This window comes from Bufo bufo, chromosome 11 (assembly GCF_905171765.1).
Source record: "Bufo bufo chromosome 11, aBufBuf1.1, whole genome shotgun sequence".
Classification (NCBI taxonomy): Eukaryota; Metazoa; Chordata; class Amphibia; order Anura; family Bufonidae; genus Bufo; species Bufo bufo.
Genome location: NC_053399.1, coordinates 5,493,341 through 5,565,429, shown reverse-complemented (window position 1 = coordinate 5,565,429; position 72,089 = coordinate 5,493,341). Strand labels below are relative to the sequence as shown.

Sequence of the window (72,089 nt, the reverse complement as noted above, 5' to 3'; positions counted from 1 at the left end):
GGGTAGCCATGCAATCCAGGGTTTGGTAATTGTGATGTAGCAGTGATGAGTTTGCAGTACAGAGGTGAATCCAATAGTCAGTGATAATTGGGTCTCATCACATTGCTGACACTGGACGCGACATTTGCCGCACGCACTTCTATCGAATCATTCAGTGAACATCTGAGAATATTCCACAGCTCCGTATACTCAATGGAGGAAATTATCCACTTTCTTTTGAAATTCAAAAATATTTTTGCGCGCAACATTTGAACTTTTAATTCTTGCTGCTTTCTCCATTTTATAAAAAGGTGCAAGGTCTGCAGCCAAAGATTTACTATAATTTACAACAGCGTCCCATATCTGATATTCTGTAGGAGCATCACCCCATAATAAACTACTATAACCCCCAGTACTATAACCCCCAGTACTATGACCCCCAATACTATAACCTCTAGTACTATAACCACCAGTACTATGACCCCCAATACTATAACCTCTAGTACTATAACCCCCAGTACTATAACCCCCAGTACTATAACCCCCAGTACTATGACCCCCAGTACTATAACCCCCGGTACTATGACCCCCAGTACTATAACCTCCAGTACTATAACCCCCAGTACTATAACCACCAGTACTATAACCTCCAGTACTATAACCTCATGTACTATAACCTCCAGTACTATAACCTCCAATACTATAACCTCTAGTACTATAACCACCAGTACTATAACCTCCAGTACTATAACCCCCAGTACTATAACCTCCAGTACTATAACCACCAGTACTATAACCTCCAGTACTATAACCTCCAGTACTATAACCTCCAGTACTATAACCCCCAGTACTATAACCTCCAATACTATAACCCCCAGTACTATAACCCCCAGTACTATAACCACCAGTACTATAACCCCCAGTACTATAACCCCCAGTACTATGACCTCCAATACTATAACCCCCAGTACTATGACCCCCAGTACTATAACCACCAGTACTATAACCTCCAGTACTATAACCACCAGTACTATAACCCCCAGTACTATAACCCCCAGTACTATGACCTCCAATACTATAACCCCCAATACTATAACCTCCAATACTATAACCTCCAGTACTATAACCTCCAGTACTATAACCTCCAATACTATAACCCCCAGTACTATAACCTCCAGTACTATAACCTCCAGTACTATAACCTCCAGTACTATAACCTCCAATATTATAACCACCAGTACTATAACCTCCAATACTATAACCTCCAATACTTTAACCACCAGTACTATAACCCCCAGTACTATAACCACCAGTACTATAACCACCAATACTATAACCACCAGTACTATAACCTCCAGTACTATAACCTCCAGTACTATAACCTCCAATACTATAACCACCAGTACTATAACCTCCAGTACTATAACCTCCAGTACTATAACCTCCAGTACTATAACCTCCAGTACTATAACCCCCAGTACTATGACCTCCAATACTATAACCACCAGTACTATAGCCACCAGTACTATAACCTCCAATACTATAACCACCAGCACTATAACCACCAGTACTATAACCTCCAGTACTATAACCTCCAGTACTATAACCTCCAGTACTATACCCTACAGTACTATACCCTCCAGTACTATGACCTCCAATACTATAACCTCCAGTACTATGAGCCCCAGTACTATGACCTCCAATACTATAATCTTCAGCACAATAACCCCCAGTATTCTGACCACTAGTACTATGAGCCCCAGTACTATGACCCCCAGTACTATAACCTCCAGTACTATAACCCCCAGTACTATAACCCCCAGTACTATAACCTCCAGTACTATAACCTCCAGTACTATAACCCCCAGTACTATAACCCCCAGTACTATAACCTCCAATACTATAACCTCCAGTACTATAACCTCCAGTACTATAACCTCCAATACTATAACCCCCAGTACTATAACCTCCAGTACTATAACCTCCAGTACTATAACCTCCAGTACTATGAGCCCCGGTACTATGACCTCCAGTACTATAATCTTCAGCACTATAACCCCCAGTATTCTGACCACTAGTACTATGAGCCCCAGTACTATGACCCCCAGTATTCTGACCACTAGTACTATGAGCCCCAGTACTATGGCCCCCAGTATTCTGACCACTAGTACTATGAGCCCCAGTACTATGACCCCCAGTATTCTGACCACTAGTACTATGACCCCCAGTACTATAACCTCCAGTACTATAACCCCAGTACTATAACCCCCAGTACTATAACCCCCAGTACTATAACCCCCAGTACTATGACCTCCAATACTATAACCTCCAGTACTATAACCTCCAGTACTATAACCTCCAATACTATAACCACCAGTACTATAACCTCCAATACTATAACCACCAGTACTATAACCTCCAGTACTATAACCTCCAATACTATAACCACCAGTACTATAACCTCCAGTACTATAACCCCCAGTACTATAACCACCAATACTATAACCTCCAGTACTATAACCTCCAATACTATAACCACCAGTACTATAACCTCCAGTACTATAACCTCCAATACTATAACCACCAGTACTATAACCTCCAGTACTATAACCTCCAGTACTATAACCTCCAGTACTATACCAACCAGTACTATAACCTCCAGTACTATAACCTCCAGTACTATAACCCCCATTACTATGACCTCCAATACTATAACCACCAGTACTATGACCTCCAATACTATAACCACCAGTACTATAACCACCAGTACTATAACCTCCAGTACTATAACCACCAGTACTATAACCTCCAGTACTATAACCTCCAGTACTATAACCTCCAATACTATAACCTCCAGTACTATAACCTCCAGTACTATACCCTACAGTACTATAACCCCCAGTACTATGACCTCCAATACTATAACCTCCAGTACTATGAGCCCCAGTACTATGACCTCCAATACTATAATCTTCAGCACTATAACCCCCAGTATTCTGACCACTAGTACTATGAGCCCCAGTACTATGACCCCCAGTATTCTGACCACTAGTACTATGAGCCCCAGTACTATGACCCCCAGTACTATAACCTCCAGTACTATAATCCCCAGTACTATAACCCCCAGTACTATAACCTCCAGTACTATAACCTCCAGTACTATAACCCCCAGTACTATAACCCCCAGTACTATAACCTCCAATACTATAACCTCCAGTACTATAACCTCCAGTACTATAACCCCCAGTACTTTAACCTCCAGTACTATAACCTCCAGTACTATAACCTCCAATACTATGAGCCCCAGTACTATGACCTCCAGTACTATAATCTTCAGCACTATAACCCCCAGTATTCTGACCACTAGTACTATGAGCCCCAGTACTATGACCCCCAGTATTCTGACCACTAGTACTATGAGCCCCAGTACTATGACCCCCAGTATTCTGACCACTAGTACTATGAGCCCCAGTACTATGACCCCCAGTATTCTGACCACTAGTACTATGACCCCGACTATAACCTCCAGTACTATAACCCCCAGTACTATAACCCCCAGTACTATAACCCCCAGTACTATAACCCCCAGTACTATAACCCCCAGTACTATGAGCCCCAGTACTATGACCTCCAGTACTATAACCTCCAGTACTATAACCTCCAGTACTATAACCTCCAATACTATAACCTCCAGTACTATACCCTCCAGTACTATAACCCCCAGTACTATGACCTCCAATACTATAACCTCCAGTACTATGAGCCCCAGTACTATGACCTCCAATACTATAATCTTCAGCACTATAACCCCCAGTATTCTGACCACTAGTACTATGAGCCCCACTACTATGACCCCCAGTATTCTGACCACTAGTACTATGAGCCCCAGTACTACAACCCCCAGTACTATAACCTCCAGTACTATAACCCCCAGTACTATAACCCCCAGTACTATAACCTCCAGTACTATAACCTCCAGTACTATAACCCCCAGTACTATAACCCCCAGTACTATAACCTCCAATACTATAACCTCCAGTACTATAACCTCCAGTACTATAACCCCCAGTACTATAACCTCCAGTACTCTAACCTCCAGTACTATAACCTCCAGTACTATAACCTCCAGTACTATGACCTCCAGTACTATAATCTTCAGCACTATAACCCCCAGTATTCTGACCACTAGTACTATGAGCCCCAGTACTATGACCCCCAGTATTCTGACAACTAGTACTATGAGCCCCAGTACTATGACCCCCAGTATTCTGACCACTAGTACTATGAGCCCCAGTACTATGACCCCCAGTATTCTGACCACTAGTACTATGAGCCCCAGTACTATGACCCCCAGTACTATAACCTCCAGTATTATAACCCCCAGTACTATAACCCCCAGTACTATGAGCCCCAGTACTATGACCTCCAGTACTATAACCCCCAGTACTATAACCCCCAGTACTATGACCTCCAATTTTATGTTAAGTCATTTCCCTATCCACATTTGTTTGCAGAACAGTTGCCATGCTCTTGAGCACATTTTGCTGCCTTTTGCAGCCCTCTAGCTCTTTCCAGGGCTATTTTAGAGCCATTTTAGAGGCCAAAAGTTCAATGGGGTTCGGGGTAAAGTTTGGGTCCCGAACCCGAACTTTTTTTTCAAGTTCGGCCGAACCTACCGAACCCGAACATCCAGGTGTCCGCTCAACTCTAATGCTCTCCTATAGACTATAACGTATTAGGAAACAAATATGCCCAAAACTCGGACACGCTGCAGATCTCAAATACTGACGGCTATTACACGCCATAATTAGTGAGACTCCTGTACTCCACTTGGGTTTCAAAATAATGCTTTTATTTTTGTGCGGTTCCAGTCAAAAAAGTTTTTCGGCACACAGCCTTCTTCAGTACAACTGGAAAGGCATGTAAGAGTGTCGCAATAAGCGTGCAATAGTCAGACATTACACAATATATCGGTATACAATTTGGACAGAAGAAGAAAATAATATCGATATAACATCAAAACGCAGTCCGTCCTCAAAGGACCATAGAGAATGGTATTCAGCGGTGGAGGGAGGGGTAATAATCCAATGGATCACATGAATCCTCACTAATCGTTGTGTTGTACAGATTTCACGGATAGGTAGTCAGAGTTAAGGAGAGGATACGAAGATGCAGTATGAGGGGCAATAGTATAATAGACATAGAGAGATAGTCAGGTTGATTGGGATAGACTAAAAGGACTACAGAGTCTGTTACAATGGCTCAGGGTGTGGCGATGATAATCAATACATTTACCCAAATATCTAACAAGAAGGATATAGTATATGCGGCTCTTGCTGGGGATGGTATAGGTCAATATCAGATACTGTTAGTACTAGTCCTGGATGTGCAGATTCATAGATGGCAATCGCGGCTAGTATCTATATTCACCATCAGTTCAAACAGAGACATATATTAAAGAGACATGTATGCACACATTGTTGTCATGGTTACAATCATACATATTGTTGTCATGGTTACAATCATACATATTAGATTGTACATGTATACATTTGATTTAATTGGTGTTTTCAATGATTAGTATCGGTGACTGCCATATAGTTATTACAAAACAGTAAGTTGCTTTCCTATGGGGGCTATATGAAGCCTCCAACCTCGTATTCCCGATTGAGCCCCTTGGGTTCCAAGGTTTGTAGACGGTGGATCCACATGGCTTCCCTGTTCATAAGGATGCGGGATAAATCCTCACCTCTTCTGCGGATTGTTATTTGTTCCACCACCTGGAACCGCAGTTGGGCGATGGTGTGACGTTTGGCTGCGAAATGTGCGGGAATAGGCAAACAGCGGATGTGAGATTTATGCTGACATATTCTGTCCCTAATGGTCTGTGTCGTTTCGCCCACGTATGCTAGGCCACAGGGGCATTTGATGACATATATGACATTGGTGGAGTCGCATGTAAAGAAGCCCCGTACTGGGAGCCCTTTGCCGGTTAGGGGTTGGAAGATTTTGTCACCCTCCGTGACGTGGGAGCCATGTGTGCAATGCAGGCAGGGGAATGTGCCTTTGCGTTGTGTCTGTAAGAACATCTGTTTTAGGGATCCTAATGTTGGAGCCCACATCCGCCCGTACGAGCATGTCCCTTAAATTCTTCGGGCGTCTGTTGCATGGTAGGAGGGGGAGTGAGAAGGCCTCAATGTGTGGGTACGCCTGGTGCAAGAGGTGCCAGTGTTTACACAAGATGTGTTGGACCTTGTGTGCAAAGGGATGGAATGTATGTACAAACGGTACCCTCAGGGCCTGTTGTACCTTGACCTTCTGTCTGGGTTTCAGACATTCTTTTATAACGGTGTCGGGGTAGCCCCTATTGTAAAAACGTGTTGACATTTCATCTATTCTCAGTTTTTTCACATCCGTATTATCTACTATTCGGGATATTCTTTGAAACTGTGACCGTGGAAGGGACTTCTTCATGCTAGTTAGTGTAGTAGACTGTTACGGTCCGTGGGTTTTGTGTATAAATCGGTGTGCAGATGGCCGTTGAGATCTTTGGAGACTATGGTATCTAGGAAATTGATTGATGTGTTGCTATGGTGCAGGGTGAATTGTAGCTCTGGCCAGATGGAGTTTAGGTAGGTGAAGAAATCCTGTAGGGATTCCATTGTGCTGTTCCATATGCAGAAGACATCATCGATGTACCTTTTCTAAATTAAAACATTCTTCAAATGTGGCCATATAGCAATTGGCGTAGGGCGGCGCCATGTGCGCCCCCATCGCGGTTCCCTGTTTCTGGATGTAGAAGTCATCCTCGAACAAGAAGTAGTTCTTAGTGAGAACCAGGTGGAGGAGGTCAAGACATAGTGACGAGACTTCAGGATCAGTGCCTGTCGTCTCTAGTAATCTGTTTGTGGCTGAGAGGCCCTTGCTATGCGTTATGGACGTGTACAGGCTCACTACGTCGAGGGTGACAAGAATGGAGTCTGGTTGTACTTGTTTGATGTTCCTAATTAGTTGTAGGAATGTTGATGTGTCAAGGAGGAATGATTTAGTGGTTTTAACCTTGGGTGTAAGGACCTTCTCCAGGAACTCCTAGAGGGGAGATAGAATAGAATCAGAGGATGAGACTATCGGGCGTCCCGGGGGTTTGTTCAGACTTTTGTGCACTTTGGGTAAGATGTAAAGTACCGGCGTGATTGGGTGTTTTTTGGATAGGTAGGATACTGTGTCTTGGTCAATGGTGCCCTTGTTAAGGTGGATTGTCAAAACCTGTTGGATGTTGTCCCTAATGACCGAAATGGGGTTCCTTAGTAACCATTCATATACATTAGTGTCATTTAGTTGTTTGTTGATCTCCTCGAGGTGATCTCTTTTGTCCATAACTACCAATGCCCCGCCATTGTCAGCGGGCCTGATAGTTAAGTCCTTATCCTTTTGGAGACTCATGAGTGCGATACGTTCATCGTGGGTTAGGTTGGATTGACATGAGAGCTTTTCCCTCTCGATGTCCTTCCTAAGTCCCTCCGCATCCCTCATCACAAGTGAAATGAAGGTTGCCACTGGATGGGAGTTTTTTGGGGGGGCTGTAGGTGCTTTTAGGTTTGAGGCCTAAGTCTTTTGAGGAGATTAGTGCTCTCCCTTCTTCCATGTTGGTGTTATGGGGAAGGGACCACTTGTCTTCCTTACTGAAATGGACCTTAAGCCGTAGATTTCTAAAGAACCTATGGAGGTCCAATTCCGTCTGGAAGGTGTCAAATTTATAGGATGGGCAAAAAGAGAGGCCCTTCTGTAAGACCTGTATTTGTATAGGTGTCAGTGTTTTGGATGAAATATTGATGACTAGTGATTGCGAAGTTATCTCCATTACCTGCGATCTGGTGGTCCTCCCGGTGTATGCTCCAGCGGTATCTTGTCTCCCTCTGCGGCCTCGATTACTTTGGGATCCTAGATAGGCAGGTGGGGGGTTGTCTTGTCTGTAACGGCTATCCCTGCTTGAAATGGAGGAGTCAGAAGATGAGAGGTAATCCCTTTGACGCTCCAGGGGGCGAGGGTAGTTGCTCTGCCATTTGTAAACTCGGTTGGTGCGGTAATCCTCTGCATCCCTGAATTTCTTCCGCTTTATGCTTTCTATGTCACGTTTGTGGGCGGCTGCTGTGTTAGAGAGTTTTTCTTTAAAGGTGTTATACTCTGTTATAGGAAGGGTTGCTTGCAGTTGTTGCTATTACACGCCCATGTGAATGGCTCTATTCATTAACATTAGCAGCGGATTCCGGTACATAAAATCCAGGCCATGTACGGATTGCAAATACACTGTTATGAAAGAGGCCAAAGGAAAGATTTCAGGGAAGACAAGACAGAGCATTAAGAGGGGCAATTATCAGCCAGATAGCGATACAGTGACTGAAGCCCCAGCCTGACCCGAGAGTGCCCCCCAGTGGAGAGCGCCGGACATGGCCTCACACCTAATGCTACATAGAGTGCTCCGAAGACAAACATCTATGAACAGGCTGCAAATATCTGTATGTAAAAGCTCATCATTGTACACTGCTCAAAAAAATAAAGGGAACACTTAAACAACACAATGTAACTCCAAGTCAATCCCACTTCTGTGAAATCAAACTGTCCACTTAGGAAGCAACACTGAGTGACAATCAATTTCACATGCTGTTGTGCAAATGGGATAGACAACAGGTGGAAATTATAGGCAATTAGCAAGACACCCCCAATAAAGGAGTGGTTCTGCAGGTGGTGACCACAGACCACTTCTCAGTTCCTATGCTTCCTGGCTGATGTTTTGGTCACTTTTGAATGCTGGCGGTGCTTTCACTCTAGTGGTAGCATGAGACGGAGTCTACAACCCACACAAGTGGCTCAGGTAGTGCAGCTTATCCAGGATGGCACATCAATGCGAGCTGTGGCAAGAAGGTTTGCTGTGTCTGTCAGCGTAGTGTCCAGAGCATGGAGGCGCTACCAGGAGACAGGCCAGTACATCAGGAGACGTGGAGGAGGCCGTAGGAGGGCAACAACCCAGCAGCAGGACCGCTACCTCCGCCTTTGTGCAAGGAGGAACAGGAGGAGCACTGCCAGAGCCCTGCAAAATGACCTCCAGCAGGCCACAAATGTGCATGTGTCTGCTCAAACGGTCAGAAACAGACTCCATGAGGGTGATATGAGGGCCCGACGTCCACAGGTGGGGGTTGTGCTTACAGCCCAACACCGTGCAGGACGTTTGGCATTTGCCAGAGAACACCAAGATTGGCAAATTCGCCACTGGCGCCCTGTGCTCTTCACAGATGAAAGCAGGTTCACACTGAGCACATGTGACAGACGTGACAGAGTCTGGAGACGCCGTGGAGAACGTTCTGCTGCCTGCAACATCCTCCAGCATGACCGGTTTGGCATTGGGTCAATAATGGTGTGGGGTGGCATTTCTTTGGAGGGCCGCACAGCTCTCCATGTGCTCGCCAGAGGTAGCCTGACTGCCATTAGGTACCGAGATGAGATCCTCAGACCCCTTGTGAGACCATATGCTGGTGCGGTTGGCCCTGGGTTCCTCCTAATGCAGGACAATGCTAGACCTCATGTGGCTGGAGTGTGTCAGCAGTTCCTGCAAGACCAAGGCATTGATGCTATGGACTGGCCTGCCCGTTCCCCAGACCTGAATCCAATTGAGCACATCTGGGACATCATGTCTCGCTCTATCCACCAACGTCACGTTGCACCACAGACTGTCCAGGAGTTGGCAGATGCTTTAGTCCAGGTCTGGGAGGAGATCCCTCAGGAGACCGTCCGCCACCTCATCAGGAGCATGCACAGGCGTTGTAGGGAGGTCATACAGGCACGTGGAGGCCACACACACTACTGAGCCTCATTTTGACTTGTTTTAAGGACATTACATCAAAGTTGGATCAGCCTGTAGTGGGTTTTTCCACTTTAATTTTGAGTGTGACTCCAAATCCAGACCTCCATGGGTTAAAAATTTGATTTCCATTTTTTTATTTTTGTGTGATTTTGTTGTCAGCACATTCAACTATGTAAAGAACAAAGTATTTCAGAAGAATATTTAATTAACTCAGATCTAGGATGTGTTATTTTTGTGTTCCCTTTATTTTTTTGAGCAGTGTATAATGAATCCATCAGCTTGATACAATTCCTCACCAATTTCAAGATCTCTGATTGCTGCTAGTGATTAGGAACATGCTTGTTTATAAATCCAGAACTTAACACTCACGGTTGAATTGTTTATGAAAAAATGAATATCTGCCTCCAGAACTCTGCTAGCTGTCAGCCAGTGACCATCTGTAAGCTAAGCGCAGCAGAGCACAATTCTCTCCAGTCCTGTTTGTTACAATGTATCAGTGAAGTCCGGGATGATTCGTTCACAGTGGATGATACAGCAAATACTCCGCGGTGAGAAGCATCAGGTCAGAAAGAATCTGTACAGCTCCAACCTATTCTGCAGCTCTGTGCAATTACTCCTATCATCCCTGACCCCAGGAGCTCACAATCTGTCCTTTTAAGGGCTTCTGCACACGACCGTGAGCGGGCCATATGTCCCGGAGCGGCATACATCGCGCACACGGGAGTGCAGAGTATCATAGGTTAATATGATGCTGTGGGCATCGGGCCGTCCGCAGGACTTTTGTCCCGCACTCATATGATATTAGTGCTGCAGTGCAGGACAATAGTCCCGCGGACGGCCCGATGCCCACAGCATCATATTAACCTATGATACTCTGCACTCCCGTGCGCACCTTGTATGCCGCTCCGGGACATATGGCCCGCTCGCGGATCATATGTCTCGGAGGGCATACGGTCGTGTGCATGAGCCCTAAGGGAGAGTTCACGTTGCCATTGTTTTTCTGTTCTTCTAATCCCTCAGAAGAATAGAAAAATAAAGGAAAAAAATGCAGTTGATGCAGTACTTTTTTCACGGATCTCAGGCGGAAATAGCTCAAAGGATCCATGCGCGCAGTGTATTTTTGGTCCGTATCCGATCCATCATTTTTTCAGGTCGGATGTGGACCAATTCACTTCAAAGGTCTGCATCTGCAAAAATCTGGAACATGTCCTATACTTGTCTGCATTATGGATAAAGATAAGACTGTTCTATTCTGGCCCAGACATTTCCCTCTGCACGGCCGGGGTCCAGATTTTGTGCATCCACAATTTGCGGAGCTCGAACACATATTTTGCCTCCAGCTTCCTATATGGCTGCTGCAGACATGGTGTAACCCTGCCATCTAGTGGTGGTCCTGTGTAATAACAGTCTGCTCAGCTCATCATATAAAGGAGCCAGTTAATGCCATGTAGACCAATCTTATTTATGTTTTTGATATGGATATTCATTATCATTTTACTGTAAAGCAGAATTTACTTTTTTGAACCTTGAAAATTTGAATAAAAAAAGAATTTAAACAGTTCTTATTTACAACAGGCACAATGAAAGCTGTCGTTAGTAAATGACCCCCAACGTCTTGTAGGGCTCTGCTGAATAGAATGATCCTTTGTTTGATTCTGAAGAGAAGGGGCATTTAATCCATCTGCAAATGCTGTGAAGTGCACCCGTCTTCTCTGCCAGTTCCTCCCTCTCTTTCTTGATTGACAGAGCCAGGATCCTGCCAGGGAGCCGCACAGAATGGGCTATAAGAGGTAAAAATCAAAGGCTCACGTTAGGTAAGTCGCTACCTGCAGCCACCAGTAGGGGGCGCTCACTGCATAAGGATGCATACATTTCCTATTGAAATAGGCTGTTCAGAGAGCTCCCCCTAGGGGTGGCTGCAGGTGGCCAGGCTTGCATCATGTGACTCTGTGTGCAGTGAAGCTCCTATCATGATATATCATGAGATCCAATCAGCCCACATGTTGTGTGGACTGTATTTTACCTCCAAAACCATGTGGGCAAAATTATTCTTTGTAAGTTGCACTAAAAGGCCTTCAAACCTCATGTAAGGAAGTTTCCTGGGCGCAGGGTGGCATGCTGCCACGTATGTCTCTGCCTTCGCCTACACATGGCACCCCTCCCCCACTGATTGCTTCTATTTCCCCTTTTACTGCAATGACTTCGCTTTGTGGTTTGTGAGGAGAAGTGCAAATGTCAGTCTCTGACAGTCGCACGGTGATAAGAGGGTTGTGCCTGCTGCGGTGCACGTAGCACGCTCCTGATGCACAGGCAGGGGTGATGTGCACAGGCTGCACACTGCGCCGGAGAGCCAACACGCATCAAAACCCTGCAAACACTTTGTTACAAACTGGTGCAAATTTTGGAGCAAAGTAACCAAACGAGCAGGAGGTCAGAGAAAAAGAGGAATCTAAGACCAGCGTTTGTACTGGGAAGTGCGCCGGCAAGAGGAGCAGATCTAGGTCTGGGAGGACGCCCATCAAACAACACCCGCTTTTTTCTTTTAATGTGGCCAGAGCAAAGGGGAACTGGAAAAGTCACACATTTTTGTGCAAAAAAAAATTTGTGTGCACGAAATTCTTTAGCATAGGAGGAGCTGAGCAGACTGATATATAGTTTATGGGAAAAGATTCAGTAAAACCTGCATTTCATTTCCTGCTCATTCTGGGCTTTGGAGTCCAGGAGGCGGTCCTATCAGTGATTGACAGCCTCCCCTCTATGACTGTGTATACAGAGAGAGCTGTCAATCACTGATAGGACCGCCTCCTGGACTCCAAAGCCCAGATCAGAATCAACAGGAATTTAAATGAATAAAATACAAGTTATAGTGAATCTTTTTCCATAGAATAGATACCAATCTGCTCAGCTCCTCCTGCTCTATAACACGCTGCCTGCAGATTACACGGTGACAGGTTCTCTTTATATATAATCTGCTCAGCTCCTCCTGCTCTATAACACTCTGCCTGCAGATTACATGGTGACAGGTTCTCTTTATATATAATCTGCTCAGCTCCTCCTGCTCTATAACACACTGCCTGCAGATTACATGGTGACAGGTTCTCTGTATATATAATCTGCTCAGCTCCTCCTGCTCTATAACACGCTGCCTGCAGATTACACGGTGACAGGTTCTCTTTATATAAAATCTGCTCAGCTCCTCCTGCTCTATAACACGCTGCCTGCAGATTACACGGTGACAGGTTCTCTTTATATATAATCTGCTCAGCTCCTTCTGCTCTATAACACACTGCCTGCAGATTACACGGTGACAGGTTCTCTTTATATATAATCTGCTCAGCTCCTCCTGCTCTATAACACGCTGCCTGCAGATTACACGGTGACAGGTTCTCTTTATATATAATCTGCTCAGCTCCTACGGCTCTATAACACTCTGCCTGCAGATTACATGGTGACAGGTTCTCTTTATATATAATCTGCTCAGCTCCTCCTGCTCTATAACACTCTGCCTGCAGATTACATGGTGACAGGTTCTCTTTATATATAATCTGCTCAGCTCCTCCTGCTCTATAACACACTGCCTGCAGATTACATGGTGACAGGTTCTCTGTATATATAATCTGCTCAGCTCCTCCTGCTCTATAACACGCTGCCTGCAGATTACACGGTGACAGGTTCTCTTTATATAAAATCTGCTCAGCTCCTCCTGCTCTATAACACGCTGCCTGCAGATTACACGGTGACAGGTTCTCTGTATATATAATCTGCTCAGCTCCTCCTGCTCTATAACACGCTGCCTGCAGATTACATGGTGACAGGTTCTCTTTATATATAATCTGCTCAGCTCCTCCTGCTCTATAACACGCTGCCTGCAGATTACACAGTGACAGGTTCTCTTTATATATAATCTGCTCAGCTCCTCCTGCTCTAACACGCTGCCTGCAGATTACATGGTGACAGGTTCTCTTTATATATAATCTGCTCAGCTCCTCCTGCTCTATAACACGCTGCCTGCAGATTACATGGTGACAGGTTCTCTTTATATATTATCTGCTCAGCTCCTCCTGCTCTATAACACGCTGCCTGCAGATTACACGGTGACAGGTTCTCTTTATATATAATCTGCTCAGCTCCTTCTGCTCTATAACACACTGCCTGCAGATTACACGGTGACAGGTTCTCTTTATATATAATCTGCTCAGCTCCTTCTGCTCTATAACACACTGCCTGCAGATTACACGGTGACAGGTTCTCTTTATATATAATCTGCTCAGCTCCTCCTGCTCTATAACACGCTGCCTGCAGATTACACGGTGACAGGTTCTCTTTATATATAATCTGCTCAGCTCCTACGGCTCTATAACACTCTGCCTGCAGATTACATGGTGACAGGTTCTCTTTATATATAATCTGCTCAGCTCCTCCTGCTCTATAACACTCTGCCTGCAGATTACATGGTGACAGGTTCTCTTTATATATAATCTGCTCAGCTCCTCCTGCTCTATAACACACTGCCTGCAGATTACATGGTGACAGGTTCTCTGTATATATAATCTGCTCAGCTCCTCCTGCTCTATAACACGCTGCCTGCAGATTACACGGTGACAGGTTCTCTTTATATAAAATCTGCTCAGCTCCTCCTGCTCTATAACACGCTGCCTGCAGATTACACGGTGACAGGTTCTCTGTATATATAATCTGCTCAGCTCCTCCTGCTCTATAACACGCTGCCTGCAGATTACATGGTGACAGGTTCTCTTTATATATAATCTGCTCAGCTCCTCCTGCTCTATAACACGCTGCCTGCAGATTACACAGTGACAGGTTCTCTTTATATATAATCTGCTCAGCTCCTCCTGCTCTAACACGCTGCCTGCAGATTACATGGTGACAGGTTCTCTTTATATATAATCTGCTCAGCTCCTCCTGCTCTATAACACGCTGCCTGCAGATTACATGGTGACAGGTTCTCTTTATATATTATCTGCTCAGCTCCTCCTGCTCTATAACACGCTGCCTGCAGATTACACGGTGACAGGTTCTCTTTATATATAATCTGCTCAGCTCCTCCTGCTCTATAACACGCTGCCTGCAGATTACACGGTGACAGGTTCTCTTTATATATAATCTGCTCAGCTCCTCCTGCTCTATAACGCACTGCCTGCAGATAACATGGTGACAGGTTCTCTGTATATATAATCTGCTCAGCTCCTCCTACTATATAACACGCTGCCTGCAGATTACATGGTGACAGGTTCTCTTTATATGTAATCTGCTCAGCTCCTCCTGCTCTATAACACGCTGCCTGCAGATTACACGGTGACAGGTTCTCTTTATATATAATCTGCTCAGCTCCTTCTGCTCTATAACACACTGCCTGTAGATTACACGGTGACAGGTTCTCTTTATATATAATCTGCTCAGCTCCTCCTGCTCTATAACACGCTGCCTGCAGATTACATGGTGACAGGTTCTCTGTATATATAATCTGCTCAGCTCCTTCTGCTCTATAACACACTGCCTGCAGATTACACGGTGACAGGTTCTCTTTATATATAATCTGCTCAGCTCCTCCTGCTCTATAACACGCTGCCTGCAGATTACACGGTGACAGGTTCTCTGTATATATAATCTGCTCAGCTCCTCCTGCTCTATAACACGCTGCCTGCAGATTACATGGTGACGGGTTCTCTGTATATATAATCTGCTCAGCTCCTCCTGCTCTATAACACGCTGCCTGCAGATTACACGGTGACAGGTTCTCTATATATAATCTGCTCAGCTCCTCCTGCTCTAGAACACACTGCCTGCAGATTACACAGTGACAGGTTCTCTTTATATATAATCTGCTCAGCTCCTCCTGCTCTATAACACGCTGCCTGCAGATTACATGGTGACAGGTTCTCTGTATATATAATCTGCTCAGCTCCTCCTGCTCTATAACACGCTGCCTGCAGATTACACGGTGACAGGTTCTCTGTATATATTATCTGCTCAGCTCCTCCTGCCTGCAGATTACATGGTGACAGGTTCTCTGTATATATAATCTGCTCAGCTCCTTCTGCTCTATAACACACTGCCTGCAGATTACACGGTGACAGGTTCTCTTTATATATAATCTGCTCAGCTCCTCCTGCTCTATAACACGCTGCCTGCAGATTACACGGTGACAGGTTCTCTTTATATATAATCTGCTCAGCTCCTCCTGCTCTCGAACACGCTGCCTGCAGATTACATGGTGACAGGTTCTCTTTATATATAATCTGCTCAGCTCCTCCTGCTCTATAACACGCTGCCTGCAGATTACATGGTGACAGGTTCTCTTTATATATAATCTGATCAGCTCCTTCTGCTCTATAACACGCTGCCTGCAGATTACACGGTGACAGGTTCTCTATATATAATCTGCTCAGCTCCTCCTGCTCTAGAACACACTGCCTGCAGATTACACGGTGACAGGTTCTCTTTATATATAATCTGCTCAGCTCCTCCTGCTCTATAACACGCTGCCTGCAGATTACATGGTGACAGGTTCTCTGTATATATAATCTGCTCAGCTCCTCCTGCTCTATAACACGCTGCCTGCAGATTACACGGTGACAGGTTCTCTGTATATATTATCTGCTCAGCTCCTCCTGCCTGCAGATTACATGGTGACAGGTTCTCTATATATAATCTGCTCAGCTCCTCCTGCTCTATAACACGCTGCCTGCAGATTACATGGTGACAGGTTCTCTGTATATATAATCTGCTCAGCTCCTTCTGCTCTATAACACACTGCCTGCAGATTACACGGTGACAGGTTCTCTCTATATATAATCTGCTCAGCTCCTCCTGCTCTATAACACGCTGCCTGCAGATTACATGGTGACAGGTTCTCTGTATATATAATCTGCTCAGCTCCTCCTGCTCTATAACATGCTGCCTGCAGATTACATGATGACAGGTTCTCTGTATATATAATCTGCTCAGCTCCTCCTGCTCTATAACACGCTGCCCGCAGATTACATGGTGACAGGTTCTCTGTATATATTATCTGCTCAGCTCCTCCTGCTCTAGAACACGCTGCCTGGAGATGTAATCCAAAGTGAAAGGAAGGAGGGGACAATAAATCCTAATCTGCAGCAATCCATGTAATGCGTTATGGATAGCCTGTAGGGTTAGGCCTCATGCACACGACCGTATGTTTGGTCAGCCTCATTTCGGCATTTTTTGAGGATCAGATGCGGATAGAACATGTCCTATTCTTGTCTGTTTAGAATAAAATTTAAAAAAATGGCGGCATGTACACGACTGCGGGCTGCAAAACACTTACAGCCGTGTGCATGAGCCCTAATACTGAGGCATCTGATGCGGCAGCCAGCAGAAGTGTGAATGCAGCTCTGGATGTGACTGCAGGATACGGTCAGTGCAGCATAGCTCACACATACTGTAGTAATGATGTCGCTACAAGCGTCACACTGTTACAGTTTTAATAGAAAAATAAGCGCACACGGCATTTCTAGATCTGCGTGCTGCCGCCATACTCTCTGCTCTTTTTGAACCTCTCGGACACGGTGCACATCTGCAGCTCGGAGCTGGCTGCAGACCTGGTGTCTGCTTGGCAGCATAGCATCAGCGTCCTCAGGTCGGCCCGGCCGGCTTCGTTCATGAAGGAGTAGAGCAGGGGGTCGGCCAGGCAGTTGATGCTCGATAAGGCGAGGGTCAGTTTGTAGGGGACGAATATCGTTTGGGCGAAGTCGCAATTGTTTGGCTCCCATATACTGCGCATGAACAGCACCACATGGTAGGGAGTGAAGCTGAGTGTGAACATGACCACGATCATCAGCAGCAGCTGCTTGATCTTCTGCTTGTCCTTGTCGCCCGTGGCCTGGTTCTGCTGCACCGCCACGTAGATCCTGTAGTAGCAGAAGATCATGATCACCAGCGGAAGAAAATGGCCGATGCCGACGTTGAAAATGCTGAATTGCGCCTTCCATTCCTCCATGGGGAAGATGTCGTAGCAGAAGAGGTCTCGGGTGTGATTGGCGGTCTCCTCCTTCACCAGGATGACGGTGTTGGACGCGCTCTGCACGGCCCACACCAGCAGGCTGATACAGGTCGCCATCCTCCTCGTCCGGAGATGCTGAAACCTCAGGGGGTAGACCACGGCCAGGTACCTGTCAAGGGATATGCAGGTGAGGAAGCCGGCGCTGCAGTACAGGTTGGTGTGGAGGCTGTAGGCGCTCAGCGAGCAGAGTCGCTCCCCGAACCTCCAGTTATCGTGGTGCAGGGTGAAGTCGATCCACAGGGGGAAGGTGAGGGCGTAGAAGAGGTCGGAGCAGGACAGGTTGAAGAGGTAGATGCCCAGCTCGTTCTTCTTCATCACCTGCTGGTAGGACACGTACAGGGCCACGAGGTTGGCCGGGACACTCAGCACGAACACCAGGATGTAGGTGGTGGGGAACAGGTACTGGTCCAGGCTGTGCTCCGGGGTGCAGCTACCATTGTCGTACTCGGGATTCATCATAACACGGAGAGAATAGTCCTCGCAGCCTGTGATGTCACAGCACTTACTCTGATGTCACCAGAGCCCGTTCACGGAGGACATTTTTTCCGTACCCTGTAAATCCTCATCATCCTCGAGCGGCAGACGACGTCTCTAAGGGTTCACGGCTTCTCCAAGCTTCTAGGGCAAAAAACAAGGTTGAAAAATCAGACTTTTCTGGACACAGAAGAGAGGACAGCGCTGGTCGTGTGCAGCATTATATGGCAGTATTATATAAGCACTGCATGGCAGTATTATGGAAGCACTGCATGGCGGTATTATGGAAGCACTGCATGGCAGTATTATGGAAGCACTGCATGGCAGTATTATGAAAGCACTGCATGGCGGTATTATGGACGCACTGCATGGCAGTATTATGGAAGCACTGCATGGCAGTATTATGGAAGCACTGCATGGCAGTATTATGGAAGCACTGCATGGCAGTATTATGGAAGCACTGCATGGCAGTATTATGGAAGCACTGCATGGCAGTATTATGTGGACACTATAGTCCTATTTTGTATGCAGTGTTTGGGCGTTATATTTTGAACAGTCGGGTCCAAAAAATATTGGGACATGGACACAATTCTAACATTTTTGGCTCTATACACCACCACAATGGATTTTAAATGAAAGGAACAAGATGTGCTTTACCTGCAGACTGTCAGCTGTAATTTTAGGTATTTACGTCCAAATCAGGTGAACGGTGCAGGAATTACAGCAGTTTCCATATGTGCCTCCCACTTGTTAAGGGACCAAAAGTAATGGGTCCGAAAAATAATCATAAATCAAACTTTCACTTTTTAATACCCGGTTGCAAATCCTTTGCAGTCAATTACAGCCTGAAGTCTGGAACGCATAGACATCGCCAGACGCTGGTCTCATCCCTGGTGATGCTCTGCCAGGCCTCTACTGCAACTGTCTTCAGTTCCTGCTTGTTCTTGGGGCATTTTCCCTTCAGTTTTGTCTTCAGCAAGTGAAATGCTCAATCGGATTCAGGTCCGGGGATTGACTCGGCCATTGCAGAACATTCCACTTCTTTCCATTAGAAAACTCTTTGGTTGCTTTTGCAGTATGCTTTGGGTCATTGTCCATCTGCACTGTGAAGCGCCGTCCAATGAGTTCTGAAGCATTTGGCTGAATATGAGCAGATAATATTGCCCGAAACCCTTCAGAATTCATCCTGCTGCTTTTGTCAGCAGTCACATCATCAATAAATACAAGAGAAGCAGTTCCATTGGCAGCCATACATGCCGACGCCATGACACTACCACCACCATGCTTCACTGATGAGGTGGTATGCTTAGGATCATGAGCAGCTCCTTTCCTTCTCCATACTCTTCTCTTCCCATCACTCTGGTACAAGTTGATCTTGGTCTCATCTGTCCATAGGATGCTGTTCCAGAACTGTGAAGGCTTTTTTAGATGTCGTTTGGCAAACTCTAATCTGGCCTTCCTGTTTTTGAGGCTCACCAATGGTTTCCATCTTGTGGTGAACCCTCTGTAATCACTCTGGTGAAGTCTTCTCCTGATTGTTGACTCTGACACACATACACCTACCTCCTGGAGAGTGGTCTTGATCTGGCCAACTGTTATGAAGGGTGTTTTCTTCACCAGGGAAAGAATTCTTCGCTCATCCACCACAGTTGTTTTCCGTGGTCTTCCGGGTCTTTTGGTGTTGCTGAGCTCACCGGTGCGTTCCTTCTTTAGAAGAATGTCCCAAACAGTTGTTTTGGCCGCGCCTAATGTTTTTGCTATCTCTCTGATGGGTTTGTGGTGTTTTTCAGCCTAATGATGGCTTCACTGATAGTGACAGCTCTTTGGATCACATCTTGAGAGTTGACAGCAACAGATTCCAAATGCAGATAGCAGACTGGAAATGACCTCTGGACCTTGTATCTGCTCATTGTAATTGGGATGATGAGGGAATAACACACACCTGGCCATGGAACAGCTGAGAAGACAACTGTCCCATTACTTCTGGTCCCTTAACAAGTGGGAGGCACATATGCAAACTGCTGTAATTCCTGCACCGTTCACCTGATTTGGATGTAAATTCCCTCAAATTACAGCTGACAGTCTGCAGGTAAAGCACATCTTAATCGTTTCATTTCACATCCATTGTGAATTGTGTCCTTGTCCCAATATTTATGGACCTGACTGTAATTGCTTTCCTATAGGCGTTTTGCACACGAACGTTGTGATTTCATGGCCGTATTCCGGCCCGCATACGGTGGGTCCCAATACACGGGCACCGGCCCGTGTGCACTCCGCATCCGTGATTCACTTGAATGGGTCCGTAATCACGGAGATGCGGAACAGAAGCACGGAACGGAACCCCACGGAAGTACTACGGAGTGCGCCCATGGTGTTTCTGTCCGTGCCTCCGCACCGCAAAAAAATATATATATTTTTTGCAGTGCGGACGGATCACGGACCCATTCAAGCTGCCCGTGCATTGGGGACAGCGAATTGGGGTCCCCAATGCACAACGTTCGTGTGCAAGAGGCCATAGAAAAACACGTGGCTCACCCATAAGAAAAGGGAGGGTTTTTTCTAATCACAAAACCTCACAGAGACGACGACTGCTGAGCGCGAAGAGGAGAGACCTCTGCAGTCTACACATCCAGATGGAACAGAGCCATACTGCACAATCACGGTGGTGTTACATAGGACTGCAGGTGACATCTACTACATTATCTGTACTCAGAGAGTTATCACTGTGTTATCTGTGGTGTTACATAGGACTGCAGGTGACATCTACTACATTATCTGTACTCAGAGAGTTATCACTGTGTTATCTGTGGTGTTACATAGGACTGCAGGTGACATCTGCTACATTATCTGTACTCAGAGAGTTATCACTGTGTTATCTGTGGTGTTACATAGGACTGCAGGTGACATCTACTCCATTATCTGTACTCAGAGAGTTATCACTGTGTTATCTGTGGTGTTACATAGGACTGCAGGTGACATCTACTCCATTATCTGTACTCAGAGAGTTATCACTGTGTTATCTGTGGTGTTACATAGGACTGAAGGTGACATCTACTACATTATCTGTACTCAGAGAGTTATCACTGTGTTATCTGTGGTGTTACATAGGACTGCAGGTGACATCTGCTACATTATCTGTACTCCGAGAGCTATCACTGTGTTATCTGTGGTGTTACATAGGACTGCAGGTGACATCTACTGCATTATCCGTACACAGAGAGTTATCACTGTGTTATCTGTGGTGTTACATAGGACTGCAGGTGACATCTACTACATTATCTGTACTCAGAGAGTTATCACTGTGTTATCTGTGGTGTTACATAGGACTGCAGGTGACATCTGCTACATTATCTGTACTCAGAGAGTTATCACTGTGTTATCTGTGGTGTTACATAGGACTGCAGGTGACATCTACTACATTATCTGTACTCAGTTTTTACTGTGTTATCTGTGGTGTTACATAGGACTGCAGGTGACATCTACTGCATTATCTGTACTCAGAGAGTTATCACTGTGTTATCTGTGGTGTTACATAGGACTGCAGGTGACATCTACTACATTATCTGTACCCAGAGAGTTATCACTGTGTTATCTGTGGTGTTACATAGGACTGCAGGTGACATCTACTACATTATCTGTACTCAGTTATCACTGTGTTATCTGTGGTGTTACATAGGACTGCAGGTGACATCTGCTACATTATGTGTACTCCGAGAGCTATCACTGTGTTATCTGCGGTGTTACATAGGACTGCAGGTGACATCTACTACATTATCTATACTCAGAGAGTTATCACTGTGTTATCTGTGGTGTTACATAGGACTGCAGGTGACATCTACTACATTATCTGTACTCAGTTATTACTGTGTTATCTGTGGTGTTACATAGGACTGCAGGTGACATCTACTGCATTATCTGTACTCAGAGAGTTATCACTATGTTATCTGTGGTGTTACATAAGACTGCAGGTGACATCTACTACATTATCTGTACTCAGAGAGTTATCACTGTGTTATGTGTGGTGTTACATAGGACTGCAGGTGACATCTACTACATTATCTGTACTCAGTTATCACTGTGTGATCTGTGGTGTTACATAGGACTGCAGGTGACATCTACTACATTATCTGTACTGAGAGCTATCACTGTGTTATCCATGGTGTTACATAGGACTGCAGGTGACATCTACTACATTATCTATACTGAGAGCTATCACTGATATCTGGGGTGTTACATAGGACTGCAGGTGACATCTACTACATTAGCTATCAGTATGTACATGATAAAATCAGCTCTGCTACACATGTGTTTGTCATTGTGAACAGCTCATACATAGGACTATCTGCCGACATCAATATCTGTTAGATTCTTTAGTTTCGGGCCATTTTCCGCGGCCGACCACTCACCCGTCTCTCGCGTCCGTAGCGTCTGTGTGAAAGCAGAACTGACAATTTCCTAGAACTGTAAATCTCAGGGTCATGAAAGAGAAATCGCGTCTTCACTTCTCTTCCTTATTTTGGCAACTTCACGGCGTTTAACTGACTGACCTCCCAAACATTACAGTCAACAAGCTGCTCCGGTGTCTGCGCTGGGCTCACTCTGCTACACCGCACTGCACACCCTCCGCCCCTGAACCGCAGAGGAATGGAGGGCGGCCAAGACACCACCTATAGATCCGGAGTGATATCTCTTACTGGGAAAGCTGGGTGACAACCAGTCTGCTCACCACCTGATCCCTGGGGTGGTCGCATGGCGTTCCCGCGCTTCTGAAGATCTGCCCAAAATACGGAAATTATTTGATGCAAATCTGAATAATTACCAACAATTCCTGACTCCCCCGTTCCTGGATTCTGTGCTGGGGCGAGTCCTCCACCCCCCTGCATATCGTTGAATCATTTCTTCTCAATTACTCACCATTTCAAGATCATTGCTTGCTGTCAGTGAATAGGAATGTTCTTCTTTATAGGCTGAAAACCTGTCCTGACCCAGTGCTCATCACAGCTCCTGGTGTCGCCTGCAGCACAGGTAAGTGGCCGTTTAATATGTATTAGGCCTATTGCACACGACCGTATGGCTTTTTCAGTGTTTTGCGGTCCGTTTTTTTAACGGATCCGTTGTTCCGTTTTTTGTTTCCGTTCCGTTTTTCCGTATGGCATATACAGTATACAGTAATTACATAGATAAAATTGGGCTGGGCATAACATTTTCAATAGATGGTTCCGTAAAAAACGGAACGGAAACAGAAGACATACATATGCATTTCCGTATGTGTTCCGTTTTTTTTGCGGACCCATTGACTTGAATGGAGCCACGGAACGTGATTTGCGGGCAATAATAGGACATGTTCTATGTTAAAACGGAACGGAAAAACGGAAACGGAATGCATACGGAGTACATTCAATTTTTTTTGCGGAACCATTGAAATGAATGGTTCCGTATACGGACCGCAAAAAATGGCCAGTAAACGGGAAAAAAAAACGGCCGTGTGCAGGAGGCCTTATCCTACAGAGAATCCCCTGCAATTAAGGGACGTTAGCGATGGGGGCGGAGCTGTGACAACCTTTCATGCAAGCTCAAAAAGAACGGATGTCCCCAATATAAAAAAAAAGGATAGATGTGAGTGAATGATGATCGGGTCAAACAATAAGTCCCTGCAGAGAGGAGTGGACGCTCGGGCCCCTGGGCAATGAGGGCCCCACGTGATCCCCGGGCGGTGACATCATCTGCCGTCTGCTCAGCTCCTCCGCTGCTCGCCCCTCAAGGCCACTGTGGGCACTTGGATGTTACCCAATTTTCTGGACTTAAAGGGGTCTTCCACTTTCCTATATTGATGGCCTCTCTCAGGATAGTAGTTGGCGGCAGCATTTTCATCCAAAGGTGCCAAAGACTACTGCTTTTTATGCACCTTTTTGTACGTTTTCATGGATTAACTGCTAATAAAAAAAAACTCTGGATGAAAATGCCGTCAACGACTGTTTGTACAATTATCTACGGATTGCCGAGGATCCGGCGTCATGGAGTCTGGAAGGTGCAGGAGTGCGGCTCTAGGATAGGTCATCAATGTCAGATCGGTGGGCGTTCGACCCCCCCCCCCCGCCGCCGATCAGCTGTCGGATGATAGGTCATCAACAGAGGAGACTGGACACAGCATGACCTTCCCCTCACCCTGAGCAATCACATCCAACCAGATCGGTGGCGCTGTGTCCACCGAGGGCTATCCGCCCGCAACCCTGTGTACTGTAAACAGCCAGAAACCGCGACCTCAGCGCCTGATCCTCCAATCACCCACCAAGATACAAGCGCTGATATAACGTCATGTGACTGATATCAGCCGCTCCTCTTATAATGCTCCAGTACTGATATAACCTCTAGAGACATTACATCCTATGTGACTGATATCAGCCGCTCCTCTTATAACGCTCCAGTGCTGATATAACCTCCAGAGACATTACATCATATGTGACTGATATCAGCCGCTCCTCTTATAATGCTCCAGCACTGATATAACCTCCAGTGACATTACATCATATGTGACTGATATCAGCTGCTCCTCTTATAACGCTCCAGCCCTGATATAAGCTCCAGAGACATTACATCATATGTGACTGATATCAGCCGCTCCTCTTATAATGCTCCAGCACTGATATAACCTCCAGAGACATTACATCATATGTGACTGATATCAGCCACTCCTCTTATAACGCTCCAGCGCTGATATAACCTCCAGAGACATTACATCATATGTGACTGATATCAGCCGCTCCTCTTATAATACTCCAACGCTGATATAACCTCCAGAGACATTACATCATATGTGACTGATATCAGCCGCTCCTCTTATAACGCTCCAGCACTGATATAACCTCCAGACATTACATCACATGTGACTGATATCAGCCGCTCCTCTTATAATGCTCCAGCACTGATATAACCTCCAGAGACATTACATCATATGTGACTGATATCAGCCGCTCCTCTTATAATGCTCCAGCACTGATATAACCTCCAGAGACATTACATCATATGTAACTGATATCAGCCGCTCCTCTTATAACGCTCCAGTACTCATATAACCTCCAGAGACATTACATCATATGTGACTGATATCAGCCACTCCTCTTATAACGCTCCAGCGCTGATATAACCTCCAGAGACATTACATCATATGTGACTGATATCAGCCGCTCCTCTTATAATGCTCCAGCACTGATATAACATCCAGTGACATTACATCCTATGTGACTGATATCAGCCGCTCCTCTTATAATACTCCAACGCTGATATAACCTCCAGAGACATTACATCATATGTGACTGATATCAGCCGCTCCTCTTATAACGCTCCAGCACTGATATAACCTCCAGACATTACATCACATGTGACTGATATCAGCCGCTCCTCTTATAATGCTCCAGCACTGATATAACCTCCAGTGAAATTACAATACATGTGACTGATATCAGCCGCTCCCCTTATAACGCTCCAGCACTGATATAACCTCCAGAGACATTACATCACATGTGACTGATATCAGCCGCTCCTCTTATAATGCTCCAGCACTGATATAACCTCCAGTGAAATTACAATACATGTGACTGATATCAGCCGCTCCTCTTATAACGCTCCAGCGCTGATATAAGCTCCGGAGACACCATGTCAGGTCCTGCTGTCACCAGTACATCTTCCTTCGCATGCAAGTGGCGAGGTATGTTTTATATTTGATGGCACTACGGTGGGTGGGGGGTCATGCGGGTCTGCCGGCATTATACATTTTATGTACATGGGGCCCCGTGAGATCATTATAGACACTGAGGGCAACATGTTGGGTATTTTTTATACCAGGGGCATTATATATTCTGCACTGCAGGGGTTGGGGTCGAGAACACAGCCTTATATTGTTTCTGACGTCACAGCAGAGGTGCATTAGGGCATGGATCATCCTTCTTCGGCCTCCTGCACACGACCGTTTTTTTCCCCGTTTACTGGCCATTTTTTGCGTTCCGTATACGGAACCATTCATTTCAATGGTTCCGCCAAAAAAACCGAAATGTACTCCGTATGCATTCCGTTTCCGTATTTCCGTTTAAAGATAGAACATGTCCTATTATTGCCCGCAAATCACGTTCCGTGGCTCCATTCAAGTCAATGGGTCCGCAAAAAAAACGCAACACATACGGAAATGCATCCGTATATGTCTTCTGTTTCCGTTCCGTTTTTTGCAGAACCATCTATTGAAAATGTTATGCCCAGCCCAATTTTATCTATGTAATTACTGTATACTGTATATGCCATACGGAAAAACGGAACAGAAACGGAAACAAAAAACGGATCTGTGAAAAACGGACCGCAAAACACTGAAAAAGCCATACGGTCGTGTGCAGGAGGCCTTCCACATCTCCGGAGCAGCGCTCCCAAGGTCCTCGTCCCTCAGTTTCTCCCTCTTAATTATCTGCACACGGGTTATTTCTTGGGAATTTGCAGGCGATTTGTCCTTGAGGACGGGACCCAATGACTCCTGCGGGTGGAACGCGGAGCCGCGCAGAGAATGTCACTCATCTCCCAGTCATTTAGCTGCTGGTGGAGGGGGGGACACTGATCACGTGCCACTGCATCGGCCCCCGGGGGCCCCTCTGTATGACCCTCGAGAAAGATGAATGGATATTGTGCAAAGCATCATCATTGTGTAACGGGGGCTTCTGCAACTAATACATTTAGCTTTTCAGTTCCACACCATCTTCAAGACCTCTGCTTCCTGTCAGTGAACGAGAACATTCCTGATAATACCCGAAGGCACAGCTGTGTGGATCAATAGAAGAGCAACCTCATATATCCTGCACTGTCAAAGATAATCAGGATGGGCTGCCTTTCACTGACAGCAAGCAGAGATCTTGAAAATAATGAAGAATTAGGTTGGAGCTGCAGAGTGTCTCATCATTCTGTGGACTGACTTCCTGTGACCCGACCCCAGGTCCCCATATCCGATCCCAACCCGCAAAGTTTAGACGATTTTTGGATTTGTGGGGTTTGTCGCACATAAAGGAGGATTCCGTGCGTCTCAGCGTCCGTGGTCTAATCGTGGTCACACCGTGGACTGATGGTCAGCGATCTCTATAGAGGTGTGCAGACAAGAAGCGGGAGATTTGGACTCCTGGCGGTGTACCGGTCCGGCGGGGCGCTGTGAATGATCCATCGGCGGAGGTTAATGGCCGGGTGACAGGACAGGAATGGGTTAACCTGCTGCAAAATACCGTCAGCGCCGCGTCCTAAGTACCAGGTGGACTGGAGACGTGGACCGGCGCACAGCGACCACATGATGGGGCCTACCTACAGAATCTGTGAGGAGCAGGTAAGTTATTAACCCTTTCGTGACGGGGGATTCTGGACCTCCTCTTTTCTCTGCAAACATTAACCCTTCGCTCTCCCATTCAGACTACTGCATCCCTTGCTTCAGCTTTACATGCAGCCTCTGGACATGGGGAAAATCCGGACAACGCGGGGTGCAAGACGACGACACAGGGGGGGCTCAGCAGACAGTATCCCACAGGGTAGGATTAGATACACAGCTCAGCAGACTGTATCCCACATGCTAGGATTAGATACACAGCTCAGCAGCCGGTATCGCAGGTTCTGCAGGATTAGATACACAGCTCAGCAGCCGGTATCGCAGGTTCTGCAGGATTAGATACACAGCTCGGCAGCCGGTATCGCAGGTTCTGCAGGATTAGATACACAGCTCAGCAGCCAGTATCACAGGTTCTGCAGGATTAGATACACAGCTCAGCAGCCGGTATCGCAGGTTCTGCAGGGTTAGATACACAGCTCAGCAGCCGGTATCGCAGGTTCTGCAGGGTTAGATACACAGCTCGGCAGCCGTATCGCAGGTTCTGCAGGGTTAGATACACAGCTCGGCAGCCGTATCGCAGGTTCTGCAGGATTAGATACACAGCTCAGCAGCCAGTATTACAGGTTCTGCAGGATTAGATACACAGCTCAGAAGCCGGTATCGCAGGTTCTGCAGGGTTAGATACACAGCTCAGCAGCCGGTATCGCAGGTTCTGCAGGATTAGATACACAGCTCAGCAGCCGGTATCGCAGGTTCTGCAGGATTAGATACACAGCTCAGCAGCCGGTATCGCAGGTTCTGCAGGGTTAGATACACAGCTCGGCAGCCGTATCGCAGGTTCTGCAGGATTAGATACACAGCTCAGCAGCCAGTATCACAGGTTCTGCAGGATTAGATACACAGCTCAGCAGCCAGTATCACAGGTTCTGCAGGATTAGATACACAGCTCAGCAGCCGGTATCGCAGGTTCTGCAGGGTTAGATACACAGCTCAGCAGCCGGTATCGCAGGTTCTGCAGGGTTAGATACACAGCTCAGCAGCCGGTATCGCAGGTTCTGCAGGGTTAGATACACAGCTCAACAGCCGGTATCGCAGGATCTGCAGGATTAGATACACAGCTCAGCAGCCGGTATCGCAAGTTCTGCAGGATTAGATACACAGCTCAGCAGCCGGTATCGCAGGATTAGATACACAGCTCAGCAGCCGGTATCGCAGGTTCTGCAGGGTTAGATACACAGCTCAGCAGCCGGTATCGCAGGTTCTGCAGGGTTAGATACACAGCTCGGCAGCCGTATCGCAGGTTCTGCAGGATTAGATACACAGCTCAGCAGCCAGTATCACAGGTTCTGCAGGATTAGATACACAGCTCAGCAGCCAGTATCACAGGTTCTGCAGGATTAGATACACAGCTCAGCAGCCGGTATCGCAGGTTCTGCAGGATTAGATACACAGCTCAGCAGCCGGTATCGCAGGTTCTGCAGGGTTAGATACACAGCTCAGCAGCCGGTATCGCAGGTTCTGCAGGGTTAGATACACAGCTCGGCAGCCGTATCGCAGGTTCTGCAGGATTAGATACACAGCTCAGCAGCCAGTATCACAGGTTCTGCAGGGTTAGATACACAGCTCGGCAGCCGTATCGCAGGTTCTGCAGGATTAGATACACAGCTCAGCAGCCGGTATCGCAGGTTCTGCAGGATTAGATACACAGCTCAGCAGCCGGTATCGCAGGTTCTGCAGGATTAGATACACAGCTCAGCAGCCGGTATCGCAGGTTCTGCAGGGTTAGATACACAGCTCAGCAGCCGGTATCGCAGGTTCTGCAGGGTTAGATACACAGCTCAGCAGCCGGTATCGCAGGTTCTGCAGGATTAGATACACAGCTCAGCAGCCGGTATCGCAGGTTCTGCAGGATTAGATACACAGCTCAGCAGCCGGTATCGCAGGTTCTGCAGGATTAGATACACAGCTCAGCAGCCGGTATCGCAGGTTCTGCAGGATTAGATACACAGCTCAGCAGCCAGTATCACAGGTTCTGCAGGATTAGATACACAGCTCAGCAGCCGGTATCGCAGGTTCTGCAGGATTAGATACACAGCTCAGCAGCCGGTATCGCAGGTTCTGCAGGGTTAGATACACTGCTCAGCAGCCGGTATCGCAGGTTCTGCAGGATTAGATACACAGCTCAGCAGCCGGTATCGCAGGTTCTGCAGGGTTAGATACACTGCTCAGCAGCCGGTATCGCAGGTTCTGCAGGATTAGATACACAGCTCAGCAGCCGGTATCGCAGGTTCTGCAGGGTTAGATACACTGCTCAGCAGCCGGTATCGCAGGTTCTGCAGGATTAGATACACAGCTCAGCAGCCGGTATCGCAGGTTCTGCAGGGTTAGATACACAGCTCAGCAGCCGGTATCGCAGGTTCTGCAGGGTTAGATACACAGCTCGGCAGCCGTATCGCAGGTTCTGCAGGATTAGATACACAGCTCAGCAGCCAGTATCACAGGTTCTGCAGGGTTAGATACACAGCTCGGCAGCCGTATCGCAGGTTCTGCAGGGTTAGATACACAGCTCAGCAGCCAGTATCACAGGTTCTGCAGGGTTAGATACACAGCTCGGCAGCCGTATCGCAGGTTCTGCAGGATTAGATACACAGCTCGGCAGCCGTATCGCAGGTTCTGCAGGATTAGATACACAGCTCAGCAGCCGGTATCGCAGGTTCTGCAGGATTAGATACACAGCTCAGCAGCCGGTATCGCAGGTTCTGCAGGATTAGATACACAGCTCGGCAGCCGTATCGCCGGCACTTCCGGGTGTCTTATCTCTCTGCTGTTGCTAGGCGCCGGCACTTCCGGGTGTCTTATCTCTCTGCTGTTGCTAGGCGCCGGCACTTCCGGGTGTCCAGTGACTTGGTCAGGTGACTGGAGGGCGGTCAGGTGACCAGCAGTAATGTGGCTGCTGTGGGTCGCGCTGTGTGTGCAGGGGGTCCGGGCGGTGTACGAGCTCAGTGACCGCGGAGGACTGGGCCGGGAGTTCGATGGGATCGGAGCTGTCAGCGGAGGAGGCGTGAGTGCACCGGGGCCCGGACCGGAGGAAGCGGCGGGGGGAAGGGGGGCTACGGGTGAGAGAGGAGGGGCTGGGGATACGGGTGAGAGAGGAGGGGCTGGGGGGGGGATACGGGTGAGAGAGGAGGGGCTGGGGGGGGGATACGGGTGAGAGAGGAGGGGCTGGGGGGGGGATACGGGTGAGAGAGGAGGGGCTGGGGGGGGGGATACGGGTGAGAGAGGAGGGGCTGGGGGGGGGATACGGGTGAGAGAGGAGGGGCTGGGGGGGGGATACGGGTGAGAGAGGAGGGGCTGGGGGGGAAATACGGGTGAGAGAGGAGGGGCTGGGGGGGGATACGGGTGAGAGAGGAGGGGCTGGGGGGGGGATACGGGTGAGAGAGGAGGGGCTGGGGGGGGATACGGGTGAGAGAGGAGGGGCTGGGGGGGGTCTACGGGTGAGAGGAGGAGGGGCTGGGGGGGGGGGTACGGGTGAGAGAGGAGGGGCTGGGGGGGGGGATACCGGTGACAGAGGAGGGGCTGGGGGGGCTACGGGTGAGAGAGGAGGGGCTGGGGGGGGATACCGGTGAGAGAGGAGGGGCTGGGGGGATACCGGTGAGAGAGGAGGGGCTGGGGGGGGATACCGGTGAGAGAGGAGGGGCTGGGGGGGGATACCGGTGAGAGAGGAGGGGCTGGGGGGGGATACCGGTGAGAGAGGAGGGGCTGGGGGGGGGGATACGGGTGAGAGAGGAGGGGCTGGGGGGGGCTACAGGTGAGAGAGGAGGGGCTGGGGGGGGGATACCGGTGAGAGAGGAGGGGCTGGGGGGGGGATACCGGTGAGAGAGGAGGTGCTGGGGGGGGATACCGGTGAGAGAGGAGGGGCTGGGGGGATACCGGTGAGAGAGGAGGGGCTGGGGGGGGGGATACCGGTGAGAGAGGAGGGGCTGAGGGGGGATACCGGTGAGAGAGGAGGGGCTGGGGGGGGGGGGTACCGGTGAGAGAGGAGGGGCTGGGGGGGGCTACAGGTGAGAGAGGAGGGGCTGGGGGGGGATACCGGTGAGACAGGAGGGGCTACAGGTGAGAGAGGAGGGGCTGGGGGGGGATACCGGTGAGACAGGAGGGGCTACAGGTGAGAGAGGAGGGGCTGGGGGGGGATACCGGTGAGACAGGAGGGGCTACAGGTGAGAGAGGAGGGGCTGGGGGGATATTGGTGTCAATGAGGCGGGCTGGAAGATGCTCTGTCTCTAATTGGGGGGGGATGTCACTTTGGGGGTTCCTTTGCCCCCCTCTCCTGACTTGTCCCGTTTCCTGTCTCCAGGCCACCTCCCGCCTGCTGGTGAATTACCCGGAGCCGTTCCGCTCCCAGATCCTCGATTATCTATTCAAGGTAAAGTCGTTTGCGTTCTGTATACGGTCCGTATATGGAACCATTCATTTCAATGGTTCTGCAAAAAAAACGTAATATACTCCGTATGCATTCCGTTTCTGTATTTCTGTTTTTCCGTTCCGTTGAAAGATAGAACATGTCCTATTATTGACCGCAAATCACTTTCCGTGGCTCCATTCAAGTCAATGGGTCCGCAAAAAAAACGGAACACATACAGAATGTACTCCGTATGTCTCCCGTATCCGTTCTGTTTTTGCAGAACCATCTATTGAAATTTTATGCCCAGCCCAAATTTTTATATGTAATTACTGTATATGCCATATGGAAAAACGGAACGGAAACACAATGGAAATAAAAAATGGAACAACGGATCCATGAAAAACGGACCGCAAAACACTGAAAAAGCCATACGGTCGTGTGCAGGAGGTCTAATAGATCAGAGGAACTCGCAGGCTTCTGTCGTGGAAATTCGCACAACATTTTGTGACATTTTTAGAGCTGCGTCTCCTCGCGCAGAGGAGCGTCGGTCAGGATTTCAGAGTAGATCACTTTATGTCGCACTTATGATGACTTTTTTAAAAAAGAAACTGCAACTCCACAGCAGGAATCCCAAGTGTATGAACGCAGAGCGCCATATCCATAAACTTAGCGCAGGTGCACATAGGAAATGCGATGTAAAGACGAATATCCGCTCGTCGTCTCCGCAGCAGTTCCCCCGGTGCCGCGTGTCCCTATCTTTTCTATATGGCCACGTATACGCTATTTATAAATATATATAAATCACTTTTATTTTTTTTTGCAGCCGAACTTTGGAGCCTCGTTGCACATTTTTAAGGTGGAGATTGGAGGTGATGCTCAGACTACAGGTAGGTGACACGCCGTGTAGAAGGGGCGGCCCACTTTAGAGAACGCCCTGTTAGTAGAGGGGATCCCCCATCTCTCTCTGTGTGGGGAGCGGTTAGATAAAGGGGGTCATTCACAAAGACCGTTGTTTTACACCGGATTCGCCCCCTGTACTGGCAAAAGATGTGCCTAATTTAGGCGTGCGCCTGGTGTGAAAACTGCTCCAGCTCCTGATGGGAGTAGTTTTTCACAAACATTTCTGACTGTATCCAGGGGTTAATTGTTAGTAAGGGTCCATTCACACGTCCGCAAAATGGGCCTGCATCCTTTCCGCAATTTTGCGGAACAGGTGCGGACCCATTCATTTTCAATGGGGCTGTAATGTGCTGTCCGCATCCGCACTTTCGTTCCGCAAAAAAATAGAACATGTCCTATTCTTGTCCGCAATTGCAAGAAAAGGCATTTTCTATGAGAGTGTCGGCGACGTACGGTCCGCAAAATGCAGAACGCACATTGCCGGCGTCCGTGTTTTGCAGATCCGCAATTTGCGGATCTGCAAAACACATATGGACGTGTGAATGGACCCTAAATTTGCCGATGCCCTGGCCTGGACCCCCCCCCCCCCCCACTCCCTCACTACTCCCACGTGGTGAGGACGGCGTAAAAACACCCACGTGACTAAATATTGCCGCAAAAGTCTTGTGACTTTTTTACACCCAAGACTAGGGTAGCGATCTTTGTAACTGACCCCCAGAGTGCCTCTGTCTGTGGCGGACCTGCTCCCACGGATTACAGCTTCCTCGCTGCAGGTTTAGCTCCTTGTAGTTCCGAATCTTCTGCCCTCGATGTAATGTAGCTGCAGTGTAAAGAATGAGGGGGTAACAGAGCAGCAGCTGATAAATAGTAGAGATATCCCGAGTGGCGCCATGACTCTAGTACGATTATGATATCCTAGCACCTTCTTGACCCTTGAAGTGCTGGATTATTGGAAATAGTGAAGTACTGGAAGTGCCTACATAGGCGCACGCTCCGTACGTATTCTATATGTACTGCTGCCCCCTGCTGGACCATCGGGTCCTATTCCCTCTCACTCAGAATGCATCTGATTTTGCCGCACTCCTGATCAGCAGGGTTTTAGGGCATTTGGTGCCAGATCACTGGACGTTCGGGGTAGTTGCCCCTTGCATCTGGGGTGCGGAGCGTCTCAGGAAGCGCTTTTCAGGGTGTTGGGTGAAGAGGCGTTCATGTCGGCTGACCGCGGCTCATCAGAGAGGACGTGACGCCGATTTCCTGTCAGCAAAGTTCATCAAGTTCGGCTTCTCCTTTCTTAAAGGGGTTTTCTACTTCCCGTCTTCTTATCCTCGTGTAACAGAAAGCAGCAGATCCGTCTAAGATTTTATTCCTCATAGTTTGCAGGATCTTTACTTGCTGTCAGTGAATGGAGCCAAATCAGAGGATGAAACCTGTACAGACCTCTGGTAGCTGGAAGGATTGTTACAAATGTATCCAGTCTGACTGATACATTTTACCTGCACTGATACATTGTAGCAAACTATCAGGAGAGCAACGTGTACAGCTACTGGGTTTAATTCTCAGATGATACTTGTTAACAAACCTACAGCTGTGTGAGCAAGACTAGGTCTGGTCATGCCCCCATTCAGTTGCAGCAAGCAGAGATTTTGAAAATGGGGAGGAATTACGGTATGTTAGTAAGCAGTGGCCGTTTTCATTCTCCCTTCTTCACACATCTGAAGGTTTGTTACAGATGTGTCCATTCTGGGCTCGACTGACACATTGTAACAAATTGTCAGGACAGGAAAGAGCTTTGTGCTGCTGCTGTGTTTAGCTCACTGAGGATTGTCTAAACATACATTGTAACAAACCATCAGCTGTGAGAAGTTTGTGCTGATGTAGGAGGTCCCCCCCTCAGACCAATCCGCATCGGCAAGAGGAGGTGGGAGCAGTTTGCGGACCCCCAGTACCTATTGCGGGATTTGAGGGCCCCTGTCTGTTTCAGGAGCGCAGTGACTGAGCGGTTTGCTCTTCCTCCTCAGACGGCACAGAACCTTCCCACATGCACTATCCGGACGACCAGAACTACTTCCGGGGGTACGAGTGGTGGCTGATGAAAGAGGCCAAGAAGAGGAACCCCAACATTAAACTTGTGGGTGAGTGCAGTGATGTCGCCTGGCCGCTGTCCTCGCAGGGAGATCCGGGTGAGGTCAGCTTAGATCCACTGGGTCCTGGGGGGACAGGTCTCATGGTCCCTGTTTCCTAGGTCTGCCCTGGGCCTTTCCCGGATGGATCGGCAATGGCAAGAATTGGCCGTATGACTTTCCTGATGTCACCGCGTATTACGTCGTCTCTTGGATCATTGGCGCTAAGCAGTACCACGACCTGGACATAGACTACGTGGGGGTGAGTGCAGCCCGAACCCCGGGACATAAATCATCACGAGAGGCGTCTTGTGGAAACGGCCACCTCTTATGTATTCATGTTGCTGCAGCTTTAAAGGCCATGTACACCTTCGAGGGAAACTTTTTGTACGATAGCATTTTACTCATTTTGGTTAAAAAATTTTTTTTCAATTGGTCTTTATTAAAAATATTGAGCCGTTCTGTCAGAAAGGGTTAACTGTTGTGTGAATGTACATTTTACTTACACTTTGTTTCATCTAATAAACCTCATCCCTAAATTACAAGGTCAGAGATCAGGAGTGAAAATTCAGATCCTGCTACTAGATAAACTCAAGGCCGCACAAAGATAGTGGTTCAACATTTTCTATAAAACCAATTGAAAAAATGATTTTAAGCTTAAAATTAGTAAAATACAATCATACATTTTTTTGTTGCCCCCAAAGGCATACATAGCTGTTAAAGGGGTCCTCTCACTTCAGAAAATGGCATTTATCATGTAGAGAAAGTTAATACCAGGCGCTTCCTAATGTATTGGGATTCTCCATATTGCTTCCTTTGCTGGCTGGATTCATTATACACGGCTCGTTTTCAGGGGTTACGACCACTCTTCAATCCAGCAGCGGTGGTCGTGCTTGCACACTATAGGAAAAAGCTCTGCCTCTCTAGTGGGCGGGACAGTGGGAGCTCGTATAGGCCAGCACTTTCTCCTGGAGTCTGCAAGCACGACCCCCGCTTTTGGATTGTAGGGTGGCTGTAACCATGGAGACGAGCAGCGTATAATGTGAAAATGAATCCAGCCAGCAAAGGAGATAATATGGAGAATCCCAATGCATTAGTAAGTGCCTGGTATTAACTCTCTCCACGTGATGAATGCCATTTACTGAAGTGAGAGGCTGTTTTGGCAGAGATCTGGTCGCTCACCGCCGGAGCCCATTGGCTATAATGGGAACCAGCGGGGATCCCGGCCGCTCACCTGCATAAATCCCGGGACACTATTGCGTGCAGCAATCCTGGGGATCGACCGCCAGATGCCATTATATGGGTGCGCGGCACCATCCGGCCACACCGGGTCCAGAAAGCTCCGGCAGGCTGCTCTGTGCCGGATTCCTGTGCTGCATGTGTGAAACTAGCCTAAGGTAAGGCCAGGAAATAGCTCTGCCTGCTGCTGTTGAATAGAAGCATTCCACCTTACATGCTGTGGCTGAGGGTTTGCTACAGTTGTATCCAGTCTAGACAACCCTTAGTGAATTGACCGTCCTGGAATCCAGACTGATACATTGTAACAAACTACCAGGATGGGAGAGAAATACGTGCCGTCAATGTGTTTCAGAATCCTGATACACGGTAACAAACCCTCAGCTGTGACAAGTATTTGATGTGATTCAGCGGCGTTCATGATGCTGTCGTTCTTATTCGCCTCTGTTCTCCTCAGATATGGAATGAGCGAGCCTTTGATGCAACTTACATAAAGGTAGGTACCCGGCTGTGGGCGCCATCGCTCCTGTGCGTCTGTCCTTCCCCTCTGCTTCCAATAGCAGCTAATTCTCATTAATAGATCTCTAATATCCAGACCTCACCTGAAGAGCTGACAATCAGAGCAGTCCTGTAAAGTGAGGGGCGTCCAGGGTCCTACTAGGGCAGTGCCCATATCTGACCTGTCACCTGGGGGTGCCCCGCTGAGACCCCTCCCGCCTGGAGCTTAGTGCTCGCCTTGTCCTCCTCATGTCATGGGGGGCTCCCTTGCTGGATTAGCAGGTGTTTGATAATCCGGCATGTGGCACGGAGGGTCAGCCCTGTCTGTCCTGTCCGCAGCGCCAATCAGGCGAGACGCGAGGGATGAGGCCTGGGTGGTTACGTTGCCTCTGCAGTAATGTCTGACTTGTAAACTTTGTCCCTGAGGTTCTCCGGCTCACCCTGGACAGGCTGGGGTTAAACAACGTCGGTGTCATCGCCGCGGACGGACAGTGGGAGATTGCACATAACTTGGTAGTAGATCCTTATCTAAATGACGCTGTGCAGATCATAGGGTAAGTGAAGATTTACATAGGACTGCTGTTCTCGGGGCATCCTCTTCGGATGTAGTAATCGCCCCGCTGTACAGCTGAGATGGTCTTAGTCCTGCCGCCGGGGCCCCCCAAAACCCCGAGGGTTACATGGCTTCCATTGCATCAGGAGCTGTTGTTATGGCGCCCCCTGGAGGCCTAATAGGTGATGGGGAAACTGGCGGACCAAGGCCCTTGCACACAAATTTTTTTATTTTCCGTTTTTTGCGTTCCGTATACGGACTGTATATGGAACCATTCATTTTAACGGATCCGCAAAAAAAACTGAAGGTACTCCGTATGCCTTCCGTTTCCGTTCTCCTCAAGCATGGAACATGTCCTATTATTGTCCGCATAACGGACTGTTCTATCAGGGGCCAGCTGTTCCATTCCGCAAAAAACAGAATGCACACGGACGTCATCCGTATTTTGAAAAAGCCATACGTGTGCAAGAGGCAGCGTTTTGTTTTTAACGTTTTTTTCGTTTACGGGCCGTTTTTTGCGTTCCATATACGGTCTGTATACGGAACCATTCATTTCAATGGTTCCGCAAAAAAAACTGAATGTACTCCGTATGCATTCCGTTTCCGTATTTCCGTTCCGTTGAAAGATAGAACATGTCCTATTATTGCCTGCAAATCACGTTCCGTGGCTCCATTCAAGTCAATGGGTCCGTAAAAAAAAAAAGATACACATATGTAAATGCATCCGTATGTCTTCCGTATCCGTTTTTGCGGAACCATCTATTGAAAATGTTATGTCCAGCCCAATTTTTTCTATGTAATTACTGTATACTGTATATGCCATACGGAAAAACGGAACCGAAACGGAAACAAAAAACGAAACAACGGATCCGTGAAAAACGGACCGCAAAACACTGAAATAGCCATACGTTCGTGTGAAAGAGGCCTAATCCGGTGATGGGGGAAATCTCCACCAGTGCTATATGGTCAGCATTGGTTGATCCCGTGAAAATCAAATGGGTTTGTCTAAAATGAGAAAGACAATGCTGCTGTCTTCCGGGAACAGCGCCACCCCTGCGTTCTGGTTGTGTGCGGTATTGCAGCTCGGCTCCATGGAAGTGAATATGGCTGCCCAGACAGGTGTGGCGCTGAACACAGCAGAAATCAGCGTTTCATGGACTTCTAAGGCCTCATGCACACAACCGTTGTGTGTTTTGCGGTCAAAAAATCACGGATCCGCAAAACACGGATGGCGTCCGTGCGCGTTCTGCAATTTGCGGAACGGCACGGACAGCCTTTTATATAACGCGGACAAGAATAGGGCATGTTATATTTTTTTTGCGGGGCCACAGAACGGAGCAACGGATGCGGAGAGCACACGGAGTGCTGTCCACATCTTTTGCAGCCCCATTGAAGTGAATAGGTCCGCTCCCAAGCCGCAAAAACAACGGCCGTGTGCATGAGGCCTAACATTTCCGAAATCCACAGCCTGGACGCAGCCTGACGAAGACTCATTGGCCCCCACCTGAGAGATGTTCCACAATATCATCCATTTCTAAAATGATCAGGTTGTAACCTCCACCCACAGGGGGCAGCAAAGAGCCGAGGCAATACGACATGAAGCCGGTAGAATTGTGTGTGACGCTGCGATGGAACTGCAGGATTGTGACTGCAGCTCCAGGGGTGACTGGAGTATAAGACGGTTAAATCCAGATCAGACCACGATGAGTGAAGCAGTTATTCCACATGATATGGTCATGCAGAGAGCCACAGGGCGATGTCCGTGCAGTTAGATTGTTAGCTCTTCTGGTCAGGGCCGTGTCTGCTTGTCTTTTTAACAATGTTCTCAGTAATAGTAATGACAGGACACAGAAGCCGATGGATGGCGGCTGCGAGGCCGCTTAGCACCATGACCCGTTTACGTGCAGTATATGGTTTCATGTCTCTCAGAATTCTCCATAATTCCATTTTCTGCCCGCACATCTCTCCTGCCTGTCCTGGGTCGGGTTCACACAGGGCAGTAAGAACTGCAGCCGTTTGCTTTCTCTTCGCAGTGGAGTACATGAGGTGCAGCCAGAAATGTTGTGCATCACCTGCAATTTCTGAGCGGGCGTGCCCTTCATGGTGTGATGTCACAGCTGTGCTGTAAGCCAATCACATGTCTCCTCCTGCAGCTCCTCCTCCTCTCTCACAGCCTGCACAGACACTGCAGCTGCATCTCCCTCCTCCTCCTCCCTGTACTGGATCTCCTGTAACACATACAGCATCTAATATACCTGCTCCTCCTGATCCTGCATGTTAAATCCCTCTGCGTTTCTAATCCTGGAGGTGACACCACGCACGGGTCACCTGCTGCTAGCTTTCCTATGTGCTGCATGCGCCCCCCCCCCCCCCCCCCCCCCCCCCCGCGTCTCATGTCATCTCTGTGAAGGATATCTGCTGATCTGCCTCCTCTCTCTGCTTTACCTTTCTATCAAGTTACTGCGTTACACCCTGGATAAGAGCGGTCTGGAGCGCGTGAGGATCATAGCCAGTGATAATATGTGGCAGCCGATCGCTTTTCAGATGCTGCGGGACGCTGAGCTCCTCAGGGTGGTCGATGTGATAGGGTAGGAGACTCTGCTTCATCCATTGAACTATTCCTGACATAGAAGAACTGAACCGGGGGCCGCACACAGACACCATTCACTGACTGCCACTGAAGCTGCCTTATGTCTGTGTGTAGCCTCATGTGGTTGATTCACTGATCCTGAGTTACATCCTGTATTATACTCCAGAGCTGCACTCACTATTCTGCTGGTGCAGTCACTGTGTACATACATTACTTATCCTGTACTGATCCTGAGTTACATCCTGTATTATACTCCAGAGCTGCACTCACTATTCTGCTGGTGCAGTCACTGTGTACATACATTACTTATCCTGTACTGATCCTGAGTTACATCCTGTATTATACTCCAGAGCTGCACTCACTATTCTGCTGGTGCAGTCACTGTGTACATACATTACTTATCCTGTACTGATCCTGAGTACATCCTGTATTATACTGCAGAGCTGCACTCACTATTCTGCTGCTGCAGTCACTGTGTACATACATTACTTATCCTGTACTGATCCTGAGTTACATCCTGTATTATACTCCGGAGCTGCACTCACTATTCTGCTGATGCAGTCACTGTGTACATACATTACTTATCCTGTACTGATCCTGAGTTACATCCTGTATTATACTCCAGAGCTGCACTCACTATTCTGCTGCTGCAGTCACTGTGTACATACATTACTTATCCTGTACTAATCCTGTATTATACTCCAGAGCTGTACTCACTATTCTGCTGGTGCAGTCACTGTGTACATACATTACTTATCCTGTACTGATCCTGAGTTACATCCTGTATTATACTCCAGAGCTGCACTCACTATTCTGCTGGTGCAGTCACTGTGTACATACATTACTTATCCTGTACTGATCCTGAGTTACATCCTGTATTATACTCCAGAGCTGCACTCACTATTCTGCTGGTGCAGTCACTGTGTACATACATTACTTATCCTGTACTGATCCTGAGTTACATCCTGTATTATACTCCAGAGCTGCACTCACTATTCTGCTGGTGCAGTCACTGTGTACATACATTACTTATCCTGTACTGATCCTGAGTTACATCCTGTATTATACTCCAGAGCTGCACTCACTATTCTGCTGGTGGAGTCACTGTGTACATACAGTACTTATCCTGTACTGATCCTGAGTTACATCCTGTATTATCCTCCAGAGCTGCACTCACTATTCTGCTGGTGGAGTCACTGTGTACATACATTACTTATCCTGTAGTGATCATGAGTTAGGCGTTAGTCTCGGTGATGTCACCGCTGATCTCTAGTGAATGGATCGGCAGCTCTCTCTTTTCTATGCTTATATTCCAGCGCTCACTATCCCGGGACTCACACTGTTGAAGACGCGATGTCTACAGGAAAGAAGCTTTGGTCTTCAGAGGATTACAGCACGTTCAATGATGAGGTCGGGGGAGGCTGCTGGGCGCGAATCCTCAACCAGAACTACGTGAATGGGAACATGACATCGTGAGTTCACAGCAGTCACTATCAGGGGTCTGGTTCTCTTATGTTTCCTCCTTCAATGCTGTCTCCTTTGTCATCTCTACTCCCCCTTCTGTGCTGTCTTTTCTCATGTCTCTCCTGATGTTTATTCTTCCTGCTTCTTCTCTAATGATGTCTCCTCCTCCTGCTCCGTCTCTCCTGATGTCTCCTCCTCCTGCTCCGTCTCTCCTGATGTCTCCTCCTCCTGTGCCATCTCTCTTGATCTTCTCCTCCTCCTCTTGTGCCATCTCTCTTGATCTTCTCCTCCTCCTCTTGTGCCATCTCTCTTGATCTTCTCCTCCTCCTCCTCCTCCTCCTCCTGTGCCATCTCTCTTGATCTTCTCCTCCTCCTCCTCCAGTGCCATCTCTCTTAATGTCTCCTCCTCCTGTGCCGTCTCTCCTGATGTCTCCTCCTCCTGTGCCGTCTCTCCTGATGTCTCCTCCTCCTGTGCCGTCTCTCCTGATGTCTCCTCCTCCTGTGCCGTCTCTCCTGATGTCTCCTCCTCCTGTGCCGTCTCTCCTGATGTCTCCTCCTCCTGTGCCATCTCTCTTAATGTCTCCTCCTCCTGCGCCATCTCTACTGATGTCTCCTCCACCTGCGCTGTCGCTGTCTCTCCTGATGTCTCCTCCTCCAGTGCCATCTTTCTTGATGTCTCCTTCTGTGCCATCTCTTTTGATGTCTCCTCCTCCTGTGCCATCTCTCTTGATCTTCTCCTCCTCCTCTTGTGCCATCTCTCTTGATCTCCTCCTCCTCTTGTGCCATCTCTCTTGATCTTCTCCTCCTCCTGTGCCATCTCTCTTGATCTTCTCCTCCTCCTGTGCCATCTCTCTTGATCTTCTCCTCCTCCTCCTCCAGTGCCATCTCTCTTAATGTCTCCTCCTCCTGTGCCATCTCTCTTGATCTTCTACTCCTCCTCCTCCTGTGCCGTCTCTCTTGATGTCTCCTCCTCCTGCGCTGTCTGTCCTGATGTCTCCTTCGCTGTCTGTCCTGATGTCTCCTTCGCTGTCTGTCCTGATGTCTCCTTCGCTGTCTGTCCTGATGTCTCCTGCGCTGTCTGTCCTGATGTCTCCTGCGCTGTCTGTCCTGATGTCTCCTGCGCTGTCTGTCCTGATGTCTCCTGCGCTGTCTGTCCTGATGTCTCCTGCGCTGTCTGTCCTGATGTCTCCTGCGCTGTCTGTCCTGATGTCTCCTGCGCTGTCTGTCCTGATGTCTCCTGCGCTGTCTGTCCTGATGTCTCCTGCGCTGTCTGTCCTGATGTCTCCTGCGCTGTCTGTCCTGATGTCTCCTGCGCTGTCTGTCCTGATGTCTCCTGCGCTGTCTGTCCTGATGTCTCCTGCGCTGTCTGTCCTGATGTCTCCTGCGCTGTCTGTCCTGATGTCTCCTGCGCTGTCTGTCCTGATGTCTCCTGCGCTGTCTGTCCTGATGTCTCCTGCTCCTGCTCCGTCTCTCCTGATGTCTCCTCCTCCTGCTCCCTCTCTCCTGATGTCTCCTCCTCCTGCTCCGTCTCTCCTGATGTCTCCTCCTCCTGCTCCGTCTCTCCTGATGTCTCCTCCTCCTGCTCCGTCTCTCCTGATGTCTCCTCCTCCTGCTCCGTCTCTCCTGATGTCTCCTCCTCCTGCTCCGTCTCTCCTGATGTCTCCTCCTCCTGCTCCGTCTCTCCTGATGTCTCCTCCTCCTGCGCCCTCTCTCTTGATGTCTCCTCCTCCTCCTCCTCCTGCGCCCTCTCTCGATGTCTCCTCCTCCTCCTCCTGCGCCCTCTCTCTTGATGTCTCCTCCTCCTCCTCCTGCGCCCTCTCTCTTGATGTCTCCTCCTCCTCCTCCTGCGCCCTCTCTCTTGATGTCTCCTCCTCCTCCTCCTGCGCCCTCTCTCTTGATGTCTCCTCCTCCTCCTGCGCCCTCTCTCTTGATGTCTTTTCCTCCATCTTTTCTGATGCCTGCTCCTCTCCCACCATCTCACTGATGTCTCCTCCTTCTGTGCTGTCTCTTCCGACGTCTCCTGTGAGCAGTCACATCTCTTTACGGTCTGGTCACCGGTGACGCTCTGTTATTTCTGCTCCTCTAGAACCATCTCGTGGAATCTCGTGGCCAGTTATTACGAGCAGCTGCCGTTTGGTCTAGAAGGGCTGATGACGGCGAAGGAGCCTTGGAGCGGCAGCTATGAGGTCTCCTCTCCTATCTGGATTACAGGTGACTCCCGGGAGAGGCAGATTATTCCTACAGGTCGACCTGATGTGTCTGATAACGGGGAGCAGTAGATCCGCTTCGTCTGCCCCACACTCCGTGTCTCTACTGATTACAAACAACATTCCATCTAATTCACCTGCACAGCAGATCCTCACACAGCTGAGGGTTTGTTACAGAATCAGTCTGAACAATCCTCGGCAAGCTGATTTTCAGCACAAGATTCCAGTCCTGATAGGTTGCTACGATGTATCCATTCTATTAAATATCTATAGCCACAAGGTATCGGCCAGAAGCGCAGGGTCATGTGCCTCGTCTCTTTCAGCTCATACCACTCAGTTTACGCAGCCAGGGTGGTATTACCTGCGGACGGTCGGTCACTTGGAGAAAGGCGGGAGCTACGTGGCCCTCACCGACAGGAAGGGGAACATCACAATTATCATTGAGACCATGGTAAGAGGCAGGACATGTTCAATATTCATAGAGTCCATGGGTTAGATGGGTGGTCAGAAGAAATGTGGTACCACGCAGCGTGTGACGCACGGACTGCGGACTCTGGCGAGAGACTGCGGACTCTGGCGAGAGACTGCGGACTCTGGCGAGAGACTGCGGACTCTGGCGAGAGACTGCGGACTCTGGCCAGAGACCCACATTAGCTGTAATCCCCAGTTGTAGTCTAGCATGAGGCATGGAGTGGGTAGGCTCTTTCTATGTGATGTAGAGCCTTTCTTTCAGCCCCTTTTAAGACTGTAAACCTGTGCGCACTCTGGGCTTGTCCAGACTCGGTGTAACCCTCTCCTCCATTGTGTCTTCAGTCTCATGACCACTCCATCTGTATCCGGCCCCCGCTGCCCACATTTAACGTCTCTGCGCAGAATGCCACCTTCGAGCTGGACGGCTCCTTCGTGAGTATCAATATGAAGCGGTGAAGGAAGCGATGGCGCCCGAGCGCGCACTGATGACTGATTCTCATTGCCGCGTTTTCCCTCTTTGTAGAACAATCTGAAGTCGCTGCAGGTCTGGTATTCTAAGCTCTGCACCAACACCACTAAAGCCACCCTGTTCACCAAGAAGTCCGCCATACCGGTAACTGATACATTGTAACGCATGTGCAGAAAATCACAAGGGTCAGATCCAACAGGCAGGGATGAGTCCTGAGCATAGGAGCTTACAGTCTATAAGAGGTGGGGGAGAAGTAAGACTCCCGACCATAGGAGCTTACAATCTATAGGAGGAGATACAAGAGGTGGGGGAGAAGTAAGACTCCCGACCATAGGAGCTTACAATCTATAGGAGGAGATACAAGAGGTAGGGAGAAGTAAGAGTCCTGGCCATAGGAGCTTACAGTCTATAAGAGGAGACACAGGAGGAGGGGGATGAGGAAGAGTCCCGACCACAGAAGCTTACAATCTATAAGAGGAGATACTAGAGGTGGGGATGTATTCTGACCACAGGAGCTTACAATCTATAAGATGAGATACTAGAGGTGGGGGAGAAGTAAGACTCCCGACCATAGGAGCTTACAATCTATAAGAGGCGATACAAGAGGTGGGGGTATGAGGAAGAGTCCTGACCACAGGAGCTTACAGTCTAAAGGTGAAATACAAGAGGTGGGGAGGAGTAAGAGTACTGACCACAGGAGCTTACGATCTATAAGATGAGATACTGGAGGTGGGGAGGAGTAAGAGTCCTGACCACAGGAGCTTACAGTCTATAAGGGGAGATACAAGAGGTGGGGGAGGAGTAAGAGTACTGACCACAGGAGCTTACGATCTAGAAGATGAGATACTGGAGGCGGGGATGTATTCTGACCATAGGCGCATACAATCTGTAAGGGGTAGCTCCTCATAACCCGTTCGCAGCCTCTCTTCCCAGGGTCTGTCCGTTCCCGGTGGTGGTTTTCCGGCGCCGGTCACATGACCCTGATACATGGCCGACCTCCTGTTGTGTTTTTCAGGTTACAGGTGGTTCATTTACTCTGGAGCTCGGCGTGGATGAGGTTTACACATTGACAACCCTGACAACAGGGCAGAAAGGGTCGTATCCCACCCCCCCAGAGTCTCAACCCTTCCCTCGGAAATACAAGGACGACTTCAATGTCCGTAAGTCGCCGACCGTTTCTGTCCACATTCACTGCCGGCTCCGTCTGGAAGTTTTGTATTGAGCCCCCAGATGTGACGATGATCTGCCCACAGAGGGCGCTGTATAGCGATAGCGCCGCCTGTCTTATATATATATATATATATATATATATATATATATATATATATGAAGGTGTAGATGATAAGGGGGTTTAGGTCTGGAATCCTGGAGTGGATCTGTTAATTCTTCTGTGTCCCCCTCTTCCGCAGGTAACCCCCCCTTTACTGAAGCCCCTTATTTCGCTGACCAGTCAGGCGTTTTCGAGTACTTCACGAACACCTCAGACCCCGGAGATCACGTCTTCACCTTCCGTCAGGTTCTGACTCAGCGGCCGATCACTTGGGTTTCTGACGCCAATCAGGCGATTAGTGTGATCGGGGATTACTCATGGTAAGACATGTCTATTAGAACCTCCTCCACACTCCACCTGCACTGATACATTGTAACAATACTTATCCTGCTGATTGTCCAGAATGGGCACAATTGTAACAACACTGCAGCTGTGAGAACAGGACGAGGTCAGGATGCATTTTCAGCCTTTGGAAATGTTTCCATTCACTTACAGCAAGCAGAGTGAGAAATTGAAGCCTATAATATGTTAGGATATGTTAGTTGCAGAATGTTTCCACTTATACTGATTTTGGCGCTCTGACATCTCATTCCGTCTCCTCCGCACAGGTCCAATGTCACTATAACATGTGACGTGTACATCGAGACCCCGGACACGGGCAGCGTGTTCATCGCTGCCAGGGTGGATCAGGGCGGATCACCTTCATCCTTGGCCAAAGGGATCTTTTTCTGGGTGTTTGCAGATGGCACTTACAAAGTCACAGGGGATTTGCGTAAGTGTTCACACCTCAGAGCATAGAGACCGTATTACATCACAGCCTCTTATTGTCTCCTGATAATAATGTCCTTTATCAGAAGGGAAGATTGTGCTACATAAAGGTCTGTCTGGGGTCCGGGCGAGACACTGGCACACGCTGACCCTCCATATAGAGGTAAGAAGGAGCTGAGCACTGGTAATACAGGAGGTGACATCACCGCTCTCCAGATATAGGTTATATTATACAGGAGGTGACATCACCGCTCTCCAGATATCAGTTATATTATACAGGAGGTGACATCCCCGCTCTCCAGATACCAGTTATATTATACAGGAGGTGACATCACCGCTCTCCAGATATCAGATATATTATACAGGAAGTGACATCACCACTCTCCAGATATAAGTTATATTATACAGGAAGTGACATCACCGCTCTCCAGATATCAGTTATATTATACAGGAGGTGACATCACCGCTCTCCAGATATCAGTTATATTATACAGGAGGTGACATCACCGCTCTCCTGATATCAGTTATATTATACAGGAGGTGACATCACCGCTCTCCTGATATCAGTTATATTATACAGGAGGTGACATCACCGCTCTCCAGATATCAGTTATATTATACAGGAGGTGACATCACCGCTCTCCAGATATCAGTTATATTATACAGGAGGTGACATCACCGCTCTCCACATATCAGTTATATTATACAGGAGGTGACATCACCGCTCTCCAGATATCAGTTATATTACACAGGAGGTGACATCACCGCTCTCCAGATATCAGTTATATTATACAGGAGGTGACATCACCGCTCTCCAGATATCAGTTATATTATACAGGAGGTGACATCACCGCTCTCCAGATACCAGTTATATTATACAGGAGGTGACATCACCGCTCTCCAGATATCAGATATATTATACAGGAAGTGACATCACCACTCTCCAGATATAAGTTATATTATACAGGAAGTGACATCACCGCTCTCCAGATATCAGTTATATTATACAGGAGGTGACATCACCGCTCTCCAGATATCAGTTATATTATACAGGAGGTGACATCACCGCTCTCCACATATCAGTTATATTATACAGGAGGTGACATCACCGCTCTCCTGATATCAGTTATATTATACAGGAGGTGACATCACCGCTCTCCAGATATCAGTTATATTATACAGGAGGTGACATCACCGCTCTCCACATATCAGTTATATTATACAGGAGGTGACATCACCGCTCTCCACATATCAGTTATATTACACAGGAGGTGACATCACCGCTCTCCAGATATCAGTTATATTATACAGGAGGTGACATCACCGCTCTCCAGATATCAGTTATATTATACAGGAGGTGACATCACCGCCCTCCATATATCAGTTATATTATACAGGAGGTGACATCACCGCTCTCCAGATATCAGATATATTATACAGGAGGTGACATCACCGCCCTCCATATATCAGTTATATTATACAGGAGGTGACATCACCGCTCTCCAGATATAGGTTATATTATACAGGAGGTGACATCACCGTTCTCCAGATATAGGTTATATTATACAGGAGGTGACATCACCGTTCTCCAGATATAGGTTATATTATACAGGAGGTGACATCACCGCTCTCCAGATATAGGTTATATTATACAGGAGGTGACATCACCGCTCTCCAGATATAGGTTATATTATACAGGAGGTGACATCACCGTTCTCCAGATATAGGTTATATTATACAGGAGGTGACATCACCGCTCTCCAGATATCAGTTATATTATACAGGAGGTGACATCACCGCTCTCCAGATATCAGTTATATTATACAGGAGGTGACATCACCGCTCTCCAGATATCAGTTATATTATACAGGAGGTGACATTACTGCTCTGCAGATATCAGTTATATTATACAGAAGGTGACATCACCGCTCTCCGGATATCAGTTATATTATACAGGGGGTGACATCACCGCTCTCCAGATATCAGTTATATTATACAGGAGGTGACATCACCGCTCTCCAGATATCAGTTATATTATACAGGAGGTGACATCACCGCTCTCCGGATATCAGTTATATTATACAGGGGGTGACATCACCGCTCTCCAGATATCAGTTATATTATACAGGAGGTGACATCACCGCTCTCCAGATATCAGTTATATTATACAGGAGGTGACATTACTGCTCTGCAGATATCAGTTATATTATACAGGAGGTGACATCACCGCTCTCTAGATATCAGTTATATTATACAGGAGGTGACATCACCGCTCTCCAGATATCAGTTATATTATACAGGAGGTGACATCACCGCTCTCCTGATATCAGTTATATTATACAGGAGGTGACATCACTGCTCTCCAGATATTAGGTATATTATACAGGAGGTGACATCACCGCTCTCCAGATATCAGTTATATTATACAGGAGGTAACATCACCGCTCTCCAGATATCAGATATATTATACAGGAGGTGACATCACCGCTCTCCAGATATCAGTTATATTATACAGGAGGTGACATCACCGCTCTCTAGATATCAGTTATATTATACAGGAGGTGACATCACCGCTCTCCAGATATCAGTTATATTATACAGGAGGTGACATCACCGCTCTCCAGATATCAGTTATATTATACAGCAGTGACATCACCGCTCTCCAGATATCAGTTATATTATACAGGAGGTGACATCACCGCTCTCCAGATATCAGTTATATTATACAGGAGGTGACATCACCGCTCTCCAGATATCAGTTATATTATACAGCAGTGACATCACACACTGCACTTTATAATGCATTCATCTTCTGTTTTGTAGTAATGCTGATTTATTATTTGTGATTCAGGGGTTTACGGCGTACGGCCTGCTGAACGGCTACCCCCTGTGGAAGGACGTCCTGACGCTGGGACCTGTGCACGGCTGGGCCGCTATAGGGACGGGCTGCTTGGAGTTTGCTCAGTTTGATAACTTCATGGTTGAAGCTGAAGTCTCTCAGGGGTGACGTCGTGTGAGATCTGATGAGCTGCGGCTGCTGTGACGGGCGGGGGTCTCCTGGATCACACATCACTGTAATGGAAGGAAGCCTCATAATTGGAGATGAGCGAATCGAATCCCACGAAGTGGAGATCGATCCGAATTTCAGGATAAATTCGATTCACCTCGAAGCCAAATTTTCTCGTGCTTCGTGTCAGTGAATCGATTTAACCTGAAATAATGTAAAAAACAAAAAAAATATCTAACTTACCTCCTCCATTTGCTCGCTACGGGCCGCCAGCCTCCATCTTGATTGAAGATCTCGGGCGAAATCCCGTGTGTGGTGATGTATGACGTCACCACGCCGGCCGGTGTGATGATGTAATCTCGTGCCGCACAAGATTTTGCTCCATATCTTCAAGCAAGATGACGGCGTCCGGGCAATGGCGAGAAAATGGAGGAGGTAAGTTTGATTAAATACATTTTTTATTGTTAATTTTACACTCAGATGCCGCAATCCTGTATGAACGCGGCATCTGAGGGGTACAATGATGGGGGCGGCGCTATCGCAGCTTCCTGTCATTGCACCCGCTACTTACAAAAAAATGCGCTTCGTCACAAAGCGAATTCTTTTGTAAAATTCGGCGAATCAGCCGAATCTAACTTTTCAATTATTCGCTCATCTCTACTCCTAATGTCCATTGTTCTACTGCACTGACGGGGGGGCTCCTCATATAATACCACTGCTACTTGTCACTTACCAACATGAGGTCACCTCCCACCCGGTCACTCACTGTGGGGCAGCATAACTCTATTGGGGGCCGCTTCTCTGGGGTCTTCTTGGTGACTGGGACGCCGACCATTCACATGAATCTATGCAAAGGAAATTGTGTGTAAATGAAGCTCAATCCTTGTAGATCGGAACGTTCTGCAACTTTCTAATAGACTTCGTGTTCAAGATCTCTGCTTGATGTCAGGGGATAGAGTCTGAACCCCTGAACAGACCGAACACTTCTGACGGTTTGTTACAGTTGCATCCAGTGTAGACGATCCTCTGTGAGGTACACGCAGCTCGGGTCTCTCTTTTGTTACAATGTATCTGATCAGGTTAATGTATCGCTCTGGACTCCAGGCAGACGCTTCCACTGATGCTTTGGAACAAAACCTCAGCTGGGTGATCATGGCGGGCTCCTGGATGTATACTAGGAGGTGCCTCTTTTCGTGACAGCAAGCAGAGATTAAAAAATGTACGAGAAATTGCAACACAAGACAAGCATCTCCAGCCTGCAATAAGTGTCCTTCATGGCGATTGTATTTGTTTTACATGATTTATAAACCGCTCAGGAATTAATTCACTTTGGAATGTTTCAAATTTTGATATAAAAAAAACTAAAAATGCTGAACTTTGTGTTCAACTCGTCATCTGGTACTTTGACCTCCTCATATTTAAGGGACTGAAGATACGGGGTATGACCTATGGAGGCAGCAGGGACTGTGTAAGGACTGTTGGCGCTGATCCCCGTGGACGTTCATCCTGCTGTGAGGTTATGGTCCACGGCACAGATCTGGACTTTACATCAGTAATTCTCCACAGTTAGCGCACTTTTATATCAACCGCACTGGAAATACGGAGCCACGGCGAGAACGAGAAGATGATTGTCGCACGTTGTCCATATTCGGGTTATATGGCGGCCACGCTGCTTCGTCTTCTGCAGATTACATGTCACATTACATTCTTCTCTAATCGAACCTTCAGCTTTTTTGTGTGATGTTATGAGGACTTCATAATGAAGAATTAATAATGACATTAAATATAACACTGAACTCTGCAGGTGTGAACATAGCCCTATATATGACGGTAAAAGTGTGTGAATCCATTGTCACCAAGGGCGGTCAACACACACCACTAGACAATACAACTGATCTACCAGCAGTATTATAGTAGTTATATTCTTGTACATAGAGGCAGTATTATAGTAGTTATATTCCTGTACATAGGAGCAGTATTATAGTAGTTATATTCTTGTACATAGGAGCAGTATTATAGTAGTTATATTCTTGTACATAGGAGGCAGTATTATAGTAGTTATATTCTTGTACATAGGAGGCAGTATTATAGCAGTTATATTCTTGTACATAGGAGGCAGTATTATAGTAGTTATATTCTTGTACATAGAAGCAGTATTATAGTAGATATATTCCTGTACATAGGAGCAGTATTATAGTAGTTATATTCTTGTACATAGGAGAAGTATTATAGTAGTTATATTCTTGTACATAGGAGAAGTATTATAGTAGTTATATTCTTGTACATAGGAGGAAGTATTATAGTAGTTATATTCTTGTACATAGGAGGAAGTATTATAGTAGTTATATCCCTGTACATAGGAGCAGTATTATAGTAGTTATATTCTTGTACATAGGAGGCAGTATTATAGTAGTTATATTCTTGTACATAGGAGGCAGTATTATAGTAGTTATATTCTTGTACATTGGGGGAGTATTATAGTAGTTATATTCCTGTACATAGGAGCAGTATTATAGTAGTTATATTCTTGTACATAGAAGGCAGTATTATAGTAGTTATATTCTTGTACATAGGAGCAGTATTATAGTATTTATATTCTTGTACATAGGAGCAGTATTATAGCAGTTATATTCCTGTACATAGGAGCAGTATTATAGTAGTTATATTCTTGTACATAGGATCAGTATTATAGTAGTTATATCCTTGTACATAGGAGGCGGTATTATAGTAGTTATATTCTTGTACATAGGAGGCGGTATTATAGTAGTTATATTCTTATACATAGAAGCAGTATTATAGTAGTTATATTCTTGTACATAGGAGGCAGTATTATAGTAGTTATATTCTTGGACATAGGAGCAGTATTATAGTAGTTATATCCTTGTACATAGGAGGCGGTATTATAGTAGTTATATTCTTGTACATAGGAGGCGGTATTATAGTAGTTATATTCTTATACATAGAAGCAGTATTATAGTAGTTATATTCTTGTACATAGGAGCAGTATTATAGTAGTTATATTCTTGTACATAGGAGCAGTATTATAGTAGTTATATTCTTGTACATAGGAGCAGTATTATAGTAGTTATATTCTTGTACATAGGAGGCAGTATTATAGTAGTCATATTCTTGCACATAGGAGGCAGTATTATAGTAGTTATAATCTTGTACATAGGAGCAGTATTATAGTAGTTATATTCTTGTACATAGGAGCAGTATTATAGCAGTTATATTCCTGTACATAGGAGCAGTATTATAGTAGTTATATTCTTGTACATAGGAGCAGTATTATAGTAGTTATATTCTTGTACATAGGAGGCAGTATTATAGTAGTCATATTCTTGCACATAGGAGGCAGTATTATAGTAGTTATAATCTTGTACATAGGAGCAGTATTATAGTAGTTATATTCTTGTACATAGGAGCAGTATTATAGTAGTTATAATCTTGTACATAGGAGCAGTATTATAGTAGTTATATTCTTGTACATAGGTGCAGTATTATAGTAGTTATAATCTTGTACATAGGAGCAGTATTATAGTAGTTATATTCTTGTACATAGGAGCAGTATTATAGTAGTTATATTCTTGTACATAGGAGCAGTATTATAGTAGTTATATTCTTGTACATAGGAGGCAGTATTATAGTAGTTATATACTTATACATAGGAGGCAGTATTATAGTAGTTATATTCCTGTACATAGGAGGCAGTATTATAGTAGTTATATTCTTGTACATAGGAGGCAGTATTATAGTAGTCATATTCTTGCACATAGGAGGCAGTATTATAGTAGTTATATTCTTGTACATAGGAGGCAGTATTATAGTAGTTATAATCTTGTTCATAGGAGCAGTATTATAGTAGTTATATTCTTGTACATAGGAGCAGTATTATAGTAGTTATATTCTTGTACATAGGAGGCAGTATTATAGTAGTTATATACTTATACATAGGAGGCAGTATTATTGTAGTTATATTCTTGTACATAGGAGCAGTATTATAGTAGTTATATTCCTGTACATAGGAGGCAGTATTATAGTAGTTATATTCTTGTACATAGGAGGCAGTATTATAGTAGTCATATTCTTGCACATAGGAGGCAGTATTATAGTAGTTATATTCTTGTACATAGGAGGCAGTATTATAGTAGTTATAATCTTGTACATAGGAGCAGTATTATAGTAGTTATATTCTTGTACATAGGAGCAGTATTATATTAGTTATATTCTTGTACATAGGAGGCAGTATTATAGTAGTTATATTCTTGTACATAGGAGCAGTATTATAGTAGTTATATTACTGTACATAGGAGGCAGTATTATAGTAGTCATATTCTTGCACATAGGAGGCAGTATTATAGTAGTTATAATCTTGTACATAGGAGCAGTATTATAGTAGTTATATTCTTGTACATAGGAGCAGTATTATAGTAGTTATATTCTTGTACATAGGAGGCAGTATTATAGTAGTTATATTCTTGTACATAGGAGGCAGTATTATAGTAGTTATATTCTTGTACATAGGAGCAGTATTATAGTAGTTATATTCTTGTACATAGAAGCAGTATTATAGTAGTTATATTCTTGTACATAGGAGCAGTATTATAGTAGTTATATTCTTGTACATAGGAGCAGTATTATAGTAGTTATATTCTTGTACATAGGAGCAGTATTATAGTAGTTATATTCTTGTACATAGGAGGCAGTATTTTAGTAGTTATATTCTTGTACATAGGAGGCAGTATTATAGTAGTTATATTCTTGTACATAGGAGCAGTATTATAGTAGTTATATTCTTGTACATAGGAGCAGTATTTTAGTAGTTATATTCTTGTACATAGGAGCAGTATTATAGTAGTTATATTCTTGTACATAGGAGGCAGTATTATAGTAGTTATATTCTTGTACATAGGAGCAGTATTATAGTAGTTATATTCTTGTACATAGGAGGCAGTATTATAGTAGTTATATTACTGTACATAGGAGCAGTATTATAGTAGTTATATTCTTGTACATATGAGCAGTATTATAGTAGATATATTCTTGTACATAGGAGGCAGTATTATAGTAGTTATATTCTTGTACATAGGAGGCAGTATTATAGTAGTTATATTCCTGTACATAGGAGGCAGTATTATAGTAGTTATATTACTGTACATAGGAGGCAGTATTATAGTAGTCATATTCTTGCACATAGGAGGCAGTATTATAGTAGTTATATCCCTGTACATAGGAGGCAGTATTATAGTAGTTATAATCTTGTACATAGGAGCAGTATTATGGTAGTTATATTCCTGTACATAGGAGACAGTATTATAGTAGTTATATTCTTGTACATAGGAGCAGTATTATAGTAGTTATATTCTTGTACATAGGAGCAGTATTATAGTAGTTATATTCTTGTACATAGGAGCAGTATTATAGTAGTTATATTCTTGTACATAGGAGCAGTATTATAGTAGTTATATTCTTGTACATAGGAGCAGTATTATAGTAGTTATATTCTTATACATAGGAGCAGTATTATAGTAGTTATATTCCTGTACATAGGAGCAGTATTATAGTAGTTATATTCCTGTACATAGGAGCAGTATTATAGTAGTTATATTCCTGTACATAGGAGCAGTATTATAGTAGTTATATTCTTGTACATAGGAGCAGTATTATAGTAGTTATATTCTTGTACATAGGAGGCAGTATTATAGTAGTTATATTCCTGTACATAGGAGGCAGTATTATAGTATTTATATTCTTGTACATTGGACTTAATGAGAAGTTTCTGTTCTATTGGCTCATTAAGTGAGAATGACGACCTCTGGACTTGTGGTTGTTTAATGAGTGGCTTGAGTGTATCCTCCGCCTCCTCCTTCTGCTGCAGGTGAACTGTCTATGTGGAATAAGTAAAGAAAGTGATCCTGTTACCACTGAATGTATGTTTACAGGTGGAGGTAGAGCAGCGATTGCAGTTCTAGTACTCCACCACCAGATGGCAGCATTGTCACATCGTTTCCCTCTCGTTGGCCCCGTTTTGCTTCTGCTGTAGGAGGTGAGAATAGAAGAGAAGCTGGAAATAAATGGAGGTCAGCTGCTCCGAACGTTCAATTCACACACGGTCATTTGTGTTAAAAGAAACATCTCCATTTTCTATCTGCTCTAAACAGATTTCCCACAACAATGTGCGGCTTAAGAAATTCTTTTGATATGTTTTTTTTTTATACATTCTGAAGGGACATCTGTCTTTATGTTTGGTTGAGGTCAAGAAGAGAACATAAGATTCAGAACATTTCGGTTATTATTACTTTTAATTAATGCAGAGCTATTGACTTGTCTATTGAACGCTTCTTCCCTCGTCTTTACCGTCTTTGTTTAGCGTCTCAGGAATTGGGAGACTCTTGAGTGTCACATGGAAATCTTGGCGCAATTCTTGTCACATGGAAGCCTGGCGGACACATTGCTGGCTGTATTATGGCTGCGCTTTAGCTCAGTCTGTTATGCAGTTCTCCAGAGTAATACAAAAAATAAAAAAAATAGCCAGGAGCCATTGTCTCCGAATTTTAAAAATTTAGGAGCCAAATTAAATATTTAATCCCAAAATTTTAAATACATATAATTATCATAAAAAAAGACTTGGAGGAGGAGGCGAGACTCCGGTCACAGTAATGAGCCAGCACCACCAAACATACAGGAGAATACAGCACCACATACCTGTTACATCCAGAGACATCTCCCGTCATGTAGACCTTCTCTTTCCTCTTCTCCTCCGTTTGACCCAGACCGCCATGACAGATTCTTTCAGCTGCATCCCTTTGCCGCAGAGTTTCTTACCCACATTGACATGTTACATTTATACCTTTTCAACACAACCTCCCCAATGTCATCCTGCTGCCACCCCCAATACTGTGCCCACTCTGCCCCCAAATACTATGTTGCTGAAAAAATAGTGATGTAAGTAGAAATAATGGGGGTCATTTATTAAACAGAAATAAGCTTTTAGGGGTATTTCTGGCACAGATTGCAGCGCAATTGTCCGGGGAAGGGGACGAGCCTGCAGACCCGCCTCATTTACCATTTTATATGCCTGTTTTGTAAGACTAGGAGGCCGTCTTAAATTTAGACCAGCGGTGGATCCGCCGAAGATCTGTAGAGGCCGGCGCCTGTTCACAACTGCGGCAGATCCTCCGCCAGGGCTTTATTAAGACCGGTGTCTAAAACGCCGGTCTTAATAAATATGCACCAATATCTCTATAGCGCCTTCAGCAATTATAATGCCCCCAATAATAATGTCCCTGTACAAAAATTCCTGCTATAGTGCCCCAGTATTAAAATGCCCGTAGTGCCTCCAGTAATGCTTCGGTTTGTGTCCGGCTGATTCCTGGCATTTTATGCCGGATCTCCTTGCCGCAGGTGTGAAAGTAGCCTAATGCCCCCTATACTGTCCCCAGTATTAAAAATTCCCCTTGAGTTCCCCTAATAATGCTGCCAGTTATGTCGCCCACAGTGCCCCCCCAACAGCAATGCCCCCCACAGTGCCCCTTCAGTGTAAAGTCCCCCACAGTGCCCCCTCCAATAGTAATGTCCCCCACACTGCCCCCTCCGATAGTAATGTCTCCCACAGTGCCCCTTCAGTGTAAAGTCCCCCACAGTGCCCCCTCCGATAGTAATGTCCCCCACAGTGCCCCCTCCGATAGTAATGTCTCCCACAGTGCCCCCTCCGATAGTAATGTCTCCCACAGTGCCCCCTCCGATAGTAATGTCTCCCACAGTTCCCCCTCCGATAGTAATGTCCCCCACACTGCCCCCTCCGATAGTAATGTCTCCCACAGTGCCCCTTCAGTGTAAAGTCCCCCACAGTGCCCCCTCCGATAGTAATGTCCCCCACAGTGCCCCCTCCGATAGTAATGTCTCCCACAGTGCCCCCTCCGATAGTAATGTCTCCCACAGTGCCCCCTCCGATAGTAATGTCTCCCACAGTTCCCCCTCCGATAGTAATGTCCCCCACACTGCCCCCTCCGATAGTAATGTCCCCCACACTGCCCCCTCCGATAGTAATGTCCCCCACAGTGCCCCCTCCGATAGTAATGTCTCCCACACGGCCCCTCCGATAGTAATGTCTCCCACACGGCCCCTCCGATAGTAATGTCTCCCACACTGCCCCCTCCGATAGTAATGTCTCCCACAGTGCCCCCTCCGATAGTAATGTCTCCCACAGTGCCCCCTCCGATAGTAATGTCCCCCACACTGCCCCCTCCGATAGTAATGTCTCCCACACTGCCCCCTCCGATAGTAATGTCTCCCACAGTGCCCCCTCCGATAGTAATGTCCCCCACACTGCCCCCTCCGATAGTAATGTCCCCCACACTGCCCCCTCCGATAGTAATGTCCCCCACAGTGCCCCCTCCGATAGTAATGTCTCCCACACCGGCCCCTCCGATAGTAATGTCTCCCACACGACCCCTCCGATAGTAATGCCCCCCACAGTGCCCCTTCAGTGTAAAGTCCCCCACAGTGCCCCCTCCGATAGTAATGTCTCCCACAGTGTCCCCCAGTAGCCATATCCCACAGTGCCCCCTCCGACAGGCCGCAGCCTGAGACCCGTGAGGGTGATTGGCGACGGGGCAGGAAACTATTGGCTCCGTTGCCCCGCCGCTATATTCAACTACATGGTGGTGGCGGGTCTAGTCGCAAATAATGACAAGACTAAAAATTCTTATCGCCATTTGCAAATTCTAAGTCGCGTCAGCGTCATTTTGGTTGTATCTGGAGCACTGTTATGGGGGCACTTGTGGCTGTCACTATTATGGGGGGCACATTGCTGGCTGTATTATGGTGGTCCTGTTATGGGGGCACTGGGGCTAGCTATGTTACTGGGACACTTGTGGGTGTCACTATTATGGGGGGCACATTGCTGGCTGGATTATGGTGGTCCTGTTATGGGGGCACTGGGGCTAGCTATGTTACTGGGACACTTGTGGGTGTCACTATTATGGGGGGCACATTGCTGGATGTATTATGGTGGTCCTGTTATGGGGGCACTGGGGCTAGCTATGTTACTGGGACACTTGTGGCTGTCACTATTATGGGGGGTACATTGCTGGATGTATTATGGTGGTCTTGTTATGGGGGCACTGGGGCTAGCTATGTTACTGGGACACTTGTGGGTGTCACTATTATGGGGGGCACATTGCTGGCTGGATTATGGTGGTCCTGTTATGGGGGCACTGGGGCTAGCTATGTTACTGGGACACTTGCGGCTGTCACTATTATGGGGGGCACATTGCTGGCTGGATTATGGTGGTCCTGTTATGGGGGCACTGGGGCTAGCTATGTTACTGGGACACTTGTGGCTGTCACTATTATGGGGGGCACATTGCTGGCTGGATTATGGTGGTCCTGTTATGGGGGCACTGGGGCTAGCTATGTTACTGGGACACTTGTGGGTGTCACTATTATGGGGGGCACATTGCTGGATGTATTATGGTGGTCCTGTTATGGGGGCACTGGGGCTAGCTATGTTACTGGGACACTTGTGGCTGTCACTATTATGGGGGGCACATTGCTGGATGTATTATGGTGGTCCTGTTATGGGGGCACTGGGGCTAGCTATGTTACTGGGACACTTGTGGCTGTCACTATTATGGGGGGCACATTGCTGGCTGGATTATGGTGGTCCTGTTATGGGGGCACTGGGGCTAGCTATGTTACTGGGACCCTTGTGGGTGTCACTATTATGGGGGGCACATTGCTGGCTGGATTATGTTGGTCCTGTTATGGGGGCACTGGGGCTAGCTATGTTACTGGGACACTTGCGGCTGTCACTATTATGGGGGGCACATTGCTGGCTGGATTATGGTGGTCCTGTTATGGGGGCACTGGGGCTAGCTATGTTACTGGGACCCTTGCGGGTGTCACTATTATGGGGGGCACATTGCTGGCTGTATTATGGTGGTCCTGTTATGGGGGCACTGGGGCTAGCTATGTTACTGGGACACTTGCGGCTGTCACTATTATGGGGGGCACATTGCTGGCTGGATTATGGTGGTCCTGTTATGGGGGCACTGGGGCTAGCTATGTTACTGGGACCCTTGTGGCTGTCACTATTATGGGGGGCACATTGCTGGCTGGATTATGGTGGTCCTGTTATGGGGGCACTGGGGCTGCTCCCTAGTCATTACGATTCCATCCTTCAGTTAGTGAATATCCAGACGCTCGTCCCGCTTACCCCCGGGGTGAAGCACTTGACATCGCTCCGTGGTAATTAACCATACATGGTCCGGGGCGCCGGCGGGTTATTTATGATACATTTATTCTGTTGATCTAGAAAAAAGAAAAATCTGTTTGATGTTTGAGAAACAATTCCCACAGAACGCAATTTAATTTCTTTCACTGGGGAGAATTTGATGAATATCTCTCGGCTTCCAGAAGAGGGTTTGATGAATGCGCCCTCCCCCTGCGCAGACGTGCAGTTTATAAGGTGGCGGTTTATGTGTTGTAATCTGCATCTATTTCATGGCGTCAGGTCCCGAGAGGTGAAACATCGATAACCCGGTTATCCCATCACTGACAGAAGATTGCATTCGCTGCAGATCTCGCTCCGAACAATTTCACACTGAAACCCACGTCTGAAATGAGGAAAATCAGCCTTAGGCCTCATTAGCACACGACCGTATGTATTTTGCGGTCTGCAAAAAGCGGATCCGCCAAAAATACGGATGACGTCCGTGTGCATTCCGTATTATGCGGAACGGAACAGCCGGCTCCTTTTTTAGACCTGGCGTGAGCAGTGAAAAGTCACGGATTGCACCGCAATCTGCGCCAGAAATATGCGTAATGTAGGCTTATTGCTGATAGTAAATGACCCCCCCATAGTTCCCAAATTGCACTGCAGATAAAATCCACGCGCTCATGAAGTCCGTACATCACACACCTCAATACCAGTTACTTGTCACAATTTAAACGGTGACATCCCGCCTATTTATCATGAAGAAGAAGGTGTCACAGCTCCGCCCCCCGCGCACAACAGACATAATGGAAACGCAGGGCTATAGCGATAACTGTGGGTCTTCCTTAAAGGGTTATTCCCATCTCAGACATTGGGGGTATATCGCTATGCCCGCACCTACGCTTACAACGGAGCCCGCAACGCACATGCGCGGTCGCCCTCCTTTCATCCCTTTAAGAGCGCCGGAAATAGCCAAGCACTGGCTCTGTCAGCCCATAGAAGTGAATAGGGCAGTAGCCGCACTTCCGTTCATTTCAATGGGACTTCCAAAAATAGCTGGGCATGTCGCTTGGCTATTTTTGATCCTCGCATAGGAATGAATGGAGGATGACTGCGCATGTGCGTGCGCCCTCCAGCACTTTGTGGGCTCCGTTCTAAGTATAGCGGCGGGACCCGCACCTACCAGACCATCGGGGGCATATCCTAGCGATGCGTCCCAATGTCTGAGGTGAGAATAACCCATATATTATATGCACATGCATGACCACAGATACAACACGTATGTACACGAACACTGGTATAAAATACACACAACGGATTATACACACGGACACATACATGTATACATATCTACACTGATACACGGTTACAGACCCTCAACTGTAAGCAAGGCTAGCATTTTCATATTCTGGAATGGTCAAAATCACAGACAGCAAGCAGAGCTGTTGAAAACGGTGAAAAATTGAAACACAGAATTTTAAGGGTACTTTCACAGTTTTCCGGTATTGAGTTCCGTCCTAGGGGCTCAATACCGGGAAAAAACGGATCAGTTTTATCCTATTGCATTCTGAATGGAGAGCGATCCGTTCAGGGTGCATCAGGACGTCTTCAGTTCAGTCATTCTTACGGTATTTGGCCAGAGAAAATTCCGGAGCACTTGCCGGATTGGCGGATCCGGCATTATTTTCCATTAAAATGCATTAATGCCGGATCCAGCACCAAGTGTTCCAGCAAAACGGACTCGGTTTTCCGACCTTTAAAAATGCAAATAAAATAAATACCGGATCTGTTTTTCTGGATGACACCGGAGAGACGGATCCGGTGTTTCAATGCATCCGGATGCGTCTACAAATGCCATCCGTTTGCACATGGATTTCCGGATCTTCACAACGCAAGTGTGAACGTAGCCTAAGTGAGTTGTAGAAGTTTTCATTCGGATGAAGCTTTATTTGCAGGAAATTCCTTTGGGGACTCGGCTCCTCCCGACAGCGGGCTCTGTGAGCAGACATTGTGATCGGGGCTTGTCTTCATCCTACGATAAGCTGCAGTGAATAGAGCGCTCCCCGGCCTCGCTCTATAGATACTTTACCGGCTGCAGTTCTAAAGCCGGCAGTCGCCCAAGAAGACGCGATAACAAGAGAATGTACAATTCATTTTAGATCAAAATCCTGAAGCATCTGATGACCAGAGCTGGGATCTGCCAGTCTGCTGCGTCCTGTGAATTATAGTGCAGAGAGGTCCAGATAACACCCGGATCTCATTTCAGATTACACCGGCGTTCTGTGTGGTCAGCGCCCTGACAAAGTTTTACTTGGACTTCTGCCAAATCAGACAACATGGAGCTTAACTCATCCCCTGTGTCTAGCTGGATGTGGCATAGACTAGAAATATCACCAGATGCATCATTTACTGCAATAGAAGGAAACAACCTGTTACTTAACTGCAATACTGCCCCCTATGTACGAAAATAAGACTACAATAATACTGCCCCCTATGTACGAAAATAAGACTACAATAATACTGCCCCCTATGTACGAATATAAGACTACAATAATACTGCCCCCATGTACGAAAATAAGACTACTATAATACTGCCCTCTATGTACGAAAATAAGACTACTATAATACTGCCCCTATGTACGAAAATAAGACTACAATAATACTGCCCCCTATGTACGAAAATAAGACTACAATAATACTGCCCCCTATGTACGAAAATAAGACTACTATAATACTGCCCCCTATGTACGAAAATAAGACTACAATAATACTGCCCCCTATGTACGAAAATAAGACTACAATAATACTGCCCCCTATGTACGAAAATAAGACTACAATAATACTGCCCCCTATGTACGAAAATAAGACTACTATAATACTGCCCTCTATGTACGAAAATAAGACTACTATAATACTGCCCTCTATGTACGAAAATAAGACTACTATAATACTGCCCCTATGTACGAAAATAAGACTACTATAATACTGCCCCCTATGTACGAAAATAAGACTACAATAACAGTGCCCCCTATGTACGAAAATAAGCTTACTATAATACTGCCTCCTATGTACGAAAATACGACTCCTATAATACTGCCCATATGTTCAAGAATATAACTGCTATAATACTGCTCCTATGTACAAGAATATAACTACTATAATACTGCTCCTATGTACAAGAATATAACTACTGTAATACTGCCTCCTATGTACAAGAATATAACTACTATAATACTGCTCCTATGTACAGGAATATAACTACTATAATACTGCTCCTATGTACAGGAATATAACTACTATAATACTGCTCCTATGTACAAGAATATAACTACTATAATACTGCCTCCTATGTACAAGAATATAACTACAATAATACTGTCTCCTATGTACAAGAATATAACTACTATAATACTGCCCCTATGTACAGGAATATAACTACTATAATACTGCTCCTATATACAAGAATATAACTACTATAATACTGCTCCTATGTACAAGAATATAACTACTATAATACTGCTCCTATGTACAAGAATATAACTACTATAATACTGCTCCTATGTACAAGAATATAACTACTATAATACTGCTCCTATGTACAAGAATATAACTACTATAATACTGCCCCTATGTACAGGAATATAACTACTATAATACTGCTCCTATATACAAGAATATAACTACTATAATACTGCTCCTATGTACAAGAATATAACTACTATAATACTGCTCCTATGTACAAGAATATAACTACTATAATACTGCTCCTATGTACAAGAATATAACTACTATAATACTGCCTCCTATGTACAAGAATATAACTACTGTAATACTGCCTCCTATGTACAAGAATATAACTACTATAATACTGCTCCTATGTACAAGAATATAACTACTATCATACTGCTCCTATGTACAAGAATATAACTACTATAATACTGCTCCTATGTATAAGAATATAACTACTATAATACTGCCTCCTATATACAAGAATATAACTACTATAATACTGCCCCTATGTACAAGAATATAACTACTGTAATACTGCCTCCTATGTACAAGAATATAACTACTATAATACTGCTCCTATGTATAAGAATATAACTACTATAATACTGCCTCCTATATACAAGAATATAACTACTATAATACTGCCCCTATGTACAAGAATATAACTACTATAATACTGCTCCTATGTACAGGAATATAACTACTATAATACTGCTCCTATGTACAAGAATATAACTACTATAATACTGCTCCTATGTACAAGAATATAACTACTATAATACTGCTCCTATGTACAAGAATATAACTGCTATAATACTGCTCCTATGTACAAGAATACAACTACTATAATACTGCTCCTATGTACAAGAATACAACTACTATAATACTGCTCCTATGTACAAGAATATAACTGCTATAATACTGCCTCCTATGTACAGGAATATACCTACTATAATACTGCTCTGTCTTCTATAAGGTTGTACAGATTTCTTTATGTAGCTTTTTGCATCTTCCATTAGATCTGAAGACCGGACTGTGAGCCGTCGCCGCGGTCAGTGCGCGGTTTGGTCGGTATCTGGGCGCTGCTTCACTACTATATTTTCGAGCCATGTCAGTATTTTGTGGCGGCAGATATTTTGGGGTCTGGCTCGGCAGTGATGGCGCTCTCAGTGTGACAGATGCCGGAGCCGTCTGCTTGTGAATTGTGTCTTATTCACAGGTGTAATCAATTGGGAAACACATTTGTGACTTGGACTCGGCTCTGCCTCCCGCCTGTGAATTTATGAGCTGTGCGCTGTCGGAGTGAAACGCGCGGTGCACCGAGACTAGCAGCCCGCACTCTGAGGTTACCTCATAACACAGCTTCAGGCCATTAACTCTATGCAAAAAGCGTCCAGGAGGTGGGGTGCAGCCCTCTGTGAAATTGGAAAAAGTTGCTAATATCGCAGCCTCATTGCACTTCCGGGAATGAAGACGAGCAGATTGTCCCTGGAGGAAGAGCAAATCCTTCTCACGTAGAGACAAGGGGATGAACGCCGCTCACCGCGGTCCCTGGTCAGGTTAATCCAGCCGCTGTCAGCTACAGCCATTAGGCCGAGTTCACACTTCAGTTATTTCCATCAGTGATTGTGAGCCAAATCCAGAGGTGAAGCCTCCACAGAGATCAGGTGGAATGGAAAGATCTGCTCCGGTTCCGTGTTTTGACCCGCACCTGGTTTTGGCTCCCAATAACTGATGGAAATAACTGATCAAATAACTGAAGTGTGAACTTTGCCTTAAACATGGCTGCTTATGGAGAGTCATATGGCGGTGGAAGAGAAGTGGCTGCAGAGTGGGGACCTCCCTGTGTGGAGTCCATACAGCACCCTGTGATCTACATCCTCAGTGTATGAGTGTGTGTATATACACAGTTGCAAGAAAAAGTATGTGAACCCTTTAGAATGATATGGATTTCTGCACAAATTGGTCATAAAATGTGATCTGATCTTCATCTCAGTCACACCATAGACAATCACAGTCGGCTTAAACTAATAACACACAAAGAGTTAAATGTTACCATGTTTCTATTGAACACACCATGTAAGCATTCACAGTGCAGGTGGAAAAAGTATGTGAACCCTTGGATTTAATAACTGGTTGAACCTCCTTTGGCAGCAATAACTTCCACCAAACGTTTCCTGTAGCTGCAGATCAGACGTGCACAACGGTCAGGAGTAATTCTTCACCATTCCTCTTTACAGAACTGTTTCAGTTCAGCAATATTCTTGGGATGTCTGGTGTGAATCGCTTTCTTGAGGTCATGTCACAGCATCTCCATCGGGTTGAGGTCAGGACTCTGACTGGGCCACTCCAGAAGGCGGATTTTCTTCTGTTTAAGCCATTCTGTTGTTGATTTACTTCTATGCTTTGGGTCGTTGTCCTGTTGCAGCAGCCATCTTCTGTTGAGCTTCAGCTGGTGGACAGATGGCCTTAGGTTCTTCTGCAAAATGTCTTGATAAACTTGGGAAATCATTTTTCCTTCGATGATAGTAATCCGTCCAGGCCTTGACACAGCAAAGCAGCCCCAAACCATGATGCCCCCACCACCATACTTCACAGTTGGGATGAGGTTTTGAGGTTGGTGTGCTGTGCCTCTTTCTCCACACATAGTGTTGTGTGTTTCTTCCAAACAACTCCACTTTGGTTTCATCTGTCCACAGAATATTTTGCCAGTACTGCTGTGGAACATCCAGGTGCTCTTGTGTAAACTGTAAACGTGCAGCAATGTTTTTTTTGGACAGCAGTGGCTTCCTCTGTGGTATCCTCCCATGAAATCCATTCTTGTTTAGTGTTTTACATATCGTAGATTCGCTAACAGGGATGGTAGCATATGCCAGAGACTTCTGTAAGTCTTTAGCTGACACTCTAGGATTCGTCTTCACCTCATTGAGCAGTCTGCGCTGTGCTCTTGCGGTCATCTTTACAGGACGGCCACTCCTAGGGAGAGTAGCAGCAGTGCTGAACTTTCTCCATTTATAGACAATATGTCTTACCGTGGACTGATGAACAGCAAGGCTTTTGGAGATACTTTTATAACCCTTTCCAGCTTTATGCAAGTCAACAATTCTTAATAGTAAGTCTTCTGAGAGCTCTTTTGTGCGAGGCATCGTTCACATCAGGCAATGCTTCTTGCAAAAAGCAAACCCAGAACTGGTGTGTGTATTTTATAGGGCAGGGCAGCTGTAACCATCACCTCCAATCTCATCTCATTGATTGGACTCCAGTTGGCTGACACCTCACTCCAATTAGCTCTTGGAGATGTCATTAGTCTAGGGGTTCACATACTTTCTCCACCTGCACTGTGAATGTTTACATGGTGTGTTCAATAAAAACATGGTAACATTTAACTCTTTGTGTGATATTAGTTTAAGCAGACTGTGATTGTCTATTGTTGTGACTTAGATGAAGATCAGATCACATTTTATGACCAATTTGTGCAGAAATCCATATCATTCCAAAGGGTTCACATACTTTTTCTTGCAACTGTATATCTGCTCTTCCTCCCCTCTCACAGCCATACAGAAACAAAGAAGCTGCATCTGCATCTCCCTCCTCCATATTCATTATTCACCATCGCTGCTTCTACTTAACTTTCCTGATATGATATCACTGGAGCCGAAACATTTTATGTTTTCCATAACTTTTTGTGAGTAGTGTACATGACACAGTTTCATGTACTAATGCAGATCCTCATCTTGATGCTTAACTAGTTAAGTAAACAATGATAAGATCAGGAATCTTTTAGCTTTCCTTTTCAGGGGTTTGTTGCGTGATGCTGCGCTCAGGGTTAGCACTGCTACATCTGTATGCGGCGTTCTGTTGTGTATTCTTTGTTCTTCTTTTATGTTCTCTTCATTTTGTGTCCTTTTCCTTCCTTTGCTCGTCACCCTGGAAGACTTTAGAGATCCTGTCCTCAGTTTGTCGCAGAACAAAGCTGTGACATTTACACAGTGGAGATGTCTTTTCATCATGTGACTTGCGGTAACGTGTTTTCCGGTCAGCGCACTACAACGCATCCGCGCTTCTACCCGAAACCTGGTGTATTCTTACTGCAGTCATTGTGTTATTCCTTCCCTGAGTCATCGTCCTCTGTCATGTCTGCGACCCAGGAATCAATTCCTCATCATTTTCTGTCATTAAGGGCTCATGCACACGACCGTATGTATTTTGCGATATGTAAAAAACGGATCCCCAGAAAATACGGATGGCGTCCGTGTGCATTCTGTATTTTGCCGAACGGAACATCTGGCCCCTAATAGAACAGTAGTATCGTTGTCCTTAATTAAGACAATAATAGAATAATGGACATGCGGAAACGGAATGCACATTTTTGAAATGAATGGTTCCGCATGTGGTCCGCAAAAAAAATGGAATGGACACGGAAAGAAAATGTGTTCGAGTGCATGAGCCCTAAGGCTACACGCACACGACCGCATGTAGTTTGCAGTATGGATCCACAAAAAATATGGATGATGCCCGTGTGACATCCGTGTTGCAAACGCTTTTTTTCGGATCCATCTGCAAAGCGGACAAGAATAGAACAGGCTCTATATTTTTTTCAGGGCTACGGATCGGACACACGGATGAGGATAGCGCACGGTGTAACGAATGGGTCCTCATCCAATCAACACAAAAAACCGAACGGACACGGAAACAAAATACAAGCATTCTCAATAACATCAGGACGATTTCAACCTGGACACTTCTCACAGCAGAGGGTTTGTTGCAATCCTCTGTGATCTGAGGACATCGCCATCACAAACCTCTGATAATATGCTACAAAGCATCAGCGCAGAGAAAATGTATCAGTCTTTGTCTGAACCGGATACATTAGAACAAACACTGAGTTATGGTTTATAAGCCTTCGGGATGCAAATAGGGGTGTTCACATTCACTGAAAGCAAGCAGAGATCTTAACAGTTGTGAGGTATTGGTACACAAAGTCTGCAGGACATTAGACAGGCTGCTGGTCCTTTAATTGACGGCGGTGGAGAAGTACAGTATGGACGGGTTGAGTCACCTGCAGCTATTGACCTACTGACCTAGGGTATACTGCAGAGCATGGCGCGGGGGTATGGTGATGCCCGGCAGGACCATCCTGCTGGGCGAACACCCGCTTTAAGGCACGCTCCAGTCTGACATGTATATGCTGCTCTAATTGAGTCCTCAGGGCAGAAGTCAAGCGCGCGGCTCCATCTCGCCTCCAGACGCCGCTACAGAGGATACATCACCTCTCACCTCTCTGCCAATCACAGCTCAGCTTATGTGGAATCCAGAGGCCGGGGTGCTGCGGGGTGAGCCGCCTGGAGGAAGGGGCATGCAAATGCGCTCTGAAGTGCGGACGTCGAGTGCCGTGACCTGGCGTGTTCTCTAAAAATAATTCACACTTGGGGGATTGAGGCGGCTTGTACATCATTAAAGTTTCATCGTACCGCGGTCCGCGGGAAAACACGCTGCGAGGCGAACAAAGGCGCAATCCGTTGTAAAGGTTCCCGCAATTTAACTTCTCCAATATAAAGTACAAGGAGAATGTGAAAGGTGGAGATCGACAAATCTGCGCCCAAGGCTGGCTGGTGCTGCAGGCTGGAGTTTAAAGGGCCAGCGACCGTAGTACTCACCTTCGAAAACACAAGGACGTGGTCAGCGGTGTCTTTATTCACCCCGTCCAACAAGAATATAAAGTGCAATGTGATCGGCCACGTCATAGATGAGGCACGAGGCACTGCTGGGGGCTCTAAGGGGGTTGTGCCCCTCGTTCTTCCATGATGATGGTACCATCGTTGTCCTCTCATCCAGTGAGGTTTATCTCCTACATTTCTGACTTCCCGATTCCTTCCAGTTGGATTTTCTATAGAACTTTGGAAAAGACAGAATATGAAAAACTTCTTTCCTTCCCATAATCTTTGCATTCACATTTCCTTCCTTTGACTTCTTTCTTTACCTCCTTTCCTGTCTCTGCAGCTTCTCTCTTTCCCTCCTTTCACTTCTTCCTCTTTCCTTCTCTTGACCTCTTCCTACCCTGAAGCTTCTTTCTCCCCCACCCTTTTTTCTTTCCTCTTTTCTTCACTTGACCTTTTCCTTTTCCAGTTTACCTCCTTTTCTTTCACTGTAGCTTCTCTCTCTCCCCCTTTTCTTCTCCTTCCTCTTTCCTTCCCTTGACCTATTTCCTTCCTTATCTCCTTTCCCTGAAGATTCTCTCGCTCAGATTTTCTTTACTTTCCTCTTTCCTTCCCTTGACCTCTTCCTTACCCCTTTTCCTCCTTTCTTTTTCCTGCAGCTTCACTCCCCCCATTTCTTTACCTTCCTCTTTCCTTCCCTTGACCCCTTCCTTACCCCTTTTCCTCCTTTCCTTTCACTGTAGCTTCTCTCTCCCCCTTTTCTTCTCCTTCCTCTTTCCTTCCCTTGACCTCTTACTTTCCTTTTTACCTCTTTTCCTTTCCGTGAAGATTCTCTCAGGATTTCTTTTCCTTCCTCTTTCCTCCACTTGACCTTTTCCTTTCCTGTTTACCTCATTTCCCTTCATGGCAGCTTCTCTTTCTCCCCCTTTTCTTCTCCTTCTCTTGACCTGTTTCCTTCTTTTTTATCTCCTTTCCCTACAGATTCTCTCTCTCAGCTTTTCTTTACCTTCCTCTTTCCTTCCCTTGACCTTTTCCTTTCCTCTTTTCCCCCTTTCTTTTTCCTGCAGCTTCTCTGTCTCCCCCTTTTCTTCTCCGTCCTCTTTCCTTCCCTTGACCTCGTCTTTTCCTCCTTTCTTTTTCCTGCAGCTTCTCTTTTCCCCCTTTTCTTCTCCTTATCTCGCTCCTCCTTTCTGTCTCTGATTCCTTTTCTTCCTTTGCTCTTCATCCATTCCTTTTAACGTTCTTCCCTTTTCTTGCTGTCCTTCTCTTCACGTTCCCCTTTTTCTATTCTGCCCCCTTTTCTGGCATCTCTCCCTTCACTTCGGGTAGGTAGTATGTAAGTATCACCTTGTGGGATGTCAGAAATCACCCGTTCAAAAACTTAGTTGTGGCCTATGTGAGCAAATGTGCATTTGGGGCTCTTGGAAATCTGGCAGACCAGTTCTGTGGGGGGTGTAATGGGGGCGTCATGGGGAGTAGTGGTGGGGGCACTTACCTCGGGGGTGTCTGGACTGTGGTTTTATGCTGAGCTGTATGTGCACCTGTACATGCTGCCTTTTTGCATTTTTCTGCCTGGTGTTGGAGGCCACCTGGTGTCAAAACTGATGCCCTGGATGAAAGAAACAACCCCAGCTGCCATATTGGTTGCCATCCAGCTTTCCCAGAATCAGATATTAACAAGGAATGGCTGAAAATTGCAGCGGACGGCTCCACAACTTCTATTTACTGAGGATTTCTGGAATTTAAGGATAATGTTCCCTTCTCGGCCCCCCAGGGCCTCACACTCCTGATCCTGCGCTCCCATCATCCGCCTGTCTGGACGATCCCCATCATCCGCCTGTCTGGACGATCCCCATCATCCGCCTGTCTGGACGATCCCCATCATCCGCCTGTCTGGACGATCCCCATCATCCGCCTGTCTGGGCAGCGGCCGGGTGAGACAAAGCTGCTGCTGACGCGGCTCCTCCATCATTCTTCCTTTGTCAGCACAGGTTTTTCTTTCTCTTTTTTTTTTTTGCAGATTCCACTTTCCTCTCATTCATCATTTGCATTCATTATCCAGAACCTGAAAACGCGTCCGATTCCTGCAAACGCCGCGCTCGGCTGACTTAGGCCTCATGCACACAACCGGGCTTATAGTTTGTGTCTGATCCACTTTTCTATGGGACCTCAAAAAATGCGGACAGCCCACGGATGGTGAGCTGCAGGGGCAGTGCTATGGGGGAAGGGGGGTGTGTGCAGCGACCGGGACATGCAGGGGAAAACACGTGAGGCTACGGTGGGCCGATGGGGGTAGTAGTTGTTTGTACTCACGGTTAGCAGAGCCTCCCTGGGCCGGCGTGCAGTGGATGGGAAGACAGCACTAAATCCTCTCTGTTGCAGGGAACACCAGCCAGATTGAAGTTGAGGTGCCCTTGATGGTGTAGGTGTTTAAGGTGCTTTGGTGGCTGGGCCCCTGGTTCGTGACGCCAGCACCGCAAGGTGCAAATGTTGAGTGTAGTAGTTGTAATGATGAGGAGTCGTTTGTTGTAAACCAGTTGAACATTTACTGCAAATCCATAGTCTCTGGACAGTCTGTACAGATCATCAGTGGAAAGCTCTCTGTATGGCACAGATAATAATAAGTTCGCCTGTAATCCTATTATCCGGTAGCGGCAGTTGTCAATGAAGGAGTTGTCCCATTTAAAGTGGCCCCTTTACAGGCCCGGATCCTGGTGGTAATCCTAAGTCCACTCTATAGCATCTGGTACTAAGCATGCGGATATGTCTGGTCACTATGAGCTATCCTTCCAGGACGATCTCCCTTGTGGCAGCAAACTCTTCTGCTTCGTTATTTGCAGGATACTCTTCTAAATAGTTTTTTCCACTATGACCCGGAAGGCTTGTGTAGTGGATAAGGACGATGCTGCGCACTAATTGTCCATCTGTGTCCTGGCACTCGGAAAGCTGCTCTCCGGCACTGGTGCTGATGAGGTCCATGACCAGGTCCAGCTGTTACCCTCACTAGGCTCCCCGCATCTTTGTACATAGACTCACTGTCTGGAGC

The 72,089-nt window shown here is 46.5% G+C and overlaps 2 protein-coding genes and 1 long non-coding RNA gene across 4 annotated transcripts; 2 read left to right on the top strand and 1 right to left on the bottom strand.

Moving 5' to 3' along the window:
• Positions 1 to 17,293: 17,293 nt before the first annotated feature.
• GPR65 (G protein-coupled receptor 65) lies at positions 17,294 to 22,949 on the bottom strand. Its single transcript, XM_040411376.1, has 2 exons — positions 22,766 to 22,949; positions 17,294 to 18,500 (listed from the first exon to the last, which is right to left on the bottom strand). Exon 2 carries the CDS (start codon positions 18,342 to 18,344, stop codon positions 17,337 to 17,339), a length of 1,008 nt encoding a protein of 335 aa, XP_040267310.1. The 5' UTR covers positions 18,345 to 18,500; positions 22,766 to 22,949; the 3' UTR covers positions 17,294 to 17,336.
• A 7,657-nt stretch (positions 22,950 to 30,606) lies between these two features.
• GALC (galactosylceramidase) lies at positions 30,607 to 49,874 on the top strand. 2 transcript variants are annotated; one of them, XM_040411367.1, is made up of 17 exons: positions 30,607 to 30,763; positions 32,057 to 32,125; positions 32,928 to 32,991; positions 35,023 to 35,136; positions 35,247 to 35,386; positions 36,818 to 36,856; positions 39,869 to 39,999; positions 41,318 to 41,473; positions 43,552 to 43,676; positions 43,996 to 44,123; positions 44,486 to 44,575; positions 44,667 to 44,756; positions 45,628 to 45,772; positions 46,022 to 46,202; positions 46,491 to 46,654; positions 46,737 to 46,813; positions 49,502 to 49,874. In XM_040411367.1, exons 1-17 carry the CDS (start codon positions 30,647 to 30,649, stop codon positions 49,655 to 49,657), a joined length of 1,986 nt encoding a protein of 661 aa, XP_040267301.1. In that variant the 5' UTR covers positions 30,607 to 30,646; the 3' UTR covers positions 49,658 to 49,874. The 2 variants fall into 2 exon arrangements, with proteins under 2 accessions (XP_040267301.1, XP_040267303.1); XM_040411369.1 differs by lacking the exon at positions 39,869 to 39,999 and adding an exon at positions 37,285 to 37,412.
• On the top strand, positions 44,810 to 45,291 carry LOC120981722. Its single transcript, XR_005774741.1, has 3 exons — positions 44,810 to 44,854; positions 44,905 to 44,927; positions 45,058 to 45,291. It is a non-coding gene; the product is annotated as an uncharacterized LOC120981722 (long non-coding RNA).
• Positions 49,875 to 72,089: the final 22,215 nt, after the last annotated feature.

What these genes read in the sequence shown, in the direction of transcription:
- GPR65 (XM_040411376.1), bottom strand. Translation starts at nt 18,344, where the DNA reads ATGATGAATCCCGAGTACGACAATGGTAGCTGCACCCCGGAGCACAGC.
- GALC (XM_040411367.1), top strand. Translation starts at nt 30,647, where the DNA reads ATGTGGCTGCTGTGGGTCGCGCTGTGTGTGCAGGGGGTCCGGGCGGTG. An exon ending in AGGTGATGCTCAGACTACAG is followed by an intron (nt 32,992 to 35,022) that starts GTAGGTGACACG and finishes CTTCCTCCTCAG; the next exon opens with ACGGCACAGAACCTTCCCAC. An exon ending in CCCCAACATTAAACTTGTGG is followed by an intron (nt 35,137 to 35,246) that starts GTGAGTGCAGTG and finishes CCTGTTTCCTAG; the next exon opens with GTCTGCCCTGGGCCTTTCCC.